The following is a 61,587-nucleotide window of genomic DNA, read 5'->3' as shown; positions in this document are numbered from 1 at the left end:
TTTGCTGAATTGTCGTAAAAAATGTGCCAGAATTGTGTCGTCATGAGACGACATGACGTAATTCCAACACATCAGCAAAGTGACGTAGCGCTCTTTTCAGGAGGGTGTCCGTCGTTTCGTCGCACCTCTGGCAACCGGAAGCGGGGGTTATACCGCTGAATTCCTAAGTGGAGAACCAAGGATTTACTTCACAGATTTCTATAATCAGATAATTTTTAACACTTCCAACGCCTCATCTACATTCAGCGTATTAGTGACACACTTCTTATGAATGATATTTTTATGAGCCGTTTCGAAATATTTTACTACATACTAAAATAGTGAATCAAATCTCTAATGTAATGTAAATGTAAATGTAAATCTAATGAAAATTCCGCTGCTAGGCTTGTTTGTTGCCGCAGGAAATTTGACAGCATCACCCCACTGCTCCGCGAGCTCCATTGGCTTCCTGTCAAGGCAAGGGTCGTTTACAAAATTCTGACTCTTGTACACAAGACAGTAGTGAGCAGTGGGGGTCCGATGTACCTGTCAGATTTGCTGGTGGCGACAAGCGGCTGTACGAGGTCCACCACGTTCAAGGCGCTTAAAATCAAAAGAAGTAAGTCCAGGTATGGTGACCGCAGCTTCTCATGCTGTGGCCCATACCTGTGGAACAAACTTCCTGTTTCCGTCAGGGCTCTACCAGAAACATCATTTAAGAGGCAACTCAAAACCACCTTGTTTGAGGACTATTTAGGGGGGGTGGCTCCTTGAGCGTGGTGGACCACGGAAAGGCGCCCAATATAAGTTTTTCAATTCATTCATTCATTCATTCATGTAAGCCCTAGCCTTGTTTCCCCCAACACTTACCCCATAAAAGCGAAATAGGGTCCCCTCATCTTCTTCGAAGTAGTTGATGAGGAGTAGGGAGACTGCAGTTTGTTGCGACTTCGTTGTTTTAGTCAACCCCACTTCCTCTTTCACACGAGACACCCACTTTTTCAGTTCTTTCGGTTTCTTTTTGCCAGAACAAATGTACTCCCAAATCCGGTTTGCCTTGTTCCTTGCCACCAGTGATTCTTCCTGAGCAAAATCGATTTTTATCCCCGTAAGTTGTTCAAAGTGGTCGGAAATGCATGCGAAATCGAAAAAGAATGGCCACTGCTTAATGAATTCATTGATCGGCATACCATCACAAATGTCATTCCTTTGAAGAAAGTATGTTGACTTCATGATATCGATAATCCTTTCCTTGTTGTCGTCAGACCCTAACCCTTTTAACATCTCCTTTTTCTGAATTTGCGATTCCATTGTTTCTCCGTCGAGGCAAGCTGGTTTCCATTGACCACTTATGCAACCATACTTATCTTTGCTGGTAGAAGTAGTGGCAACAGTTGCATCATCCCCAATTTCTTCATTTGACCTCTTGGACTGGCGTCTCTTTTTCTGTCCATCGTTGTAAATGTAGTTTTCCAGTTTTGTGAAGATTCCCTGAAAACCATCACCAAGTTTACCCCATCCATTTTTCTATCCTGAAATGAATTGGGGTATTTATCAACAAGCTGCCTGGCCACCCGTTTTATAACGGCACGTTTGGTGCATTCCGGTCCCTTTGCCACCATCTCATCACCCACAATACTAACAACTCTCCGTTTTTCCCCCGGGTCGATTCGTGATCCCTTCTTACATTTTTTGATAACATCACTGGGAAATTTGTGCCATGGGACAACAAAGTTTACAGAAGATGTCTCCACCTGAGACTTCGAACAAGTTGCCGAAGGTGAAGTCATCATTGAACTCGCACTATCCTCCTCATCCGTCTCTGGAACACAATCAACTGACGATCCAAGCACAAACGTCGACGCAAGCGATGATGTATCCAGGTCCATATTCAGGGGATGGTCAGCCGGGCGACTCCTCAAGAAACCTGGAATTAAAAGATTAGAATTTTCTGAACAAAAACTGCATGTCTGGGTTCACCGAATAAAAACAGTAAATATTTTAAATATTCGTGGATAGCTTTTACAGTAGCTTTCGCCTCTGAATTGGCTTCAGAAAGCTCAAGTCTGCTTCAGTGGCTAGTTGAACATCGTTCACTTCACTGCACCCTAGCTCTTGCAACTTAATTGCCAGATTTTCGATATCATGATCACTGAAGGTGGGGAATATTTCCATCAAAAACGCTTTCATAAGGTCATCCACTGGCACTGGTGAATTCGGCTGGGAGCTCATTTCCTGAAACAGCAATGAAACACAAGTTCTATTTCTGCACCATGTACATTTTAAGTGTCAGTCCATGATACCATCATGCAGAGGGTGGCAAGGTGGGGGTCAACCGTTTTTAACGAGATTAGGTATGCAAGATCCTTCCACTAAGACATCATTACACAGCAATTGATGACTCTCAAAAATCACTAGCAACCGAGTTAGGGGCAGGCCTAGTTAGGGGGCTTGTTTTAGCTTTTTTCCCCCTATTTTTTGTGTATTTTTGGGTCAATGTTGGGCACTCCTGCAGAGACTAAAAAAAATAGCTGGATTTTCCCCCTTTGTATGATGGAAGTATTTGATGAGATCTTCCATTCTGCAACAGGTCATTGAGTAACACTTCATACTTTGGTCGTGCTAGGCCTAGTAATTATGCATACCTAGGGGCAGTGCTTAGGAAGAGCTCTCTATCGACGCTCATATCTCCAACACTGCAGGTCTTTGAATGCTGTGGCTTGCACATGATAAAGGTAATGATACCTACTTTCAAAATCAGAAATATAATTTCCGGCCGCTTTTACTGTTTTCCCAGGATAAACCAAGGAAAAAGTGCTATTTTCCACCAAAATGACACTCATTGGCTAGTGCTGCCACCTTGTGTACACTTGATGAATTATAAAATAAATGCATAATGAACACATAATTTATGCTTGGTGCTGGCCATGAGGATTAGTAGTTACTGTCAACCACCATGATCACCCCCCCCCCCCATGCCTAGGCCTACTAACCTATTTTAACTTATTTAAGTAGGCCTACCGGTAAATAACTCCACTTGCATTTTTCCCCCAAAAAAAGAACAAGCTCATCACTACAAATTTGCCCTTGATGAAAGCCCTTTGGGGAATTGGGCCCCATAGGTCCTGAAATGCTGATTTGAATTTCAAATAACATTTCGGTCTTGGCCTACCTGATGGCAACGTAATTGAATAAGCTACATGTAGGCCTTCTTACAGTCCGAAAACCTTAAGAAACCCCCCTGTTGGTGAGGATGCTAATGTTGACCCATTCATTAGCCTGTGTCATGCTGCCAGAGCATGTTGTAAGGGTTGGACCCCCCCCCCCCCCCATGGCTAAGGCACCTGAAGGGCATGTGGTATGACCTACTAATACATCTTTATCAACCCATGCAGGGATCATCCTGTTCCTAAGAACCTTGCAGAAGTGCTCATTTCACATACTAGTAACACCTTCCATTGCTAAGGAGCCAATTGACCAATGGTGCAGTTCCTACTGTATAATTACTGTTTGATGAGGACAACCCTGCAGTTGGCTGCACCGTCAGAGTACTGCTATTGGAAGTTTTTAGCTCCTTGGTTGGCGGTGAAATGTTCTCCTGGAGTTGCTCTAGCATTGGCTAAATTGTACATATACATGTACTGGAATGGAGAAGTTTTTCATTAACTGAGTTACGGTACTGTCCAGTCCCTTAGGAGAGATCACAACTTTCCACATGCTACACTTGTACCTGTCTGCAGAGGACAGTGCTGCCACCTAAGAAGCAGGGACACTTTTTTTTTACAAATGGGTGATTTATTTACAAGCTAATATAATGATACATAGAAAAAAGGCTATTTTGCAGACAATAGCCAAACCACTACTAACCACTACTAGGGAGGGACCAATACTAGTAACACCTCATTTACGGTACTACATGTCAGGCCCAAGTGCAGGATAGTATCAGGAGAGAGTCCCACTTTCCAGTAGCAGGCTTGGTTGTTCAAAACTGACATTAGCGCTACTAAGTATACTGACATTAAAAATCTATCTTGGCATTTACAATTGTTTACTGAAAGCCAAAGTTCAAATTTATCCCAAGATATCGCTATAAAATCATTTTTTAACCAAGCCCCGCATTTTACCTGATGAACCATCCGCTAGATATACTAGAACATCAAATCTGGATGTCCTTCATATTGCAGGTTATGTTAGTCAAGGGAGACAAAAACACAGCATGTAACAGTTTTAGGAAATTCACCATGTATTTTTTTTAGAAAAAGAGAGATGTATTGCAGAATGCGAACAATGCATTTGCAATCAATGGCGTGGGAAATCTCAGGTCAAGCCTGATGAATGTACATCCAATAAAGTCGTACCCTTTCATTCTTAATCAAGAATTCTTGATGTGTAGCTGACAACTTTCACTGGGCTAATTCTGCCCAGTCATGACTCAAAGACCAACATTTCAGAAAATCTGTCTCCACCCTCTTATCATTTCTCTCTCCCAGCTCAAGAGTGCTTGACCAGCAGTCCTTATGATACTGTTGCAACAACACTACCCATCAAATTTGCCCTTCTGTCCCGTCTGCTGGGTTTTCTAAGGCGTCGGCTGGTTGAACAGAGGAAGAGGCAACAGCGGACTGAAAAAAGATATTGATGGAGAATCAGGTTTGGCTTAGAATCCCTCATTGCCAAGGAGATGGGAGCCAGAATGGCATCAAGGTTTTCAGCTTAGTCCCTCCTCTCTCATCAGTGACCTTCTTACATGCAAGTCAGTCGCTGCAGGCAGAATTAACCAATATTCACTTTGGCTTGCCCCGAATCTTCTCCCCTTTTTTTTCATTCAACTCACCTCTGTATCCATGGGTGCTGGTTCTACTTCTCGTTCTACATTTGCCACAGGTACTCGATGTTTAGCCTCACATCCTTTACACAGAGCTGAAAAGGCACCAGATTATGGGGGTAATGATAATATGATGTGCAATATAATAGTGTGAGGACATGATGATGATGATAGACTTGTTTTGATAATGCGACCGGCCATGCTGATTTTGTACGGCAGTGAAGCATCACCTCCAGTGGCACTGGCAGGGAATCATAACTGGGACTTCCTGATCACCAAGCCAAGGCTCCAATCAACTTTCTAGGAAGAACACAAGTGAAGTGGTAAATCGTTATCACTCAGTTGGTTTTGCACCAAAGTTAGGTTTAGTCAGAGTGGGTATCATTACAGGCCTACTGCTTCTTTTCTACTTCAGTGATTTTGAGACTGATCCCTTACCTGAGCCAACTGGGACAAAAACTCCCCACTTGATGTATATTTCCCGAGACATCACTCGATGAACTGAACCACCATCTTTTCTGGGCTTCCGACTTGTTTTAGAGGGTTGATGAAGTGGGTGCTGGCATCTCCTTTGCTGATTCCATGATAAACTCAACTTGTATCGGTGGTTCGGGCATATTGTGGTGTCCAGAACTGGAGAACTCATATCAAACACGCCAGCACGAAGTGCTATGAGCTCCCATTCACTTTTGACTTGACTGGCTTTCCTGGAGGACATCCAACGCATCAAATGGGAGTGCACGTCCTTCTTACATTGTTTCAAGGGGATCACACTCTTGTCATTGGGGTATGAAGCGTCAGTACCACACTCGATATCCTTGGATATGACAGCAAATCCACATTTCAACTGTGATTTTTCAGGTTCCATTTTCAATTGACTATCACACAATGTACACGTGCATGTACACAATGCATTGTAACTGTAACTGTTGTTGTTGTTGTCGTTGCTGGTGATCGTTTCCGCCAAGACCGCTAAGCCTCCACAGGGGTAATAAAGGCCTCTAGGTTGTTTGAGGGAGTGTGTGGGAGGGGCAAGGGAGAGGGGGGTTCACTAACATCTAAAAATGTAATTTTATTTGGAAAGCATGTGTATTTCGTCAGTTTTCTGAGGGAATGGGCAGAAAATGGGCACCAGTGATAAGGGCGCGACTGGACCCCCTCACCGGAAAACCGTAAGGGCGGCCGGATTTTTTTCTTTTGCAAATTAAAAAACAGCATTCTGACTCCCTTACCTGGAAGTGGCATCACCTAAAAAACTGCAGTGTTGGAGCTAAAGGAGAGTTAAAATTGCCTTTTTACTGAAATTTGAGATTGCATTGTTTTTGGGACGTACTGTACCTGTCATTAAAATGTACCTGGGGCAAAACAACAGGCATGAAAATGTAGCTCAGATCATGTACTTTCAATTTCAATAGGCGGTGTTTAGTGATAATTCTGTTTGATGCACGAAAATTGACAAAAGACTTAGCCTATTTTGAGGGATAATGCATGTTTTTTTTAAAGGAAAATGAGTAGGAAATGGTTAACAGCCGTACCCCAAAACTGTGGGGTTATTTTCGAAACCAATCCACCAGCCTTCATAGTACCCTAGGACAGGTCTGTGGTAGAAATTACAACTAGATCTGTTGACCCCCCACCTTGCCACCATTTGCATGATCCTGCATGGTGGTATCATGGACTGACACTTAAAATTAGACAGTAGCTGCTTGCATCAGTTGGACATTTTAGGACCAACCAAGGGCCTACTAGTATTTGAATGTGTCAACCAAAACGTTTGGGGAATAATGGCCAAATCAAATGGCTAAAATATTTCTAATGCATTTTCAATTAAAAAGTCTGCCTACCCTCATTTCTCAGAATTCTAATTATTTTTATTTTCCAACAGAGGGTATTTCCAGGCTGGCAAAAAATGAAAATAGACACCACCCGCCGTCCCCAAAATGTTAACAAGAAAGGATCACCAACAACAATTTTTTTAATTTATCTGGCTTATACCAATACCATACAATGGTTCCTTCAAAGCAGGAGTGAATGTTTGAGGGCAATGTAGACTTTGTGGTCTAATTCGTAGGAATAAAGAGGTTGGTAATCGACCAGCTCACACTTGTCAAGACACACCAGAGTATCGTACTGCATTGAAGAAATTTCATACACACCCAAGTTGGTGTTGTAGCAGCCCACATTCAAGGAAACTATGAAATGACAGTTGCTAGCATCATTGCTGTCTATCAGGAAAGCCTCAACGTGTCCAAAATAGAGATGGTATCTATCTGCCTCAGGATGATTGATAACCACATGAACTCCCTTTGAATATTTCATTTCATCTATCACAACACAGTCACAAATGTCAGTGTTCTTATTGTCCCTGTGCTTTCCGCACTTGTTCACAGACATCAACAACGAATCACGATACAACTCGGGACAGAATCGAATCGAACGTTCAGCTTTAACACCAACACCAAAGCGTTGTCCTTGTTGGCAGTACGCTTGAAGCAGCTGGTGCTTTACAGCCAATGACTTAGTAATGTTAATAAAGTTTGCACAATGCCGCACATGCGTCTTGAAGAATGAATGTTTTGATTCAAATCTCATGGTCCATGATCTTATGAGTGGCCCACACTTGAGAATCAGATCAGGATAGTGCAAGATATAATGGTGCTTTGGGCGCAATTTGACATCTGGAAAGACACGCTTCCTGTCAAACATATATTCCTCTATCAGAGCACCAAGATATCCAATCTGACCTTCAGAAATCTTTGGGGAACAAACGTACTCAACCATTTCTCTGAGTAGGAGGACTAACTTCCAGGTGTCATCCGTCGGATCCTTTACCTTGTTTCGCAGAAATAAGGGAAGGTTCCGAAGTAGACACCAATTTTCTACTGCATGCCCCTTGAGTTTGTCTGCATTCAGAGGAACATCTGGTGGTTTGTCTAGTGCATCAAAACCAAGCAGTGAGGTGTGTGTCATTGTTCTGTTGAGAACTTCATATGAGAACCAATTTTTCCGAACTAAATCCTTTACATAGAGAGCCAAGTCATACCTAACTATCCCTTCAAAAAAGTCATGCCCCAAACAAGGAGGCAAACCCGGTCCACAAACATGAAAGTACTTCAACTCGTTGAAAAGGGAGGGATGAAGGATGCCATGATGTGAATGCTGATCAGGGTTTTCTTCAAGAAAATTTACCGATTCAGAGTAACTTTCTGGTGTTCTGTTTTCAGAGACAGTTAAGGGATTGTCATTGAATTCTTCATGTGTAGCGAAGCAGAAGCGACACATGTATGGGTGTGTAGAGAAATTTTCTGAAAACCCACCAATGCAATGGCTTCCTAAGTTATCTCCGAGGATAAACAGAATAGATCCAGGTACTCGATCGCCACCATCCATTTGTAAACCATTTTGTTCAATGTCCTTTAGGTCAGCTAAAAGCCGTTCAAAAATCTTTTCCATTTTGAAATATTTAAAATCTTTTTCACGGCAAAGAAGTACGAGTTGCATAGGATCAACTTTGGATCGATGTTGTTGGAAAAGATTCCCAAGTGTTAGATACACAGCTAGGATTTTATGCTTGACCCTACCTGAACCTAATGGGCTAACAACCTCAAAAGCATCTTGGTACAACACAATTATCAAGGCTTTTGGATGATTGCCAAACAGTTCATTGTTTCTGAATATTTCACCATCTTGAAATTCTTCATAGATCCCAGATTTATGGACATGTGTTGATTCAAACTGTTCCTTAACAGATGAATCTTTTAACAGTGTTCGCAGTGTATCCTTCAGAGGTACATAATGATAATGCCTTTCAATATCAGCTCCATCTCTCCCCAAACGAACTGACACTGGAGGAATAAAATCAAATGTATCATCATAGAACCTTTTCCTGCTGTAGTTCGACATCATGATCCCAGTTTCACTATCATGGACTTTATCAAACAAATCACTGCTGAAAGCCTCATCAACAATATTTTTGATATTTTCAGAGGATTTCTCTGCATCGTCCACTTGGACTAATAGTGTTTTCAAGCGTGATTTCAAGTCATTTTGACTGAGTTTATGAAATTCAAACACACTTTTGACAATTTCCTGTAGAGTAGACTGAGGAAGGTGAAATTTGGTTTCAAGTTTGAGATAAAACAGAGCCACGCTTTCCATGAACAGATCTTCTGATAGAAGTTCATTGTCTTGGTCATTATCATCACCATGATCATCATCATCAGTATGATCATCTTCAGTAGGGGATTCATCAATGGGTTGTTCATGCATGTCATTGTTTGCTTTACTCTCTGGGAAAGATGAAGCCCCCTGGCCAGAAGCAACCTCTCCACTGTTCGCAACACCAGCTTGTATACGTTCATTTCTATGAACACGTGATAGATGCGACGTAAATGAAGACTTTACAGTATACTTGAATGGACATCCATGAAAGGGACACTGAATTTCAACACCATTTGTTATGTGCAACTTCAAATGTACAAGTAATTGACCAACACTACCAAACTGCATTTGACAATGGGCACAAGGTATGGCTTCCTCGACTGTATCATCATTCCTTGCACTCAATCTATCAGTGTACAACTCAGATTCCACTCTGCGATTTCTGTATTTCACATGATCTCTGGTAAGATGCGTATTAAAACTACAATAAACCTTAAATGTTCGGGAACAACCAGGGACACCACATGGAAATTCAACGTTATTGCCGTGTCTGTGGATGGTGTAATGTGTAGCATAATGCTGCGGGGAGTTAGATGTATATGCACAGTGTTGACACTTGTACATACCTAGGCTACATGTAACTGGTAGCAACTTCAGCAGACTCGAGACTGTCAAACTTGAATCTCAGCCTGAAAGGGAAAATAAACAAACAAATCAACAAAAGGCTTCTGAAAACGAGCTTATCTCACTCAGAGGCACCAAGTTTCTATATGTTGGTATGGTGCAGATTGGAGAAGATAGATGGCCTTCGCCAATTTGACCCTCTCTGCCATTGGCATGTCCGCCTGCCCGGCCCCTATAGTCCCCGCTATAGTCCCCCTTTAAAAATTTGGTTTCTATGTCAGGTAGGCCCTAGGCCTATTCATTCTCTCCCACAACACGTTAATATCGCTTAGCGTCCATGTTAAATAAGAGTAAAGTGCTAAGCTCCCGGGCCGTACTATTTATGTCAGAATCCCGCGCTAGGCACCGGCACATGGGTGTACCAATACATGCACAATACATTCGCTGTACATATAGGCCTACATACATGAACTGTCAAATTCCGCCCAAAATGCGGTAGTTTTGATGCTTTTACGCATCATCCGGCTGAGATCACGTACAAACGCTCATCATTAGGAATGCATTGAACAGACTGATGCCTTAGTTTTTGTAGACAAACGGTATTTCATGGTGCTTTTGATGGATTTATTTACGAGAAATCGTACCAAGAAACGGAAACGAAATGTGCGAGATGATGGAAAATGCACATGCGCAGATGTTTTTCTCTGTATAATTACAGACGATTTGTAATACTTACTGTTTAGTTACAGATAAATCCCCTCTTCTTACGAAATATCATTTAAATATACAACATGTGCTATATAATATGGTATAAACTTGTAATGTTGATGAAATCGTTGTATAAATACAGAAATATTGTTTTAATTGTCATTTACAGATGCATTCTGTAAAGAAAGTTCTGTAAAATTTACTATTTTTTTTAACAGTGCATTTATGGGGCTGGAATGTAACGGACATAGGCCTATTTTTTTGTTTTATAATTAGTCTTTCTATCTATCAGAAGCTACACATATTTTATTGCATTTCTGGTTAACCTTTTGACTTTTACTTAGAATTTCTGACTCGATGGCTATCCTAGTTCCTGCGTAGGTTAAGAGTTCACTTGTCACCAAGGTTAGCATCTTCTGCAAGTTCCACTCGGCCAATGCCTTCTTCAACTCCTTGCGGCCTCCAATAGAGTTTGTGCCATTATCTGACCGAATCCTTTCTGGTCGACCTCTCCTACTAATGAAATGTTGCAATGCATTGATGAAAGCATCTGTAGTAAGTGATTCGGCAACTTCTATGTGAATTGCGCGTGACGTCATGCATGTGAAAATGCATCCATATCTTTTGGCTCGTTTCTGACCTCTGCCCATTTTCACTTTAAAGGGTCCAAAGTAGTCTAAACCAATATGTGTAAATGGTGCCATTGGAGGGTTAACACAATCTGCTGGGAGATCTGCCATTTGTTGTGTCATGGGTTTTCCTGCTGTCTTACGACAGTGTACGCATCTCGAGATTACCCTTCTGACGGCGACCCGTCCTTTGACAATCCAAAATCTTTGTCTTATCTCTGTGAGTGCATGCTCTGTCCCAGAGTTTCCTGTCAGGTTGTGGTAATGGTGAACAATTAGATCGACAATGTGATGTTTCTTTGGAAGTATCATTGGGTGTTTTGCATCATGAGGCAACACAGCGTTGTTGAGGCGACCGCCTACACGCAATACTCCATTTATATCTGACTGTGGGGAAAGCTTGTTGATGGCACGCGACTGGCTCCTGGTATCCTGGTTGATATCCCGCTGAGCAAACTTCACCAGCTCAACTTCTGCTCTCTTTAGCTCATCCACAGACAATTCGCCATCTTTTATTGGTTCCACTCCTATGCTGTCGTGATGATGAATCAGGGCCTTGTTACGTAACACCTTTCGTGCTCGCAATATCCAAGCAACCGATTTCTTCAGTTTGTACCAGTTGGAATGTCGCTCAATAAGCTTCATCAAGATATCTTCGCTAGCAGCGGTCTTCTCTGGGTTTTCTGCTACAAAAACCTGTAGCTGTGGTTTCTCTTCTAAGTGGATGCTGTCATCCTCAGGTAACATCACACTTGGGGTCTGAGGCCAGTCACACTCCGGTTTCCAAAGGAAGCTTGGCCCATTAGTCCTCCTGGTGCTGTCAATCAACTCGTCAGCTGTCAGTCCCCGGGAAACATCATCAGCTGGGTTGTTTGCTGTGTCTACATGGCGCCACTGTGCAGGTGATGAACCTTAATGAATTTTGGCAACTCTGTTGGCCACAAATGTTTGGAATCTCTTTGATTCGTTGTTGATGTAGTGTAATACCATCGTACTGTCTGTCCAAAATACTGAGTCATGGATAGGTATTTCCATTTCCCGTCTGATGATTTTGTCCAGTCCTACTGATTCGACCGCAGCAGCTAACTCTAATCTGGGAATTGTTGTCGTTTTTATTGGTGCCAATTTCGCCTTTGACATGACAAGAACGCAGTGAACCTTTCCCTCTGGATCTTCTGTCCTTAAATAGCTAGCTGCCTCAAGGCCTCTCTCAGAAGCATCTGCGAAGTGATGTAGAGTGCTGTGTGCTACAGGTCCTAGCATTGATGACTTCAAACAGTGAGGAATCCTGAAGTTTTCTAACTTGGGTAGATCTTCACACCATTTCTTCCATTGATCCAAGTTGCTATCAGGCCTGTTTTCATCCCAACCTACTTTGTTTCGACACAGGTCCTGAAACATCAGTTTGGCCAGTAGGATGTACGGACTTACTAATCCCAGGGGGTCGTAGACCAAACTTAGAATACTCAGTACTCCCCTTTTGGTTGGCGGACGTTCTTGTCTATTGATGCTGGGCCTGAACGTGTCTTCTCCAACATCCCGTAACAAACCTAGCGCCCTCTCAGTTGGCAGTCCATCCCTATCCAAGTCCATGTTTCTGACTTCCTTGGTCAATTCAGTGTCAGGCATCGCTTTTAGTAGCTCTCTACTATTGCTAATCCACTTTGTTAGATGAAATCCACCAAGTGCCAGCAGTTTGCATAAATCATGTGCTGATTGGATGCCCTGACCTACTTTTGGAATTGACTTCAAGCAATCATCCACGTAATGACAGTTGTCAACAGTATCCTTCGCTATCTGGCTGAAATCAGCTTCATTGTCCTTAGCCGTCCTCTTTAATGCGTAATTAGCACAGCTTGAACTCCTTACACCACCAAACAGGTGTCTCGTCATTCTGTATGTGGTAGGAGGCTTTGATAGATCACCGTTTTCCCAAAATAAAAAACGTAGTGTGTCGCGACAGTCTTTTGTTACTTCAGCCATGTGAAACATTGCCTCCATGTCTGCGATGAAGGCTACTTGATCCTGCCTGAACCTTATCAGGACACCAACCAGTTTGTTGGTCAGGTCAGGCCCTTGGTAGATGTTGTCATTTAGTGACGTTTCTCGAAACTTCGCAGCACAATCAAAGACTATCCTTGTTTTGTCTTGCTTCTTTGGGTTGATAACAGGGTGGTGAGGCAGATACCACACGCAGCCATCCTTCCTGCCAATCTCATCTGGTGGGACGACTTCGGCATAGCCTTTGTTGACAAGTTGTGTTATTTCAGTCGTGTATTTCTGATGCAGGACGGTATCTTTCTGGAGCCTTCTTCCCAGTAATTCCAATCTTCTGGTGGCCATGATGAGGTTATTAGGTAAGCTTGGTGGCTCACACTTGAATGGAATTGGTAAAACATACTGGCCATTTTCATGTTTCATTTCCTTATCCCAAAGAGATATCACCTTCTGGTCATTTACAGACATCCCTTGATCATCTCCTCCAATGTTTTCTAGTTTCCAAAACTGCTCTACTTGTTTTTGTAGGCCTAAGTCAACACTGTTGATGAAGTGTGCAGTGGCGTGACTGCTCTGATTTGCTGTTGTTGGTCCATTTAGCGTCCATCCCAATGCTGTTCTTACAGCATACGGTGCTCCTCCTTCACCTCTCTTCACCTCAAGTGGAATTAATGCCTCTGGTACATCCTGTCCAATCAACAACTGCACCTTCCCTGGCTCTACCACTGGAAACTCTATATCCTTGAGATGAGGATGCTTGTCAATCTCTTCATGGGTCATGGCTGTCGGGCTGATGTGGAGGTCTGGTCGTGCTATCACGCTAGGTAAACCTACAATCTCCCTTTCCCCAAGGTCTGCTACCTCAAGGCTAAATATAGCTGTATCCATCACATTGGCCCTTTTCTCCAAAGTAGTGACTTCCACCTTTTTTTTAATCCCTGACAGGGCCAACGTATCTACTAAATCTCTTGCACAGAAGGTCCCATTAGATCCACTGTCTAAGAGCGCATATGTCTGGATGTAATTCATGCTGCCACGCCCTCTCACCTTTACCGGTACTATTGGTAATACCACGTGGCTCCTTACTGCACCGGCCCCATTGATAGAACAATGATTAGAAGCATCGACTGGTATTTCATCCTTGGTTCTGTCAGACTTCCTGTCACCATCAGCTGGGTCGGCGGGAGTATGCCTTGGCTTTTCAAGATGAACGAACTTGCTATGTTTCCGGCCACACCCTTCTTTATTACAGTAAGAAGGCCTTGTTCACTTGTCGACGAAATGACCCCCACGGAGACAATTAAGGCAAAGCTTGGCCCTTCGAACCAATTTCATTCTTTCCGGTTGTGTCATTTCCTTGAACTTGTCACAGGTATGTAATCCATGATTACCATCACACACCGCACAGCTTGTAGTAAATGTACGTTGTCGGGACTCTGGCCCGACTTGTGTACCAAATGTTGTTTTTCCCTGCGATTTAAACCTAGGCTTGGACCCTCTGTCACGTCCTTCATCTTTGGATTCCCTAGACATGTGACCGCATTTCCAAAACACAGGATCATTTGCTTCTTCTGCTGCATTAGGTACAAATTTCAAAATGTCCTGAATCACTGGCGACCTTGACTCATCCCTTCTTATCTTGTGAACCCTAGTTTTCCACCTATTTTGCAAATAGTTTGGCAACTTCTCAATGATTTCAACTTAACTGCTTTCATTTAGCCTATCCAACCTATTCATGGCAGTCAACACTTCAACACAGTTGAGAAGATCATCGGCTAGGTCTCGGAGAGCTTCTGAGTCGGATGCTTTGATTGGTTTCCGATTGACAATTTTGTCTACCCATGTTTGTGACACTACAAAATCGTTACCGAACCTGTCCTTCAATAACTTTCTTGCTAATTTGTAGCCTGTATTTGGTTCCTTGATAGAGCAACTCTCTATCACTCTTCTGGCATTGCCTGTGCAGAACCTAAGAAGCCGACTGAGTTTAACACTGTCATCAATCGTTACCTTGTCAACAGAGTTTTCAAAAGCCCGGATGAACATCCAATACTTGGACGGGTCTCCATCAAATGACATCATATCCACCTTTGGTAGCTGGAGCGTATCCAACATCAACTGCTGTTGCTTCTGACCTTTGTTGAGGACTTGCAGCAGTGTGTCTGGTAATGCTGACATGGAGTCACTTTGCGATGCTATTGCCTCATTTTGACCTGCTGTGTAAACATCTTTGACCTCGGTGTATACATCTTTCACCCCGTTGACCTCTGCGGCTATATTGGGCCTGCTGTCATCTGGCACATGTATGGCAGTCTCAGTGGGGATGCTGACAAGAGGCACATTTCCTGGTGTGTCACTTATTGGAATTGATTGACGTGGGTCGGTTGGCTCGGCACACCTCTCCAATTGGTTAGGCCTACTTGCAACAGCTTTTGATTCGAAAGGAGTGGTCGATGGATCCAACTTGGAAGTTTCAAGTGGACGGTTTACATCGAAATGTTTAATGGAATGCTTACTGGAACGTTTACTCGAAGCAGCTGAGCCTTTATCACTCATTGACGTACAAATATCTTCCTTTGCACGTGCTTCGCTAACTTAACTTTTAGTTCTAATATTTCCTTTTCCTTTGACAACTCAAACTCCTGCTTTTCTAAGGCCTGTCGCTCTTCTAAGATAGAGGCCTCAATCTCGATAGCTGCTCTATCAGCTGCCACTGCCATACGAGCCTTTGAAGGCGTTGAACTTCTGGACCCAGACAAGCGACTGGCGGACCTGTCACCCAAACTAATATTTGATACCGAGTCCTGAGGTTGGACATCATCTTCTATGTCCCTACTTACGCTACTAACTGCCGACAGTTCCCCAGTATAAAGCTGGCCATTTATCCAGCCTGCCAAGTTTTTCCGATACTGGCGCATGACATGAACAACCTCATCTAAATAACCTTGTGACATTTCAATATCTACAGAACCAACTAAACTTTGGTGATACCCATTATGGCATGCCAAGAAGAATTGAAAATGATTACCTATTTCCTTGGCTGCTAGTGTAATCCTATCCACATTGGTGGGATCCGACATAAGGTCATATAAATTGTTCAGTTTTCTTGTTAGTTGTCCCTTTGCATAAGATCTCTTTTTCTTCAATGTTTTTATCCCGGCTGTGAGGTTGGCGGTTGCCATGTTTGCAATATATACTGGTATAACACTGTTTATTCCTTCTATTGTGAATAATCCCGAATTTGTAGATGATATCTTAACACTCTCCGGTAACGAGCAGTTTCCCCTGTCCTGAATCGAACAGAATCATGAATGAAAGTTATTTATGAAAGTTTCAGAATTTCAAATGAAACCTTCAATCTCTGAGCACTGAACCGTACTGAACAATACCAATCGAAATCCAGCTGATTTCCAATAAAACCTTTGTTCCATTGCTTTACATGTACATCAAACGTAATCCATTGTAACTTGACTTCTCGGCATTGAAGTGAATTATTCCAGTGGCCTTAATTGAACTAAATGTGGTCCGTGCTGACCACATGGGAGTGAGAGTCGATGTCTAGGACTATCCAATGGAGATGTAATAATTAATATCCAGCTTATTAATACGCACTATAAAAATGTCTATACTCCTCAAATTAATGAACATATGTGATGTGAGTGATGAATAAGAGATGGAAGTTTGAAGTATACAATCACAGAGTGTGATGTGTGGTTCTAGTGAAGTGAAGTGTGGTTCAATCTGCAATTGAAGTAAAATATCCTAAATACATGTTATAATAAAAATATCTAAAATATTACTGAATTAATGGAAAAACCGAGAAATTGGGAATTGCTACATTACTTACAAAGCTGGCCTTTTCCCTAAATTCAAGATGGCGACCGAGTGACATGCCATTCGACATCGGTGCACATTTTTCTTATATTTCTCTCATGATTTGTCCAGTAGTGGGATCAGAGGACTTCTCTCGACTTTTGTAAAGGCTTGGACAATCAGGTGATAAACTTTGTTGGTGAAAATAGTATGTCTGAGTGCTAAAACAGAGAACTCTGAGAAGTATCCTGTCAATTGGCGCTGAATTTACATGCATTATGTACATTGTGTATACATGTGTGTTCCTTATAATCTGTGGATAGTGCTAACGAACGCACGATTTAGTTTTTCGTGACGCTTGAGTAATGGCCACGGCAAAAACAATTACCGATCATTTCTCTACGCCCAGCACCGAAGGCATTGATCCGAATAAGCGGAAAATCGACCAGAGGTCACCTCAGGACGGACTGAGTCCCGATCACAAAATGTCAAAACAGGACGCGGATGTACAGGATGTACCTGAAGATGGTGACGTTGTAAGGCAAGATATGTCCTTCGAAAACGTTGAGGAAAAGTTGGTGAATCAGTCGCTTTTATCGTTTGCGGTGTTCTCGCTGCATGCGGGGACGGTGAATAACGTTAAGAAAGTTATTCTAGGGCATTTCACACAGGAGCAGATCCTTGTCGCAAAAAACGTTCTATGGGCGAATGATAGTGGATTACTGGGAAACAAAGTGAAAAGAAAAACTACTGCAGTTTGAAAGGAAGAGGAAGCCAATGTCGATGACATTGTTGCAGGCCTGGCCAAGCTAGATAAGGAAGACAAAATGCCGCACTTTGTGATTTCTGCGCATAACCTTGGTCAGATCCCAAGAGTATTACCAGAGGAACTGAACAGCATTTCCATACTTGATAGGCTTACCAAGTTGGAGAACAAGGTGAGCAAAGTGACGGATACTGTTGTCATGAACTCGAACGACATTCATAAACTTGAAAAGATTCAGGAGGTTGTCTCTTCGGAAAGAGTTGAAACACAGGTACCAACCATTGCACTATCAGAACCGCCAGCCAACGATAACAGCCTGTGTCAATCGGTGTGGAATGGATCCATACCAAGCTCCATAAAGAACAATGATGGTGGCGAAAGTAGCAATGAGATATCATTTCGTTCTGTCTACGAGCAACGTGGTTCACTGGCATCACGAGGTCGATCAGGGCGTGGCTCTGATCGGCCGAGTTTTCGAGGTATTTCTAGTCGGGGCGGCAGGTTACGCCCACCGGATGTGCTAAGGTTAAGGGGCAGCTCTCGCTCCTTGGACAGAGATGGTGAGATATCTGCAGCCTCTGACGAATCCAGAGGTTACGAGTTACCTTCTTATGACAGGAAAAAACAGCGTCGAAACGAGCGTCGTCGCCATAATGTTATTGTCGGGAAATGAACACGTGAGTGTAACGGAAGCCTGAGCCTAATCGGGATTTATTCATTGCCAGAGTAGATAAAACAACGATTCTTGCAGAATTAGATAGTTTCATAAAGGAGTCAGGCGTTAGTGTGCGGCGTCTAAAAATGTGTATCGCATGATCAAGCCAAGTTCAAATCCTTTCGTTTAACTGTGTCTAAGTCTGACTACCCAAAGTTACTCAACGGTTCGGTGTGGCCCGACGGAATTCAAATCCGAAAATATATCCCTCCTAGGAACGAGGAGGATAGTTCATTGCGTGGGACCGTTCATGATAATACACCAAATAGCAATCCTTCTCTTTGCATGGCAGCTATGAACTGTGCTGTTCAAGGAGATGACGTTAGAGTTGGTGAACAACTGATCAACATTGGCACGTACAATTCGTGTGGCTCCGGTGATGGTAGACTTGAATATCTGGCACAGCTTTTTGACAATCATGATATTGTCCTGGTACAGGAAACTTGGTTACTTAAGGACAATTTGGGCCTTTATGACAGAATTCCTGGTACTGCATCCCATGGCATATCGAGCGGTGATGATGCACAACTTTTGCAGGGTAGGCCACATGGTGGTTGCTCAATTATTTGGAAGAAAACACTCAACTTCGAGGTCACGCCAGCCACGCCGGCAAATTTGCAGTGTAAACTGTGTGCGCAGTGAATGTCCGATTTCAAAATGGAGAAACCATGCTCATCATAAATGTCTATATGCCGTGTCATAATGTTCCAGCCAACTTACCCAAATTTAGGTTGGCCCTAAACGACATATCCGCTATAGTTCTTTCGCAGAGAGCTGATTATGTGCTAATTGGTGGCGATTTAAATACGGACTTTAGAAGAGCATCCCAAAACACATTAACTCTAAATGAGTACATTGAGTCTGAGTCCTTATGCAAGGGCATCAACGTCCCTGAAGCAAATGTGTGCTATACCTACGAGAGTCGCATAAATGGTGAAAGGTCAATCCTTGACCACTTTCTTATGTGCGAAAACTTATATCGTTTAGCTGTTAAATACCGGTCTGTTCACGACGGAACTAATGTCTCTGACCATTGCCCAATATCACTATCGGTTAGACTTGAAGCCCAGTCCGCACCTACGGATCCTCACTCGTATGTCCGAAAAATGAACTGGCACAAGGCCACAGAAAATGATATTGAGTTATATAGGGCTGAGTTGGATGCTTTGTTAAACAATATTAATATACCAATGGAGTTACTGGTCTGTCAAGATTTGCAGTGCGATGATCATTACCATTTTATTCAAATGCTGTATGATTATATAGTTAATGCATGCTTGGAGGCATCGTCGAATCATATTCCTCACACTGAGCCTCAAGCAGACAACCGCATACCGGGATGGAATGAGACAGTCGCAGAAGAAAAAAACGGAGCATTATTCTGGCACGCCCTGTGGAAGGCTAACGACTCTCCTAGGCAAGGCATCATTGCCGATATCAGAAAAAGAACTCGTGCGTGCTATCACTTAGCTATTAGAACTGCGCGCAAGAACAGAGAGAAGCATGTTTGCGAACAGCTTAGCAAATTCACTGCTCAACAAAAATAGCACAAACTTTTGGAGAGAAATAAAAAATATAAATCAAAGCTCAAGTAAGTTACCCACCAGCATGGATGGGCTCACTGGTAAGGAAGCTATCGGAAATCATCTGTCCCAAAAGTATGACCGCCTTTATCAGTCTGTCACATATGATGACCATGACATGGTCACGGTATTTAACGAAATAAGAGATCTCATTTCATCCCCGTGTGCTTGTATGCATTCTACCTGTCGGCATAATCACAGTACGTCTGTTGAAGACATAAGAAAAGCTGTTAGTTTATTAAATAAGCATAAAAATAATGGTATTTTTGGGGCTCTCTACAAATCATCTTAATTTTGGCACACAGAGGCTCTTCACAATGATTTCTATCTTGTTCACTAGTATGCTGAAACATGGTTACTTACCTGATGATATGTTAAAAAGCACTATTATTCCAATCGTAAAAAATGGTAAGAATTCGTTATGTGACTCGGCAAATTACAGGGCTATAGCTCTAAATAGCCCTCTTTGTAAATTACTAGAAACAATCATTCTTGAGAAAGGCAAGGAGCAACTGATGTCGTCTGATATGCAATTTGGTTACAAAGCAGGTGTGTCTACTACAAACTGCACAAATGCGGTTAATGAGATTATACAGTATTATCTAAATGGCAGTGGACAAGTTTATGCTATGTAGCTTGACGTGTCCCAAGCTTTTGACAGGGTAGAATACACCAGGCTCTTTCGACTGCTAATCAAGAAAAATATCTGTCCTGTGTTGGCGAGGGTAATAGCTGTAATATATACAAGACAGAGAATGCGAGTTCGATGGGGAGACTACGACTCGAACTATTTTGCTGTTTCTAATGGAGTAAAACAGGGTGGAATATTGTCGTCTGCTCTCTTTTCTGTTTATATAGATGTACTGCTTGAGCAACTAAGAGATTCAAAACACGGTTGTTATGTTGGTCATGTATTTGCGGGGGCTTTTGGTTATGCTGATGATATAATCATCCTGTGCCCAACAAAGACGTCACTGAAAACTCAACTAGGTGTTGCTTCGACTTACAGTGAGGAGTACCTTATTTATTCAATGCTTCCAAATGTCATTTGTTGTACTTTCAATCGGGTGGCCGGGATTGGCGCGCTAATCCTCCATCCATTGTATTCCAAGGCTCACTCATTGTGGCCGAGGATTCTGTGCTTCACCTGGGTCACCTGATTGGAGTTACAGCCAGAGCTGATAGCATTGTGCGTGTGGTTGGAGATTTTAATCGGAGAGTTAATGTTCTTATGTCCAGATTTCACTATTGTAATATTGATACAAGGCTTCGGATATTCCAAAGTTACTGTATGTCACTCTACGGAACTTCACTGTGGGATTTAAGCAACGGGCAAGCAAATTGGCTTTGTACCGCTTGGAGAATGACTGCAAGGAGACTGCTGGGTTTGCATCCTTGGACTCGTGGCAATCTCTTACCTCTCACTATGGACTCCTGACCTATAGACATCACTCTAAAAAAACGCTTTGTCAGTTACTACAGTAGGGTCATGAACCATTCAAACATTCTTATCAAACTCTCAGGAAACCTCGCGCTCAGAGGCAGCGGTTCTTCAGTTTCAAATAATATTACCTTTTTATCTCAAGCTCTCAATATACCCAGGGACACACTTCATCTCAATCCTTGTGCCATTCATAATATATACATGCCTGACGAAGACCTTCGTCGGCGGGCGCGTGCCATACGTGAGTTCGCCGAGTACAGGGATGCCAACCCAGCAGAAAGAGAACAAGTCAATAATATACTTCACTTCTTGTGTTTATCATAATATCATTATTTCTCACCTGATTTCTCCTGTGTGCGGTATAGGTTTTTATGTTGTGTGTTTTGTTGTTTTTTGTTTGCACCATTCTTTGCTTATGTTCACACCATTATAATTGTCCTGTGTATTTATCTGTGACATGTCACGAATAAAGTATCTATTTAGATTAAAAAAAACTGGACCGTCTGTCCAGGGAAACAAAAGGGGCACGTCTTGCCTCCTTGATAAATCTAGTCTCACTGCTTGATAACTCATTACAAATTACAAATTACTAACTACATGTAAATTTCATAAACTTTCTTGATTTGTTCCTGTTCTAAGGAAAATATCTTGCCGGGAGAGGCACTTTCTGTCCAGAAAGCTACCTAAAACCAGATGCTAACCTTGGTGACAAGTGAACTCTTAACCTACACAGGAACTAGGATAGCCATCAAGTCAGAAATTCTAAGTAAAAGTCAAAAGGTTAACCAGAAATGCAATAAAATATGTGTAGCTTCCGATAGATAGAAAGACTAATTATAAAACAAAAGAGTAGGCCTATGTTTGTTACAAATAGTATATACTACTCAAGGATATATAAGTAATTTTGAACTATGATTGGAAATATTTTTCCACATGTGGCGGGCAGCCTGTGACACTTGTCTTTCGACAAAACTTAATGTGATGTGGGATATCCGTGCTCGTTTCCTTGATAAGCTACCGGAACAAGTATTTAAACTCTAGTGACGCACGCACACATTTGACAATTTAACTTGATGTTTGGTTGATCTGATAGGTCCATTATCATCATGCGGCATGCACAGGCTCTTCATTATCTTCTTGTGCTTTTGAGGGCTAGCAGCCATCTGTGGTAATCCAGGGCACAGTGAACATAGTTTTCCTATCCCAAATGTGAAAGGCCTTTCGCAGCTTTCTGTGATTCGCCCCTAAAATAAAAAACAAGAACATATAAAATGAAAAAAATAGACTCATATTGTCAAAAGGTTGCCGTTTCATCAGCAAGGTGAGCAATAAGTCATGGGTGTGGGCAGATGAGCTCTTTTAAGGTCAATGACCAGCTAGTTAATCCCCAGTATTGCCTAGAGGGAACTAGTCACTCAGGTGACCGGACATCTTGGTGACTGGTGGCCTCGGGCGTAGAGAAGTCGACAGGTAAGACCACAGGTATGTGGATATGTATCCACCAATCATGCTCCAGCCATGGGCGGGTAAAATAGTCGGACTAAACTCCAAACTCTCAACCCGAATAGGAACAACACGTTATCCCTGGTAGGCAAGTTTGTAGGAGAAGGGCACTCCAAATTCAAATGACATTCCCAACCCAATGAGAATGGTGAGGCATTAACTATCAAGGATACTATAGATATAAGACATGACCCCAAATAAGCTTAATTAACAATTTCTGTGGCGTCCACAAGGTAACTATTCATTTTTTCTATACTTCATTTAGATGAACATGCTAAACAATATTTTTATTGTTACCACTTGCAAAATTTGCCTTTTAAGGAAAAAAGTGACTTTATAGCAATAGCCTGCAAATGGTTGCTAAGGATATTTGTCCCCCCCCCCCCCCCAACCTGGTTCCCATCATTTATCTGTATCAGTTGGGGGGGGGGGGGGTTATACTGCGGGGAATCCTGTTTGGAGAAATACCCGATGGGTTCAAGGCTTTCCATGAGATGGCAGGACGAATTTGCTGATATTGATTATGTTGATACAAAAACCTTTTAAAGGTGGGTGGCGAGGAATTTCTTCAAATTTCTTCTCCCAACAAACTTAGTGTTCTAGGTTTAGTTAATAGATAGGCCTAGGTTAGTATCGTAAATAGGCTTTACGGAGGAAACTACCAGATTTCGTGGGAGGGTTCACCAATAACCTTAACCCTTAGAGTGCCGCCCAGGTTTTGGGGTTACCATAACCCCAGGCCGGCCGCAAGATTTTTTTCCTGAACCTTTGGGGACCACAGTGTACATCAATGTACATGAGTGACGTCATTAGTTCAGCCAATCAGCATCGAGAAAGTTTAATGTGATTTGGTGGGTTTCAGAACATGAACAAATCAGCTAATAGAAGTGCGTGGGTTCGAATGTCTCCTTGGAGTAAATTTTTTAATTCCTTTTCCCGCCTTTTTCTCGACGTTTTTGAATATTTTCTTTCTTTTTAATTCATTTACATTAGTTAATAATTGTGTTTTAAGGAGTTTGCACAATATTTTTATAATATTTAGAAATAGAATTTTAAAATATCAAAGAATTTCACATTTGTAAATCTATTTTAGTCCCAGCACTCTGGCTGTGACGTTGTCCTCATAATTTGATGTAGGGCCTGGAGATTAATCTCAAAACAATTATAAATATTACGTTATCATCACAACAGGGTCATGTTTGGCTCTGTTTGCCTATGCTCTGATGTAGCAGGGGTCCTGATCATAGGGATCCAATATCCAGTTGGATGAAGGTATTAATAGAGCTGCAGGGGGGGGGGGGGGGGAGCAAGGGACTGCAGGGGGGGGGGGGCGAGAGGGGGTAAAGGGAGAGACTAAATCATTTCGTCTCTTTTGGCTTCAATGACTTTTGCTACAGTCCCCTATAATATACATTGTATGATATATTTGCCACATGCGGTCTTGAGTCCGAGATGATGTCTTCATTCTATATGTACCAATTTCAGGTATGGGTGCAGCATACATTAGGGAGGGGGAGGGGGGGTTATCCTTAATTGATGGTTCAAAGTATTCTTTCACTGCCATCGGTAACTCCAGTTGTACATGGCCTTGTGTGCAAGGCAACCGTACCGAGTGACCACAATGACAAGGAAATCCATGACAAACCCTACCAACTCAAAGAACAACTGGAACAAAGTTCATGTAATACTATGCAGATCTTTATTCATATTCACAATCATTTTGTCCAGACAATGTAAAATGTTCACACAGTACTGCCACGAAGAAAATTTAATTCAAAATCCACTCAATTGTTATTACAAGTAGAAGTAATGCACATGTACAACGTGAATATAAAACACTAACTAGCATTTTCGGTGATTTCTAAGTACAGTTGCCAGAATGAATGTGGTAGTCTTCCTCGAAACAATACAACAGTATTGTCTTGAGGGAGGGGGGGGGGGAGGTTTGTATGACATTTACATGACACACATTTCACATCACACATGGTATTTCACAGCTCAATTATAACTCAATACTCTTTTTCACTCTCTTGACTTACAATATTAAAGACAAATGGTTTTTCAGCAGTATACATGACACACATTTCACATCACACATGGTATTTCACAGCTCAATTATAACTCAATACTCTGTTTCAATCTCTTGACTAACAATAACACAAATGTTTTTTTCAGCAGTATGAATACAAGCTCAATAACTCAATACTCTTTTTCAATCTCTGGACTAACATAGACACATGACTTTTCAGCAGTATGAATACAAGATTGTGAATATCTCCTGGTTTACAGTATCTCAGGGCATTACTGATTTATTTGGCACTGTGAGTTTTACCAATGCTCCGGTTGTTTCCAACACATTTGGACAGACTATGAGGAGCCTTTTTGGCCTCCTTGGCACAACACTTTGCACACATTTCAGGGTACTGTTGTCTTTCATTGGACAATGCGACTCTATGGGCTTCCTCCCAGAACGTGTAGGCTGTCTGCCACCTAATGCGGATGTGCGTCTTGGAATTGCCGTGGGCTGCACTGGAATCTTACTTTCATGTAGTAACATTGTCCGTCTTGATTTTGTACCCTGGGCCTTCATGCCCAAAGATGAATACTTGCCAAAACACGCAAGAGCTGAGTCAAGGGAAGAATCGGTATGCATGTCATTAAGCATAGTCACAAATTTCTTTGCAGAAGGAACAAGTGAATTGTTGCTCTCCACCCTCTGGCAGATACTGGTGGCTGCCTGCATTATCTGCTCAGTAATCAAACTAACACAGTTGTTATTTGCATCAATAATCGCGGATGCTGCTGATGACTGCTTGCTGCCATTGTTGGCATGCCCAAGAAATTGATTCTGAAGATCCGTCTGTTGATTTAGACTCCATGATGTTGGTGGTTCATCTTGGAACAGCGCAGCTTCATCATCTTCATCATCACCATCAGCAAGAGGAAGGTTATCAGAAGACTGTTCAGCTTGTTCGGGAGGAAGATCAGAGGATGCCACTTGCCGTAGGCTGTCAAACCATCCTTCTGGAACATCCTGACATCCAGTGGCCAGCCGATACAACTGTCCTCGAAGAAAAGGAGAGTTGACAGGCACAAAATTTACTGAATTCACACCACAATACTTGACAACTGCATGCTGGTGTTTGCAGGGAGCACCAGTGTTCCCCACAGAACAAGTGCACATGCACAGAGAAGTGTCGACAAAGTATTTTGTGTTCGGATCACTCTCACTACACACTGAATACAACGTGTCACTAATTTTCTTCACACTGTCTGCAGCAATCTTTGTTTCTGAAGGTAGGAAGCGCTTGGAAAGTGTCATATCAAGGCGATTGTTGGCCACGTCAATAAAGCGACGCTCATAATGTGATTCAAAGCGTGCTAGAATGAAGTCTAGCAGCTGCACAACATTGAACGCTCTTGTTCGTGCAAACACTTTGTCCTTGAGGACCTTCATCGCTGCCTCAACATAGTTATTGGTATGATTGCCGCGCACAGGCAGGTCATCACGCAAACACACAGCCCATTCGTTTCATCTATCGTGCACATCCTGCAAATGCTTCAAGTAGTTATCATACTTCTCAGCTGTATCGTCCTCCATTGCAACATCATATGCCTGCTGCAGAGCATCTGCGTCTTTGGCATACACCATGGTTTTTAACAATGCAAGTAAATGTTGCCTGTCCTGCTTCCCAATTCCGTTTCTTGCTTCCCATAAATACCGCCAATTGGCCTGCAGCAAATGGAACGTGCAGAGCAACAGCGTAGCATTCGGGTGAACATCACGAATTGCACCACGCTCAGCACTTGAGTCGTCACTGAGGAAAACCTGAGGTCCATCGTTTCCTCGGCCGTAGAAAGCACCACTCGGAAGGATTTCCTTTAGAAGATTCAGCCCTGCAGCGATGACTTCTCGTGATTCTGAGGTTGTAACGAAGCATCCAAGTGGTACACCACCAACACAAGAGAAGCAGGAGAAAAACACGACAGTGGTGGTGGTCCACTCCTCCAGTGGCATCGATGAAAACTCCCCGCTTTGCTCTATCAAAGAATGAGCCCGCTTCATCAACGGAGTGCAAATCGCCACGACAAGGTCCTTCCCAAGAGTAGTAACCCTGGCGCAATCCTCACCCTTCTCCGAGTTGAACTCACTGATGTGACGCTCAAGATCCTTTACCATTTGCTCACCACTTGGGCCACTATACGACGCAGCAAATATTTTGTAATAAAGTCAGAAAAAAATCATTGAGAATAATTGGTATTACTTTTGTAACATGATAAATAACCCAATAACAATATGATACAACATTCTTCGGTTTATACCTTTTTTACAGACATAACATCATACAAACGACCTCTGTACTGTACAGTGTTATCATTATATAAATTGCCTTAGCACAGAAAATATGCTTCTGTCATTGAACTTAGCATATATTTTTAGATTTTCAAAGTTCAGTTTGCACGAAAAAATGTGCTTGAAAATATAAATTAAGCACAGATTGTGCTTCACTCAAGATAACTTAGTGAATGTATGATTTCGACATGAGTAGACTTTTCTTCAAATGTCTTTTTTCAAACTGTTAAAAAATAATATTCTAAGTAATGTAGTTACATGTGTCCTCTTGTAAAGGAGATGAAACTCTTCATTTGCAGCACTGGCGTAATCTTTGGAAATATACACTGCTCAAGATTCTAAGCACATGAAATGTGCTTCCCTTGCACACATAGGCATAAAAAATGTGCTTTCAGGGAATAACTTGGCATAAAGAATGTGCTTGGAGAGGGCTACTGTAGCACATTCTTGGAACACTGAAGCGATGTGCTAAATTTAGCACTTTTGAGAACCCTGACTGTATTCGTGATAGAAGGTTAAAACTACTTTACATTCATGCAGAGTATCAGTACCAGTAATGATTGAATAATGAATTTTACCTGAAACAATATCCCAAGTCAGGACAATCAGCCCTATCAGCTGCAGCAAATGCATAGTTATGGCCTTCAGAGATCTGCATGTCAGTCTTGATTGTTTCGAGGGCTGAGGACGGAGAGTGGCTCTTTTTAAAAAGCTCTTGCAATTTCTTCTTGGTTTCTTAGGACACATCTCGTTCCCGCAAACTGTCAGCTGAATGGACCTGGTGGTTGTGGTTGCCGTATATTTCAATCTGACATGGGTAGTCTGGAAGGAAGGGATCAGGAACAGCACTAAAAATAATAAATTGCCATCAGAAATAAGATCAATCACAACCATCAATTCATTCAAGACCGCTTTAAAATCCTGGATTTTCAAAAAACACTTTGGAAATATTTATTTATTTATTTTTTCCCGCGCTTTGAGCAGGGCGACCTGGAAGCGAAGGCACGTTATAAATAAAATTGTATTGCACTGTAATGTATAAAGTCACTTGAAACAAACACTTGAAGACATTGACTTTGCCCTTGGCAACTTTCCAGACATATACCTCCAAGTTACTTTGCTTTTATCCTGGAAATCCTCAACCCATTGCTTAGCAGTCTCTTCATCGTTAATTGTTGTACGTATCACAGCATTGAAATTCGAAGGAGTGGAGAAGATCGGAGGCTTGGAAAAATGGTATTCATATCCATCAGGGAGAAGGTCCTGAAATTGGAAGTAAACTGTTATCATCTATCCATAAACCATGTATACAAACATTACATTGTACTCGGTGCAGTGATACGCAATTTCATCAGTGACAGCAGCCAGTGTATAATTAGCCTACTCATACTCGTAGGACTCATAGGAGGTCTACCGACGTTCTGTCACACTAATTTCTGACTTGAGAATACAATGTAACGTCGAGATTCACTCTGTCAGTCTGTCTGCCTCCGACATTTGATTCACATTGAATCATTGTCTGAGTCAGACTCAACCATGTCAACTCGCTAGCCTTCTTCCTCAAAAAGTAGGCCTAGTAGATATCGAGTGACGTCAATCAACAGACATAGTATATCTGACTGGTCAGCACCAGTAAATAATACGAGTGATGTGTGGATCATGCAACAGCAGAGCCTTCATCCCAACAGAAAACACTACACCACATGAACTGTATAGTGTGCACCATGTATATGCATGTCATCATGTACATCATGTACCATGTGTACAGTCAGTATACGCTTCTACATCTACATCTATCTTGAACTGGTTTGGGCTAAATCATTGTAACCAGGGTCCCGGTGTGTGGCGGGTTTGGCTCCTCATCGAACTTAAACTTGTAAACTTGAAACTTGTAATCATGTAAACTTGAAACTTGCAATTTGTAAACTTGAAACTTGTAAACTTGGAACATATGTACAGTGATTTAAAAGTCTAGTAGACTGCCTGGGGTAGCTCTGATCGTGTTGAGCTACCCAGGCGCGGCCGGTTGTAATGCCCTCTCGGTGGTACGATGACTAGATGTCCTGTCTTGAATTCTTGAATAAGGTGTGTCTTGAAGAGGTTGGGGTAGCTGTAGAAGTGTAACTGGTAGGATGTTCCATATTCTGATAGTGCGAGGGAAGAAGCTGTATTTGTAAAGATCTGTTTTTGCTGTTGGGATGGTGAAGGAGAATTGGTGGTTTACTCTTGATGGTTTCAGGTGGTGGATGCCAGATGGTATTGGCAGGGCTACATTGTTGTTGAGGGCTTTGTAGAAGAGGCAGGTGCGGCTGACGAAACGGCGTTGCTGGAGGCTCGGCCATCCTAGTTCTTCTTTCATTGATGTGACGCTGGCCTCTCGTCGATGGTTCCCTGCCACGAATCTGGCTGCTTTGGATTGCAGTTTCTCGAGTTGATCTATTTGCTTCTATTTGTGGGGATCCCATGCGCTGCTTGCGTATTCGAGGTGTGGCCGGACCATTGATGTGTATGCTTTATCTTTAGTTGTTCTGGAGCATTTCCCTATGTTTCTCCGGAGGAAGTTGATAGATCTTGTTGCCTTTTGCGTAACTTGGGCGATGTGGGGGCCCCAGCTGAGGTCACTATCAAGCTGTACGCCCAGGTATTTCCCCCTATCAATTAGCTCTAGTGTGTGGCCTAGCATGGTGTAGCTGTTCTTCGTTACTTTCTTATTTACATTTTACAAAGTCTTCATTTCGTAAGTTCACATACTTTTAGCAAGTACAAACCAACGCAAATATTAGCTTGCATGTTTATATAATGACAGCAGTAAGAATACATACCTTTACACGATCAAATATAGAAGAATCTGTGTTTTTATTTACAAATCGAGTACTTTCGTCTCTTTCAAATAAAGCTGCCATCTTTCTTGGACTCTGCGTTTCGTGAAGTAACTCGTGACGTCACTCACGTACATTGATGTACACTGTAGTCCCCAAAGGTTCAGGAAAAAAAATCTCGCGACCGGGCCTGAAGGGATTATTTGGTTCAAGACTAATGAACCAATACAGAATGTCACAAAATGACTGTCACCATTTTCTTTTTCGGGGATGCTCCTCTCCAGAGTCTTCTGAATCGCTTACTTGAAATAAAATTCTTATAATGATATCTTGGCCAGATGCCTTGGCAATAAATAGCCTGGGGCGAATTAAAGAAAAATACACATTTTCACTTATACACTCTCTGTATTCTAACTAAGAATTACACTGAATTCAGACATCGACTGGAAACTAGAGTTATTCTTCTACACTTTCAACAAAATTCAGTCCCGTGTTTTCGTCATCCAGGTTAACGAAGTTTTGTGGTCCATCCTCAATGTCGTCATCATTCCTGAACACCGCCGCCTCGAATCCATTCTCGATAACTTCAGGAGTCACAGCATCCCAGGCATTATAGCTTCCCGTAGGGCGAATTCTTCAATAAACGACACGAGCTTTGAATACTGGTATGTAACTTTTATTTCTTGTAATCGTCAGGCAAATGCCGTCATACGAAGTATGGGTTAGACCATAAAACTGTAACGATATAAGAACACAAATGTTTGAGATTCAACTCAGCAGTATAAATGGCTCCAAACCAGTGTGCTAAGAGAAGTTAGAATCCAAGCACTCAAAGTCAAAGGCTCTCAGCACACCAGAAAAGATAACCTTATAAAAATATAAACAAATTAGTGGACCTTAGCCACAGCTACAATGATCAGATAACCGTGAATGGTTAAGAAATAATACAGCTTAAATGCCTGAGACACAGGGAGCACAGCAACAAGTAAACTACATGACTTGAACAGTGCTGCCATCTGCACTGAGCAGCTTGAACTAGAACGTATCACTTATAAACTGATTTAAGGTCATTAAACAACAATTATTAAGAGGAAATGTCAGCTGGTGACAGATGCCGCAATCACAGACACTGAATACAGGCACTAAAACCAAGAAACATTGCTCAAAACTTAAACTTCCTACTTAAGACTTTCCAATATCAGATAGCGCACGAGGTTACACCAACCAGCATGGCGGCCCGCACACCTGGTGGGCTCCGGGGAGGCCGGGCCTCAACAAACATCTAAGATTACATGGAAAGTATAGAATGACGATCAATAAAACCGTTGTCTACATGAACTACAAGCACTGATAAATGAATTACCTCATTGCCGACCTCTACAAATACGGAAAACTACGAAAATCAGACTTCGAAAAGGAAGAAGACCCTTCTTCTAGTCTTCGGCTCGAAACGTATTGGCGAATGCAGCGAAACAAAGGGATGACAACTGTACCACGTGTAGTGGCTACAATTTGCGCAATAACACAAAAACCTTGGGCATGAGTAGACAAATGAACAACGAGGTAATTGAAATATCAGGGTGAAAACAACATACCAGGTCAAAAACAGGCCTCAACCGAGGGGTCAAACAGGGAACTATATTTAAGGCGTACAAAGGACGGGACTTCTTTCAGTGAAAGAAGCTGGATTTCGTGACCGGAGAGCAGTTGCAGTACCAATCGGGCATAACACCTGAACCAGCAAAACAGCGGCAGCTACAGGCATTGCTGATAATGTTTGTAACGTCTAGTAGTGAGACAGGCGGACACCGACCCTCCTTATCTGTATTCTCGACTTTCCAATTTTTCCAAGCCTTCTTGGCGTGATTTTTGAATGATTTCATTACACTGACGTCCGGTGGCTGTGCAAGTGAAGTACACCCCGCAGGAATAAAGTCAAGGATTGTAAAGTCTCAGAGACAACAAGATGTGATATCTGCATACAACTACTTTATTCAGCATCCGATGTAACATATACATCTGTATTGCTATGTCTCAGATGTAACACTCTGATGGTACAAATGTAATACTCTACATCCCCCTTTCTAAAGGAAAGAAGGAATGGATTTCATCCTTTCAAATGTAACCCGCACTTGCCCAGTCTCCGACCACCGTGCGGGGTGGGTCCTGTCTCACAGTTCACTCCGGCTTTGCTCACTCACAATTGCTATACACTCCAGGTTCGGGGCTGTCCTAAGACCGTCATACCCATGGGGCCAACCACAACGAGCGGGTCTGGGTATGGGGTAGATAATAAAAGAACGCAAGGATTCCCTGGGATAACTATTGTTCACACTGAATCATAACAGGGCCAGGCCTCACAATGCACAGGCCGATGCACTACACAATGTACAGGACTCTCTCAAACCTAACTCTTGGCCTACAACTGGGCCCAACCGTGAAAACGACGGGCCACGAATCTCCGGGACATCACTTAGGGCTTACCTGTCCTGCCAGACACAAAGTTAGATACCAAACAAGAAGTGGGACAGGGACAGTGAGGCTGAATACCAGCCTGTTTGGGCAAAAGCCAGCCAAGGTCACAGGTACAGAGCCAGAGGTGGTCTCAAAATCACCCCGATTGCGTATTACCGACTAGCCACAACATCATCTAAAGGGGTCTAGTCCATTCCATGGGTATTCATGCTTCCTCAAGTCAGGCACCAGGTTTAGGAAAGGTGAATTTATGCGTAAAAAGAGAGTTTTCTTCTCAAGATTCAGAAAATTGTTTTGCTTCCAAGATGGAGAAATTAGCAGACGACCATGTGCCCAGTCGTTTACACACGTAAATAAATTCATATCAAGGCCTAAAAGGTACTTAAAATTCCTCAAGTAATATTCTCAAAATATTACAGCAACCCGATGATTTTAGGAAGCTGATTAACGAAGTTAAACTGACCGTTACCATAGCGACCGTGCAATACATGTAGTTCCTAAACCAGTCAAAACAGTATAGGTGGCAGCAGCGCATTGCCACAGAATAGTCACATACAGGGTGGATCAACAAAATGCAAAAGTCAAATCCACTGGTTTACATCCTCCCCCTACTTAAAACAAGTCGCCCACGACTCACCTAAACACCAACACACAACTCGCTGTGCAGTGAAAATTCTAAACCAAAGCCTCACCCTGTCTCATCCCAAGCACTCGGCACGGACATATCGACTCTGAGTTAAATTCCTGAACCGATACCATACGCGCCGAATACCGAGGAGGAAACTGAGAGAAGCAAAATTACCGTACTGACAGCTGATAATCTCAACACTAAATATATCTCACTGCTGAACCCAATTATAGACAGATACCAATACCAACTACTAGTAATTCCCAATCCCCACCATCTATGCATCTCATAAATCTCATCAAAATTACTCAATAGCCAAATAGTTCACATGTCTATAAGTCTCAATAATATCAAAGAACATGCAACGGATAACACAGTATCCCGGGGATTTTTTTGGAAAAGAATTGTAGAGAAAAAACAACACATCATGGTGCGGACTCGGTTATGACTGGTGTATAAAAGTTGACTCTGTATACTGCTCAATAATGTCCAGGTATGTGCCGGAAATGCCAATGTAAAGTTCTACATGTAGACAAATGTCATTCCTTTTCACAGCATCCATTCGCGCACAGCAACCAAAGCATATCAGCGTCGGCGGAATTGTTCAGTAAGAACTCCGTTCGGTTTCGTTCACACCCAACAGCTCCAAGATGAATCAACGACGGTGCAGCCAACTCAATAATACTACTAATATAAATCGTCACCTCCCTCTGCCCATGTCACACGCCTGCAATCCCACAGCAACGATTCGACTTATACTTTAGCATCTCACGGCGGTCTCTAATATAAGTTTTACATCTCACGGCGGTCTCGAATATAAGTTTTGTGGAAGGGAATAAAGGCTATCCCGTCTCGTAAAGACGTACATAGCTATATTATTCACTACGTGTAGAATATGACTGGCTTAACCAAAGTTCATAGCTATTCCGTCTCGTTAAGACGTATAGCAAGGCAATCTCGTCACGACGTATATAACTTCCGTTCATCCTTCGCAGGGTTACCGCCGGCAGCACCACATGTATAACAATAACCGTCCATATGCGGGCAATGTGGTTCACGACATGATCCCATCTCTCTCGGATGCTTCATCACGAATAGATAAGTAGTCCGCTGTTCTCTCTTCTGTGACAATTCTGGCAGCAAGGAGGTATTAAACGATAACGGATAAATAGGAGTGGCTGATGCACCTAGAAAACAGTTCGGCATCCATGACTATCCTTCTAATGCAATGTGCAAAGTTCGATTCTTCAAATGTTCGAATAAATCGGCACGGTATTATAAATCCTTCTAATGCAATGTGCAAAGTTCTATTCTTCAAGCGTTCGAATAAATCGGCACAGTATCGATATTAACGCCACAGGGACAAACTGGTCCTCAAGCTCATGAACCGTACCAGCCATAACCGAAGGCACAATGACAATGCGTGAAAGAACATTTAATATTAAAAAAAAATAACATGGTGGGTCGCTCCTGGCTTGGAAAGCATGAACACCAACGACACTAAGACAACATGGAGAAAAAAATAGCATCTGGCAGGGCAGGTCAATCCTAAGCTTATCCGAAAAATTCTGGCATAAACCTACAGGTTACACACTACCTACCATCATGGGTACTTCTCCTATGGTTCTAAGATGGGTTACGGTGATACACACACTCACACACATTCCTTGGCATGATTTACTCTACGTAAATTCTACAACACTCTTGTAGTCCTATGGAATAATTTAACTCCTAATAACACACATTAGCCCTATCAAAGTACCATAACCCATAGAATTCACTATCCTCCACCCTGCCTAAAAAAAATTCCTCTGGAATTTCCTAAACACTATACATACATGTATATAAACTATGGTAGAGTTTGAGCCTACATGAAGTCTATCCTCGTCCTACAAGGAAAAAAACTAATCCATGCACTTCACACAGCGCAATTCGCCACGAGACCAGATTCACTCCGCATCACCCATCTGTAAGCCTACAACGCTATATGCCTATGTCCATGGGCCTAAGTGCGCACTGCACGAACTATGAAAATTCTGCTGAATCCTAAATTTATCCTACAGGATGGTCCCTAAGAAATATCCTTTCCAAAATCATATCACTGGTCCAACGTATATTGGCCTAGGTAGAATTCACACCCTAATGAAAGGAGGTTCTACATATTCACTATAACATTCTTCACCACAAAGCTCACTTCTCTCACTCCTACCATCTCCACACACAACAACCCTTACCAACGCGGGTAGGATAGTACAAATAGGCAGGTCAAAACACCATGTGTAATACACATAGGACCTCCGTAATGTCGTACGAGTAGAAATAGAAAACACGAACATGAAAGTATATTTACAGCTATACAAAACAATACAATGTAAGGTAATGTCAAAATCGGTGTGTGTCAAAATCGGTTGATTACATGAAATTCTGGCTCATAGACTGCCGTGACCGCTGAACAGGTACAGGTCCAGAACAGGAAGATAGAAACTTAGCAATCTCTGCAAACTGCGCCAAGTATTCGACAGTCTGTTTCCCTCCTCTTTCATAGGTCAGTCTAGGCGTAGGCTTCCTCTCTCTCCGCGGCCGGTGGGGTCTCACGACTTCATCCTCTGAACCCTCATCTGCTGCAGGATCACCTTGCATGTTTGAGGCATGCTGAACGGTCGGAGGGGGGTCATCATACTCTGAGGAGTCGTCCGATTCCCAATTCCCAGCCGTCCCTATCACATCAGCAGTATCAGTCAAGTCTGAGTCTTCCTGGTCCGAAGAATGCTGAGCTGAGTCTTCCTGGTCTGAAGCATGCTGGGCTGACGTTGCTGCGGACCGCTTTTGTCTTGGCTTTGGCACTGGTCGTTGTACATCTGTCACAGGAAGAAACCCACAAGGCAGCAAGAGGTTGCGATGCAACGTCCTCTCCGGCCCCTTCCGGTCCTCCCTGTGTACCACGTACACAGGTGAACCCTCACTAGCGTGACGTACCACCGTGTATATATCCGGACACCAAGCGTCAGCCAACTTGTGCCTCCCTCTGATCGTTACGTTTCGTACAAGAACTCTGTCGCCGATACTCAGAGCCGCACGTCTCACCTTCCGGTCGTGACGGGTCTTGTTAGCAGTATGGTTCTTTCCAGCCGCCGCCGAAGCTTTATCGTATGCGTTCTTAAGGCTGGTCTTCAGCTCCTCCACGTAGCGGTCGTAGGACTTCTCCTCACCATCAGGCTGCAGGTTGAAGAACCAATCAATGGGCAGTCTTGGCTGTCTCCCAAACATAAGCTCGAAAGGTGAATTTATGCGTAAAAAGAGAGTTTTCTTCTCAAGATTCAGAAAATTGTTTTGCTTCCAAGATGGAGAAATTAGCAGACGACCATGTGCCCAGTCGTTTACACACGTAAATAAATTCATATCAAGGCCTAAAAGGTACTTAAAATTCCTCAAGTAATATTCTCAAAATATTACAGCAACCCGATGATTTTAGGAAGCTGATTAACGAAGTTAAACTGACCGTTACCATAGCGACCGTGCAATACATGTAGTTCCTAAACCAGTCAAAACAGTATAGGTGGCAGCAGCGCATTGCCACAGAATAGTCACATACAGGGTGGATCAACAAAATGCAAAAGTCAAATCCACTGGTTTACACAAACTTACCTTAATATGTAAAGTCAAGGACTTGGTGAGCCCCCCTTTAGGTCGGGGGAGCACCCCCGAACCCCCCTACGATAGCGTAACGTTTTTACCCAGTACGATGGAGGGGAAACCCCCCCCCAAACCCCCCATGTTGGAACCATCCATAGTTTCTTCCGACACATTTTTGTTTTGGTAATGTAATACATTGTGATTGTCCTTATTCACGGGAATCGGGCGTTTCCAGTGATATACGACACAGATGGGTTGTCCTCATGCATTCACTTTGGAAACACATTTTAAAATAGATGTTACGTCCTGTTAATGGGGCACGTCATCATCGCGTACATGTGGGAAAAACTCCCTAACGAGACCGGAGCAGACGGCTGAAAGTAGTTTAATTATTGGCCGCTAGGGTGCAGTATGTCGCTCACCCGAATTTTTCACGCAACTTTTGCTAAATAGAGCTAGTTCTAGTTTGTGATTCATTTTGATACTTCAGATTTGGGCAGTAGACCAAAATAACTTAGTCGTCAGTGTGGTTTTAAGCAGGAAAAACGTATTTGTTTTTCTTAAAGTGCCTTTTTTGGACGGGTGTGTGCGATTGTTTTGTTTATGTCACGTGACCTCGACCATGTCGACACAAAATTGAAATAAACCACCCTTTTCTGTCATTATTTAGGACGGATATTTCCCTAATAAAAATAAAAATATAATTGGCTAATTTCTTAGGCATATGTAGCGAATTCCTATGAAGATTTAAATTAATTTCAACCAATGGGATAGCAACCACCACCGGAAGATCGCGGAGAAATCGTAAACTAAACGGAGTTAATTCAGCGCCATTTTGAAAAACCAAAAAAAATTGTTTGTAGGATGTACAATCCCAGCTAGCAAAACATTATGGGAACCACATGGGTTTTACCTGGGCAAGCAGGTCCCATCTGGCCCACATGGAACCCATGTGGGACCAAGATGGTTTTTCTCACATGGGATTTCACCATGTGGGGCCCATATGGGTTTTGAGTTATGGGCCCCATGTGGGTTTGCGATGGTTGATATGGGGATCAATTGAGAATTGCAAGCCCGATGGATGTGGGATTGATATGGGGTTCACATGGGATACGAGAATTTCCAATTATATGTTTTAAAAATAAAGGGTTTACATGAGGCCCATTCAAGATTATGATAATGAAATATGTTTTATGAAATTTATGAGTAAAGCTGGCATTTTACAAAATTTGTTTGGCGCCAAAGCAAATCAAAATCGTCCCCATTGGCCTCCGAGTGCATCGTGCGTCTCCAATGGAGCTGAAAGAGCTGATGGGGACGAGTATTGTCGCCTCCTTGCACGCCATTGTCAGCCGCCATATTTGATTTTGTTCTTCACGCCAGTATTCAAAAAGCAGAGAAACTTTCCCATAATTTCATTGATTAGAATAGTTTTTTGTTTGCCAGGTTAGTTGTGACCTTGTCTAAAGCACCAATCTTGATGTTTGTGTGCTTTATATACATTCTTTCAATACAATCCTGCAGATTCTTTGATGTTTTTGTTGTCGTAAACTAAACGGAGTTAATTCAGCGCCATTTTGAAAAACCCCAAAAAAAATGTTTCTAGGATATACAATAGTTACTCTCGTTATTTCTCATCATTATACATACACCCGCACACGCGTGTATCTTAAGAGCCCCTCCTAAGAAGGGGGACTTAAGAAGGGGGGCTTGATATTGTATACACTATTGAGATTGAAATCTTATTGTGCATAAAGTCCAATTCGTTGATCTGCATTCTTTTATATATTACGAGTACATGATAATGTGAAAATAAATTGACACACTCCAAACTGACAAATTGACACACTGGCTTTAATGTGTTATGTTTAACAGTTTCAAAAATATTAAATGACATAATTCAAATGTCAAATTTCTTTGTAGCTCTAATTACTCTTCCAAACCTTGACATTTTGGGACTAGGGGCTGGTATTTGTGTTGTGTGTTTGTCAGCGTTTGTGATGGTGTTTTTGTGTGGTATGTTGGTGTTTTCTTTGGCATGTTCTTTGGTGATTGTGTGTCGTGTTGGACTTGGAGGGTTGGTGTTGGTTGTGCATGGTTTTTCTTGTGGTTTGTTGTCCATGCTATTTTCTCCACTGCCAGGATTCGGTGTTTCTTCGGACCATGTATTTTCTACTCTAGTACTTACATCTTGCTTGTTAGCTTCCTCTGTGGCTGGTCTCAGAAACTTTCTGTTCCTTCTGTACTTTCTCCCCCGACAGTCAACAATGTATGACCTGGGTGAAGTATGAAGACTAACAACTTTACCTGACATCCATTTCTTTGAGTTAGGTAGTGGTGCCATTCTGATCTCTTCTCCTGGATACAGGGTGCGATGGTCTCTTCCTGCTTTCTCATTGTAGTACTTGGCTTGTGTTTGTTTACTCTGGTCCAATTTTGCCCTGACATTATCCAGATCTTGTATCTGTGGTTTCAAGAGCTCTTTGGCGATTGATAGTTTGTTCTGTAGCGTCTACTGTCCAGAAGCTGTGATGGTGAGAGTCCACAACTCTCCAAGGGGAGTTGCTCTGTAATCCAGTAGAGCAAGTTGTTTGTCTTTGGTATTACACCAAAGTTGCTTCACAGTCTGAACTGCTCATTCAGCTTCTCCATTTGACATTGGGTATCTGGGTGATGAGGTTACCAGTTTGATCCCATATTCTTTCAGAAAATTTTCAAATTCACTGGAAACAAGTTGTGTACCATTGTCTGCCCTGAGAATTTGTGGGATTCCGTGATGGCATATCAGTGCTTTGAATACCTCTATTAGCTGTTTGCTTGTGAGGTTGTTCAATTGGCCCACCTCAATATACTTGGAGAAGTAGTCAATGAGAAGGATATAGTCCTTACCTTCCCAGTGGAATATGTCAGCTGCGAGTTTCATCCATGGTAGCTCTGGTGTCTTTGTGCCTATCATTGGCTCATTTGACAGCAGTTTTTGGTTTTCATTGCACTCTGGGCAGTCTCTTACCATGTCTTCAATTTGTTTGGCCATGCCTGCCCAGTACATCACTTCTCTGCCTCGTCTCTTCGTCTTGTTTATGCCCTGATGAGTTTCATGCAGCTGTCTCAACATATCTTTGCGCATTGTTGGAGGTACGACTATTCGCATTCCCCTGTAGATGATTCCATCTGTTATGGTCAATTCGTCTCTAACTGCCCAATATTCTCTAACAGCATGTGGCGCGTCCCATTTGTTATCTGGCCATCCTTTATGGATTATCTGTTGAAGGCAATTGAGCTCTTAGGCTGTCTTACCTTGGAATTCTATGTACCTTTCTGTACTCACCGCAATATAATCGACCATGTTCACATCCATTCGTTTCATATCTGGCTCGTCATCTTTCAGTGTTGCTCTGCTCAAAGTATCTCCAATGGGTACTTTACTGTACGTTACCGTGAGGTCATATGGTTGGAGTTCTAGCATCATAGCTTGTAGCCGTACAGGTGCGGACAACAGTGGTTTGGCAAATATGTGCTGTAGTGGCATGTGGTCACTCTCTATATTTATATGCTTACCATAAACGTAGTAATGGAATTTCTTGCAGCTGTGCACTATTGCCAAGGTTTCCAACTCTATCGGCCAGTACCGAGTCTCTGGGTCTCATAATGCCCGTGATGTGTAGGCTACCGGTTTACCTTCTTGTAGTAATACTCCCCCTAGACCTAACTTACTTGCATCACACTGTATTGTGTGTTCTTTCTTGGGGTCGTAAATCTCCAGAATTGGAGCTGAAGTACAGAGTCTCTTCAGTTCATCGAAGGCTTTCTGGTGTGGCTATTCCCAGTGGAAGTCTAAATCCTTCTTCGTGTGGCGCAATGGAGCATCTACTGTACTTTTGTTTGGTAAGAATTTACTTACATATTGGATTATCCCCAAGAATCGCCTCACTTCTTCTTTTGATTGTGGAGTGGGCATTTCTGTTATGGCTCTTACCTTGTCGGGGTCTGGTCCAAGACCATCCTTTGTAACCATGTGACCCCTGAATTTCACTTCTTCCTTGTCAATCTGTGATTTGTCGAAGTTAAACTTCACATTGTTTTTTATTCCCCTCTCGACAACTCTATCTAACATTGAATCATGTTCTTTCTGATCTCCGCCGATAAAAATATCATCCATAATGCTTGCTACCCCTGTACCTTCTAAGGTTTTGTCCATGATCTTTTGGTATATTTCTGGAGCTGATTTGATACATTGTGGGAGACGCAGCCAACGGAATCTTCCAATTGGTGTATTGAAGGTTGTCAGGAGACTTGATTCGTAATCAAGTGGGATCTATGAGAAGCCTGCTTTGGCATCAAGTACCGAGAATTTGGTTGCATTGGGGAATTTCGCTACGATTTCTTCGACCGTCGGGATGGGGTAGTGTTCTCTTCTAATGGCTTTGTTTAACCCTTTCACGACGCATCCCGTCGTACATACGGGATAAAATACCATCGTTTCTGACGCATCCCGTCGCACATACGGGATGACTTAAAATTGATTTAAAAACAATCCTGCGTAGTTTAGTTGAATTCCGTGTGGTGCAGCACCGTCTCGAATGTGTTTCCCGTGCTTCTAGTGTATTCGCCACATGTTGTGTACATATCGTCTGCAGCTATGGCGCGAGGCAACAAGCGTGCACGTTTCGATTTGAACGAAGCATTAGCTTTCGTTTTGGACAGTCAGGAGGATTCTGGAGATGAAGATTTGGACTTAGGTGAATCGTTAGTGTATCAAGAAGCTGGAAACGATAGTTCAGGTGTAGATTATGACTCTGATGACGAGTTAGACCTTGAAAATACCGGCTCAGGGTCACTTTTGAGGTCAGACAATGGTACTATGCATGCACATGCTGAACTGTCAGACTATGATTCCAGTGACAATAATGATGATGCTAATCAGGCTGTTGTTGGGCCTATGCCTGCTCCAATACAGGCCCCAACTATCGCCCCAGTTACTGCTGGTCCAAGTGTGACTGTAGGGACTCCTCCTACATTTGCCCCCCCCCCCTGTTTTAGGACATGGACAACTACGCCAAGGGCTTGCTCGTACTCGTGGTGGTGGTGCCCGCGCCCGTACTCGTGGAGGAACTCTTGGTAGAGGGATTGCTGCTCGTCCACGTCCCCCTAGTCCTGTTTTCATGGCCATGGATGTGTCCAGTGATGATGACATGATATTAGGGCACCATGGTGACTCTGATCCATCTGATTATGATGATGGCTCCGACTACCAGCCTTCCGGTGATGATGAAAGTGACAATTCTCAGGGACATGCTGCCCCACCCACCCCCCCTCCAGCCCAGCCTCTTCAAGCTCAAGCCCAACCTATTCAAGCTCAGGCTCAAGGACCTGCACCACTTCCTGCCCCACCTCCAGCCCAGCCTCTTCAAGCTCAAGCCCAACCTATTCAAGCTCAGGCGCAAGGACCTGCACCACTTCCTGCCCCACCTCAGGTTGCTGCTGTTGCTGGGGGTGCAGGTAACCAGGCAAATGTACAAGGCAGAGGTCGTGGGCGTGGGCGTGGGCGTGGTGGGGCCAGAAGACAACGTGAACCAGAGTGGCAATGGGTCCTTGCTAATAATGATTTTCAACCTACAGTTGTCCCAATGGCTGCCCGAGAGAGGATAAAGGTTAGAATGGGTAATGATCCAGGTGTCATGGATTTTTTTCATCTTTACATTAGCAACGAGATGATAGATAGATATCATGGTGGAGGAGACTAATCGTTGTGCTGATCAGTTCAAGGAGAAGTATCGGGATGACATTCGAAATGGTGTGAAAGCTTTTGATTGGACCCCAGTGGGTGTGAATGATATGAAAACTTTCCTGGGTGTAATTCTCCTGATGGGAATTCACCACCAACCAGAAATAAGCATGTACTGGAGTCGTGACGAATTATTCAATTGTCCAATTTTTAGTGCAACTATGCCAAGGGATCGATTCAAGGCCATCTTACGATTTTTGCACTTCAATGACAATACGCACTACAACCAAGATGATCCAGACAGGGATAGACTCTATAAGATTCGTAGATTGATTGACTGTTTGAAGGCAAATTGTCAACGAGCATTCGAGCCAGGCAAAAATATTTGTGTTGATGAATCTCTCCTGTTGTTCAAAGGACGCTTGGCCTTCAAACAATATATCAAGACAAAGAGATCTCGGATTGGGGTCAAGTTTTATGAGCTCTGTACGAGTAATGGTATCTTGCTAGACTTTGAAATCTACTGTGGTATTAGATTGCCAGAAATCCAGGGTTTGTCAACTACAGAAACCATAGTTGCCACTCTGATAGAACCACATTTGAATGCTGGGCGGTGCATCTTCCTAGACAATTACTATACTTCACCAAATCTTGCAGCCTGGCTTCTAGCTAGGGGAACCTATGTCATCGGAACTGTCAAATCAAACAGGAAAAACTTTCCTAAGGCCTTGGCTACTGACAGAATTGAGAAGGGACAATCAATATTCTACAGATGTAATGATGAACATGTCTTGGCAGTAAAGTTCCGTGCTCTCAAAGACAAGTCAACAGGCAAGCCTAAGATTGTACACTTGTTGAGCACTGCAACAGCTGCTGATACTGGTCCCACTGGAAAGAAAGACAGAGCAGGGAATGATGTGATCAAACCGACATGCGTCCTGCAGTATAACCAGCAGATGGGAGGTGTCGACATGATGGACCAACAACTACATGGATTTCACACGTGCAGAAAATCGTACAAATGGTACAAGAAGGTTGCCTTCCACATGATAATGCAAAACTGCCTCAGTGCAAACAAGTTGTACAATCTTCAGCAAGGAAAAAAAACTCCTTTTCTGAACTATTTGCATGATGTTGTAGCCATGTTACTGACATCAAGTCCCAAGCTGAACAAACTTGTCATTCGGGAGGAGACCGTGCACCGACTTACCGGACGTCATTTTCCTGTCCTCAGAGGATTTGTACCCAGTGGAAAGCGGAGGAAAACAAAGAACTGTAAAGTTTGCTATGCTAGGGGCCTAAGAGGACCATCTGGCAAACCATTGGAAACAGTGATGGTGTGCAAAAATTGTCCATCACACCCGGGACTACACGTGGACAGGGACTGCTTTGAAGCTTACCATACTGAAGTTGACTATTCTGGAGACCCCCTAATAGACAATGATGACTATTAGGTGAGTAGTTTTGCATTCAAATGACAGGAGAGACTCACAGCTTTCATATAAAGTTGACTTTATTGAAATACATTAGGAATTGACAGAGTTAGAACAGTTTGAAGGGAAAAAAATGAATATGCGGCAGCCCGGCCGGCGGCCATCTTGGTCACGTGACCTCAATAGAGGTCCCACCCCCCCAAAAAAAAATTTTTTTACAAACCCTCATCTGTTTTCTGTCAACTCCTTTTGGTTTCATGACATTCTATGGAGTAATGTTTGAGATATCTAGGTTTGAAATTATGAGCCAATTCAGGCTAAAAAGGTTTCACTCAAACACCAGTGAAAAGCCGGGTATGACTTTATTGGAAGCTCTCCTAATAGTCAATAATGACTATTAGGTATGTATATTTGCACTCAAATCAAAGAAGAGACACATACCTATCATATAAAATTGATTTTATTGAAATACAATGGGAATTGACAGAGTTAGAGCAGTTTGAGTGGGAAAAAATGAGTCTGCGGCAGCCCGGCCGGCGGCCATCTTGGTCACGTGACCTCAATAGAGGTCCCACCCCCCCAAAAAAATTTTTTTTTAAAAACCCTCATCTGTTTTCTGTCAACTCCTTTTGGTTTCATGACATTCTATAGAGTAGTGTTTGAGATATCTAGGTTTGAAATTATGAGCCAATTCAGGCTAAAAAGGTTTCACTCAAACACCAGTGAAAAGCCCAGGTATGACCATCTTGGAAGCTCCCCTAATAGTCAGTAATGACTATTAGGTATGTATATTTGCACTCAAATCAAAGAAGAGACACATACCTATCATATAAAATTGATTTTATTGAAATACAATGGGAATTGACAGAGTTAGAGCAGTTTGAGGGGGAAAAAATGAGTCTGCGGCAGCCCAGCCGGTGGCCATCTTGGTCACGTGACCTCAACAGAGGTCCCACCCCCAAAACAAATTTTTTTTCAGAACCCTCATCCCTTTTCTGTTAACTCCTTTTGGTTTCATGATATTCTATAGTGTAGTTTTTGAGAAATCCTGGTTTGAAATTTTTAGCCAATTTAGGCTAAAAAGGCTTCAGTCTGGGGCCAGGGTAAGGCCCAGTCTGGAAAGGGTTAAATCCTTTTGATCTATACATATCCTAACTTTCCCGTTTTTTACGACTGTGACCATCGAACTTACCCAGTCGGTCGGCTCATCTACACCTGTTATGGGTCCCTCTGCTTCCATCTCTCGTAACTTTGCAATTATTCTTTCTGTCAATGATTTGGGCTGTTTTCTTGGCGGGTGGACAACTGGAGGAACTGTAGGATCTATCTTCAGGGAGTAGACTCCTGGAAACGTCCCCGTTGCCTTCTTCAGTTGAGGATACATGTCTTCCAGTTTCAAGTCCTTACTTTTCATCTCCGACTGTTTAGTAGGTTTTGGTTTACTTACCTTCGGTTTACTTACCTTGTTTATTCTCTGGATCGTCCCTAGGGCCTGACTTACTCTGCCTGAAAGTAGAGGAGTAGAATTATTATGGACAATGTAGAAGCTTACTCGAACACGTAGATCCGTCACGAAATTGTCGAATTTTTCCTCCGCTTTTTGCTTGCGGCGATGAAAGTTCACAGTTGCACGTATTTGGTTCCGTTTTGGTTTCACATAGGCTTCAAATTTAGTGAAGACCTCATTTAGCGTGTGATTTTCTGCCGGAACTGCAGCTACATGGTTATGTGGATCTGCTGCTACAGCAGGAGTCCAAGTGAACGTGTTGTAGATTTCACGCCCTTTATCGCCCATGTACGTCATCAGATAGTTCACTTTTTCCCTTTCGTTTTTCGCATTTATAGTGCAGGAGCCAAGGGGTGTTTGCATGCATAAAAGGGCCCCACAATCACTCACCTGATTTTGATAAAGGACCACCTGGGACACCATTTGAGCGAGGGTGGACATTCTGAAACCCGGCAGTAAACCTGCTATTCATGGTTTTGTTGCGATTCCTCGTGCACATAACCGCCGCCAAAATTAGGGGTAGGGGAAATTCAAATTGACATAGCGTTGTAAGGAAACAACCTAAGATAACATATGACCACTCAAAATGGAGCGTATAGTATCTGCTATAGGATGATTGCAGAGGAAAAATGATTGGTTGAAGTTCAAGGTCACCAGAGGTCAAACTATGACGTAATTCGGCCCTTGCTTAAAATCTGGACCCTTAAATATTAAAACAAGCCCAGAAATAATGTGAATGAATGAATTATTCATTTATTGACCAATTCCAGTAGAGTACAATATAGGTAAGTTTTTAAAACCGATAGGGAGCAATAATCTTGTAGATTAACCCCTTGGGGTCCGATTAAAATTGTACTGAAATTAGCAAAAATGAATAAAAACTGCCATACTTTGGCAAAATGTTAAACTCACTAACAGTGATGATGTGGTGTATATACATGATATAAAACTCCTCTGTACCAAAGTGAAAGGTGTTTAGCAATGCAAAAAGCTAATATTAAAGACTTTTTCGGTTCATAGGTATAGACGGGGTGGGGGGGGGGGGGGGTGTTGAGTTCATTGGGAAATGATCAGCCTGCAGGGTTCTTACAGCCCTTATTTGATGCCTGACAGTTACAGTAGGGGCAACACTTTATATCACCTTGTCTGCAAGGACAGCGTTTGGTAGCACAGGATGTGCATTTACATGGCATCGGGAAGTCATCTGGGAGCAAGATCTGAAGTCGGTCCGGTTGCGTGATGCCGTCTTCTTGGCTGAACCCAAAGCTTCGGGGATCTAGCTGTGGACTATCTAAACAGTGTAACTGCAGGTACGTGCCATAGAACGCCCTGAGGATGTGTCCTTTGGTTGAATGGGTGGTAGGGGGTAGTTCCAAGATTGTTTTCTTGCTGTGGTGGTAGAGGTGGTACCTGAGCTCATCCATCGATTTACATGGCGTGCCTGCTTTGTAAACATTGACAAGATATTCTTCTACTAAGCCAAGGTCGATGTTAGTTGGGTCCTTTCCAAAGTCTCGGAGATAATGACCTGGATTTGCCTTGAGACCAGCAGCTTTTGTACCAAATTTGTTTGTTGAATCGCAGCCAGTAAGGTAATGAAGTGGTATAAGGACCTTGCAGATATCTGTGCCAAACCTATTGGCCAAGGTATGGAGGGGTATATACCTTGTGGTATTCCCCACACCAGCCCTAATCCATAGTTCTTTCAATCCATGTCCTTTCAAAATGCTCCAGTAATTCAATCCAAGGACCATGACATCTGTGTCATTTGATAGCAAGACAACTCTGGTTGCCCCGCAATTGACAGCATGCAGAGCATGTGGTATCATCCTCACATCTGCCTCTTCGATGTCAACAGCTAAATCAGGTACTGTTATGTCAGTCACTAAAAATAGCCCTGCATGGTTCAATTTCAGAAGATAGACCCATCGCACTGACTACTACATCTGTCCCCGCCTTAGGGTTGCCTAAGATGTGGCTTCGAAGTAACCCTTGTACCTTGACTTTGTTAGTGGATGATGCCCAAAAGGCGTCCATAGTAACTGGTAAAGGGGTCTCTCCATACATTACATTCAGGTCGATGGGACTGCAGCTACATCTCCTTGCTTTTTCACTGTCTTTCACAGAGCCCTCTGTGTATGTGTCAAAAACAAAGTCGATGCGGTTCGAATTGCTGCAAAGTCCATGTGTCATATCCAAAAAGTGTGTGCAAAGATCACCAAAGGTTTTCACTGAGGCTAAGCGCATGCGGCGTAGGCAACCCATCACTAATGATGCTGGCAGTGTTTGCCTGCTTCCATTTTGATGGTGGGAGATAGTCATTTTTGTTAAGCTGTTTCTCTAATTCAGTGCACAGGTCACTCTTGTTGGGTTTATTCATGAGTCCATCCCCATCAAAGAGATAGCTGCTGTCGACCAGGTCAAACGTCAACAAATACTTCATATCATAATCTCGGACACGGGCAATATCGAAGATCTTCTGAGTCTCTGCTAATTGCTTTTTGCTCCCCTTGTCTCTTGCTTGGTTTTGGCTTTTCTTGGGCTTCATGGATTTGAACGTTTTCAAGTTATTCCTGTGAATGGTATCAAAGATGGTTCTTTGCTTAGTCACAAACCTTTCAGTGCGAAATGTACTGTACTTCGTGCTGGAATTCGTGTGGAAATTGAGAAGGTTGTCACGGATTTCGCTGGACATGATTTCTTGGGAGAGGATGTTGTGAAGGGTATGCTATTCATCGTGGTCTCCCTCTGTGGACATGATTGCTGGATTTTCATGTTGCTTGATGTACTGTATCATATCATGGATCAAGACTTCGTAGGTTCGTGTGGCAGGTAGATTGAACTCATGGTTCACGTGAAGTTCCGTGCTGGGTGTGGTCACACCACTGATTTCACGCTGAAGGTTAACGACAGCTAACATCTCATGTTATATGATCTCCCACTGAGCAACGAATTGTTTTCTTTTTGTACTGCCGATAATGCCACTTGCGCTCTTCTGGGATTGATTTATTGTCTGTTCAAGGCACATGTCTGCGCCCACACAGTTGAATCGCCCTTCTGTCCGCTTTACGACAAATTTTCCAGCCTTGAAGTTTTCATATATCGATGGGGCATCTTCTGGTAGCTTCCTCATATCCTCTAGGTATACTGATCCCCATCGGAGGTAGTTGATCCGGTCACATCCAGCAAACCAGGGTAGAACTGCCTGTACACTATGGAGGTGTAGGTCCCAGTTTCCCTCACGATCAGCTCTTACTAGATCTTTCAGGACGCACACCATTTGGACAAACCGATCCCAGAACGCAAATGTCTCCGACATCGCGCAGCTTTCAGACCTGAAGGCATTGAAGTCATCAATCATGTTTGATGAGGTTGAGATGAATGCCTGTAAATGTTGTTTGCTTTCTTCCCTGTTCTTTTCTGACACGGAAGCTTTCATCAGCTTAAGAATTTCAAGGTTATTCCTGTATGGTTCCACTCCTTTGGTTCGGAAGAATTCTGTCCACTGCAACCTTTCTATTGATTCACAGAGCAACAATAATCCCTTCAGTGACCTGGTATAGTGTGTTCCATCAAGCACTGATTTGACAACATTCTTTCCAAAGGCCTTTGACTCCACGAAGATCGTTTCAGCTCCACACCCATCAATGTATTTTCCAATGGCACCCATGACTATCTTAATGAGATGGAAGGAACCTAAAATCAACACTAAGTTAGTAAATTCACTTGGGTTGTTCATAATGATCTCACGGGCAATATGGTACACCCCCTCATCACATGCAACAGGCAAGTGAGACTGTTTCAACTGATTCAGAACATCTTGGAAATTCTTTAGGGATGTGTACACTGTAGCATATTCTTCATTATTAAATGTCTATAGACACAAAGTATTTCATGTAATTAATATTCTATGCAATCTGTACAATCAGATAATGGTATTAGCATCCCATCTACTCACCTAAAAAGGCATGATTTCTATGAAAATTGATGATATCATTACTAACTGAGATGTGGCTTCATGATGCCATGCGGTCAAAGTGGAGATTCCCCAGATGATTTCCCACCATGGATTCTACAAAATGCTCCAGCTGTAATTGTTTATTGGGCTACAAAATATATATCAGACACATGCATGTGATTTTAGATGAAAACACTACCTCACCATATAATTACATCACTCCTGAGCCTATCCATTGCTTCCGAATAGTAGTTTTCAGGTTTTTGCTAATTTTTGCTAATTTCATTACAATTTCAATCGGACCCCAAGTGGTTAATCTACAAGATTATTGCTCCCTATCGGTTTTAAAAACTTACCTATATTGTACTCTACTGGAATTGGTCAATAAATGAATAATTCTTTCATTCACATTATTTCTGGGCTTGTTTTAATATTTAAGGGTCCAGATTTTAAGCAAGGGTCGAATTACGTCATAGTTTGACCTCTGGTGACCTTAAACTTCAACCAATCATTTTTCTTCTGCATTCATCATATAGCTGATACTATAAGCTCCATGTTGAGTGGTCATATGTTACCTTAGGTTGTTTCCTTACGACGTTAGGTCAATTTGAATTTCCCCTACCCCTAATTTTGGCGGCGGTTATGCGCACGAGGAATCGCAACAAAACCATGAATAGCAGGTTTACTGCTGGGTTTCAGAATGTCCACCCTCGCTCAATGGGTGTCCCAGGTGGTCCTTTATCAAAATCAGGTGAGTGATTGTGGGGCCCTTTTATGCATGCAAACACCCCCTGGCTCCAGGACTATTAGTGGTCCACCAAACTGGAACTCACAGTGCTGTTTAAAGCGTTTGAACTCACGGTCCAAGTCACTTGCATCCCAGCTCATAACTGGATGCTTTGTTGCACGATCCATGACTGAAAAGTTTACAGAGAGCACTTCCTATAGAGTGAGATGAAATGTACATTCATGTGTACATAGATGCACAGTGTCACTACACTAGCAATGCACTCAGGAATCCGCCCCCTTTTGACCTAGATTCAAGTCCTGCTTCGTAGCTCTGGTCTGCTGCAGAGACCATCAATGCAGTCTGTTAGACTAGCTCAACAGATGCACTAGATATCTGGCCGTTACCACAATAGTGTCTTTTTATGACATCAGTCCTTTTGGTGAGAAATTTGACCACTATTGGTACCATGTAAAGTCTCAGAGACAACAAGATGTGATATCTGATACAACTACTTTACTCAGCATCCGATGTAACATAGATCTGTATTGCTATGTCTCAGATGTAACACTCTGATGGTACAAATGTAATACTCTACAAGGATCCCTCCCATCTCGGTGATGTCACCTCCAAATTCCTCGGTCCTGTGAACTCTGTAGCGGTCTACAAGCAGGAGAAACTGTTCGCAGTGGTCGGCCTCGACATGGGGTTGAAACACGTGTTCTATCCAGTGGCGAATGGTTTCCTGCTTCATCCATCCAGTATCAGAAGAAGTGAAACGTACATTAGCCGGAATATCCTGCTGTTCGAGTGCTTCCAACTGTCTCACAAAGCCGCAACGTGGGAATGTAATATGGGCAGGTAACTTAGGGGCCGTCTCCAAATTGATTTTGAGATCGTTTGAAATTCGTTTGAAATTCGTTTGAAATGTGAACAATAGAAACGCACCCAAACGATCTTGAAACGATTGTCAAACGCTGGCCCTACCGTTTTTTTCCCGTTTCATAAGCGTTTGAAAGCGAACGCAATTTCGTTTCACCCCAAACGAACTTCGTTTGAAGAGCGTTTGAAATTCGTTTGAAGAACGTTTAGAAAAGCGTTTCGTTTTCGTTTCGTCAAAAACGGCATTGCGCCATTTGTCAGCAAACGCGTTCCAAACGCTTTTCGTTTGTGTTCAAACGAATTCCAAACGGCTGGAGTTATCGTAAAAATCATGAAAATGACGACCTGTGCAAAAAACGGAAAAACGCTGACCGACCGACCTACCAACCCAAGGAGTTTCGTAGTTGAGTCTCAGATCTCATAGGTCATATGTTATAGCTGGGTTGTATTGTTTTGTTGGAAATGCGTAGGGCAGGTTGTGACATTATTTTGCTTTTGGGAAGGTAGAAAAGCATCATGTCTTCACTGCATTACTAAAGTATTGAACTAGAACTGTGAACTTTGCTTTCAGCAAATTTGGGTCCATCACCAGGGGATGACGAGTTGCTCCACAGCCATTCACACGTAGGTATGGCGATTTTACGAATCTGCCCAACATTGCAAAAGGAAGTAGTGTAGTGATCTCCCTGTCTATTCGCTATACCGTTTCGCGAATGATCTATTTCGCTCGCTCCTTTCTCAAAATAACACGCTCATTAATCAAACAGTCAGATGGGCATGATAGATCATCGATAAGCATTTACGGCTCTTAGTTCTGATTCCTACTTTCAACCGTCACACAGTTCTCCGTTTTCTTCGCTCAACATACTCGACAGCTCGCGGGATCGGCCATGAGCATAAAGTTTATTTTTAAACATAACGGGGCGGAGCTTTATACAATGTATGCGTGAGTGACAAAATCCCGGCCTACTGGACGCTTCTGGACGCTGTTTAGGATTACCGAAACGGTACAAAATGGCATCTTTCGCCGAAGTTACGGTGCGTAATAGTTTTTGCAAGGTTTTGCGTGCTTACATGGTTTTTGCATGGTTTTGACGTAATTATTCAAGGGTGCCTAATGCTTAAATCTTCCTTTTTTGGGCACTACTGCAGGATCCCTTACAAAAAGTATTCTACATTGGAAAAGAAACATAGTATACCATGTATATACCGTATGTATACACTTAGTATGCAGGCTGTCGATGGATCGTATCGGGCGTCGGTTGGTCGATTTGCGAGGCACGTCGCGGCATCTATTGGCAATGTCGTGAAAGTGATCATTACCGTCGGGTGGTCGATTTGTGATACTGCGTATACGGAGGTTTACTGCATCGGTCGGTCGATTGGTCGGGCCGTGTAAACATGTGAAGATTAATCTTCTGCCTGTCGGGTGGTCGATTTGTGACAATCCCCTATCCAGAGCATCGGTTGGACGATCTGTCGGGCCGTGTACTTGAATTATTATGTTCGACCTATCGGGTGATATATTTGTGTTTCTTACAAGATAGGGAAACACAGTGTGCGTCGCCGAGTTGATTGGTGGGGCGGTGGGTTGGTTGATTTTTAAATGGTATAAGTATGACACGAAACGTATTCTATTGTCAAAACTATTATTCATTTCCTCCCAACATATATAGTTACACCTCCATGATGTACCACGTCACACATGCTCAATACAAACATTATAATATCAGGCTAAATTTAACATCGTCCTACTACATTCATCATCATCATCACACAGCTAAACACGTACATAGTGAATGTAAGATGATAAAATGACATAGGTATCGTCTGATACGGGTAGTTGTAAAACAAGAAACACAGAAACGAAACAGAAACACAGAAACCAGAATTCGCCACAAGACTGGTTTCTGCGTTTCGTTTCTGTGTCTGCAGACTCCATCTTGTTGCCATGGTTGTGGCCGCGAACGCGGGTGTAACTAAAACTGGTATTCAGTCGGAATGGAAGGAGGAATGCTCATTTCCCAATACCCCTTTTAGCCTCATCAACGTGTGCGCAGATTGGCAGCATCCGGCCTTGATCGTGCCCCTGACCAAAAACGGCCCCAGGCAGCAGCTGGGCAGGCAAGATTGAGTTACTCCAAGTCCAAGTCTAGTGCCCGCCCGCCCCCCCCCCCCCCCACTTTACTCTATTCTAGTCGCCAAAATTGGTCTCTCACGTCTCACATAACGTCGAAATGATTCACCCATGTACTGGTACCGTACCTTGCATTTAGTGCTGCATCAGACGGGATTTGTAGGATGATCCTGGTACTTCATGTAAATTGAACACAACAAGGCAAGATGTTGCACTGCACCTTCATTTAAAATAACATGCTGTAGGAATCGAATCGAACCTACCAAAGTACTACACCACCACCTCAAAAGACTTCACCCATATCGTGCCGCCCCCTCCCCCCCCCAAGTTGCTCCATGTATCCCCTCAACAACTCTATTGCATTCCGGCTGGCCGCAACCCACCAACCTCAGATTTTACTTTTAAACGACAATAACAACGGATTGGGCAAGGAAAGTATCGGGTGCCGCTTGATTCCAACTTTTATGAAAACCCGTTTGATTTTCGTTTCTGCGTTTCGTTTCTGCGTTTCTGTGTTTCTGTTTCGTTTCTGTGTTTCTTGTTTTACAAGTACCCCATACATGTCATGTCTGGGCCGACCGCAAGATCGATGTGCGCGAATCGGTACTAATTTAATTCTAGTCATAGACCTAGGCCTACTTGATACAAGCATAACTACTTGAAATGAGAATTTAGGATTGATATTCAACACATGCGATCGGCCCTGATGTCGCAGGACTGTGAAAAGATAGGCCTTTAAAAGCGCTTTTATAGGCCGAGTACTAAAAACAGTGATAAGGTAGCAATTAGAAGCAAATTTCTCTAGATGCAACTGTTGAATCTCAATTAGACTTACCGATAAGGATCGAAAATAACAGAGATAAATGGGCGAAGTACACATCCGTCTTTCAAGATAATCAATGAAAGAATGAAATAAAAGCATCGCATGCGCATTTCGTGCAAATTTCGTTTCAAACGAAGTACGTTTCAAGTCCGTTTGATAGTGCGTTTTCCGTTCGTTTGAAACGAAGTTTGTTTCCAGTTCGTTTGAAACAAAGTGCGTTCGACAATCGTTTCGTTTGAAACGAAGTTCGTTTGACAATCGTTTGACGTGCGTTTGAGATCCGTTTCGTGCGATCGTTTGGGAGCGTTTCGGGGTGTGCGTTTGATTTCAAACGCTTTTCAAATGGCTGATAAACGGCTGATAAACGGATGATTTTCGTTTGAAATTCGTTTTAGAATAAACGCTTTTTGCCCGTTTCAAACGCGTTTGAAACGAAATCAATTTGGAGACGGCCCCTTATCCCCATCTGCTGTGACCCACAATGACACGGTACATCCTAATTTGGTGTTTGATTTGGATGTTCTAACATCAACCGATTTGGCTGCTTTAGTGTTGTAGGTGTAAAGTGGTCGACAGTCAAAAAGTATGAAGGTTTGGTCCATGTTGAACACGAATTGTAGAACAATTTCGAATTGTTGAATGATTTCAGCAACATTGTCTCTGAACACCCTTACTCTTGCAGCAGCATCCGCAGGAAGACATGTCGTGTTCTTGTTCACCTTCCTAAATGAAATGTCCTTTCTTTTCATGAAGTCGCGAACCCAACCGATTGATGCACGAAAGTGATGAAGAATTGGCATAGATTGTTCAATTTCCTCGCGCCGAACTTGCGCAAGTGCGTCCAATCTAATTGGAAACAACTCCATCGCCTTTTCTTGGACGTCATGAACGGCTACAGGCAGTGGTTTTTCTCTTTGTTGCAGCAACCATCGATGAAGGTCATCTTCTACATTTGGCCACAGCCCAACCAGTTTAGCTTTCACTTTACGTGCAGCACCGTTATTTTCCTGCATGTCAAGTTCCAGCTCGGCCCTATTTCATCTACGAAACGTTTCCACAGGTATCCTGTCGTTGGTCAGCAAACTGACGGAGGCTGATGACTGTCCCATTTGCTAGGGCCGTTTCTAGATCTCTAAGATACTGCAGTTTTTCTGATACACTGTAACTTCTTTTTCTCTTTTTCAATGGCTCAGGGGCTTCCATACTGCCTCAGTTCTCTGCCAGATCAACATTGCTAAAAGTGCCAACACGAAACATCATAAAAGCCTGTCTACACGTAACTCTTGTCTTGTCTCGTCCTATTTGGACTCATCAAGTTCAATGACCAATGATTAAAAGGGCCTATGTGGTATTCATCCCTTATCAGTCATACAATGCATTATTACGGGCCCACCCTAGCTATCAGTCGTTCTTCATGGAACAAGGCCTTGGTACTAGTCAATGAAATAGACACGGCTTCCCAGACCATGGCACAATAACCAGACCATTGCTATTGGTCCTATGACACAGAAGAGTTATGAATAAATATAATGTGGGCAGGTTCACTAGTTTTTGCTGGCATGGTGTATTCGAGCTGAGTCTCGAGTATTAGTTTATGATCCGACCAATAATTGTCTATGACATCAACCAGATTAATATCGTGTGATATGGCGGTGTTGGTGAAGACGAGGTCTAACTTTGAGTCATAATCTGTGGTGTTTTTAGTGATGTGCTGGGTGAAATCAAACCCTTGCACACAGAGAAAAATATCCATTTCAAATGGAGACAAAAAGCATCTCAAACAGCTTGTCCGCAGGGCGTGACGTTTTCGTCTCCATTTGAGACATTATGTTTCGTCTCATGTCGAGTAGTGCCATCTCTAGTGGAGACGATCATTGTCTCATGGTCTGGTGAAATGGGCGACTCATCTTGAGTATTTTTTAATCTCAAGTGGAGTATTTTTTAATCTCAAGTGGAGAATATACTATCTCATGTGGAGATGACAGCTCTATCAAGTGGAGGAAAAACTGTCTCGTATTGGGGACGACAGCTGTCTTATTAAGAGATGATTACTGTCTCAAGCAGAGTATATGCTGCCTCGTATGGGGAGGGACAGCTGTCTCATTAGGAGATGATACACTGTCTCGTATTGAGGACGACAGGTGTCTCATGAAGAGATGACAACTGTTTCAAGCAACTAGCTGAGTGTAGTGGTTACCATGGTTTCAATGTTGGTCCACAAAGGTCAGTTGGAATGTCTTTAAATGTTCACTTTTTAAAATTCTTTCCAAACACATTCTGTGTGATAATATCAACAAGTAGTGGTCTCTACTTATTGGTCTCAAATTCTGAATCAGCGGCCAAACACAATCCAGGATATCCACTTTAAATAACTGCACCAAAACAACATATAAAAATGAATTATGTTTTTTTCCTCACAAAAATAACTAAAAGTACAAACCCTTCAGATGTGTCTGAAGAACCTAGAACCAAGATTCAAGACTAGTATCAGACTAGTATCGATATTTGATTTTTCAACTTATCACAGCCAAACTGGCCATGACTGAATGTGGGAACTAACACATGAGTACTGTGTCTGGTATTTCCATTTTGTGTTTCTTACAAGCACTATTTAGTCTTTCAGATTCAATGATGTAATCACTCATGTTTTCCTTGTCTCTACGATAGACTTCGAATTTTGTATATGCACTATAAGCCAAATTCACTGTATCTCTCAAGTATAGTGAATCCAATGCAAGCAAAAGTTTTACCATCCCATTTTCAGAATTGAGTTCCTTTATTTCCACTTCCATAGCTTTAGTTCTTGCCTGCCCCTTTAATGTCAATGCAACTGCTAGTGCTTGTTTCTCCTTTTTTAAATCCGTCACTAATTCCCAGACTGCTTTTTCATTTTTCCATGCTTCATAATCTCCATTGGGATCAAGAATAGGTGGATTCGAGTAACCCCGACGAGACGTTTCCGATGCCATTGCCATGGATTTTTGCTCTGCTACCATGAAAGTGTACCTTTAATTAGTGTGTTCCCAGCTTTATGTCCTCCTGTTTATCCTCCTGGGCTAGCCCTTGCTCCTTAGTACTCCTTGTTTATTATCCCTGATATTTTAACCTATATATATACACACTGTGACTTTTCTCTACAAGCTCCATGCTTCAAGTGACTAGTCAAAAGTATTCTAAAAGCCACACCTATTATTATTTATATTCACAAGACCAAATCAGTCATGGGTATTAACTCCAACACAAAAGGGTATTTCACAAAAGAATGTAGTTTGGCCTTTTACACTGTTTTCTGAGCATTTGGGAGGCAAAATCTCCGTCGGAAGACATTGATCAGCAGACAGAAGGTGGTACATACCCACCTTCGTGTTGCAAAGGTGGGTATTTGCACAGCCCCCCCCCCCCCCACTGGCAGAAACCCTTGTGCCAATAGTTTCCAAAGGGCTTTAGGACACATGTAGCATCAGATCCCCATTTCTATACTTCTGTACCGTGCCAACTCTGGAAGTGAAAAAAAAAAGAAAAAAAAAAAAAAGTGGAAAATTAAAACGTATTTAATACGAGGAAATCGTTGTGTGATTTGTTCCCGATTTAACTCTGGAAGTGTGCCATCTTTGAAATATTCGTTCCAACGTTAGTATGCCAACTTTGAAAGATTTTCTATTCTAAAACTAATTTCAGCAGGCCCTGCTGTTACTTTATGCAGTTTTAATGACAATAGGAAAGCCAGAACTTATTCATAAAAATATTTGATATACCACAATTGTTGTCAGAGCGTTTGCAACTGCGTGCATCCTCCCCAACAAGTGAAGCAACAACCCCTGTTATGCCAAGGTTGACTATCTCGGAGACAATTGAAATCGGAAGAGTTCGAATAGTCTCTAGAGGTAGGACAGGGTAACAGATGTAGTCTTCATTTCATGGGATCAGTCTATTAAAGCTGAACTGCATCCTTAGAATCAAATGGCCAGGGCCATTGTGCCCACGTCTCATGAGATACATCAGCCAACATACACTGTTTGACCACTGTGACGTTGAAAACTATTAGTGGAAAAATTAGTTTTTTTAAGAAAAACAGTTTCTCGCGTTTTAAATGCTTGAAGATTTTTAACCTTGGGATTTTTACTGTTCGGATTTTTACCACGTACCTGCCATTAAGTCAGCTCGACTCTCCTTCAAGGAGAAGTGAGTTAAAAAGGACGTGTTGGCTCCTTTTATGGAACAGATCATTCCAGAAAGCCCAATGAATGACGAATATTGGTGCTATTGAAGTGTGGACTGATATTTGGTTGAAATCTAGAAGATAACAACATACACTGTGCTACCTCATTTTCATTCCTTATGCCATCAACTTCTCGAGTTAACAACACATTTTGAAAAGTGTAACAGCGCCTTCATTCCAGGAGCACAGTTTGTGACATGCCTGGGCATGTGAACATACACTTACCTTGCATCAGACAGTGAGCTGCAGCTTGTTTCAGTAAAAGCATAATAGAAATGCAAACTCTTGATCAATTAGCCAGTCAACTGTGAGTAGAAATTCACCATACAAAAAAAAACAAATGCAGTTCAAGCCAATTATATACAAAGTCTGTACAGTCATAGTTGCTCTCTGCACGATAATATAAACACTGAATGTACTCTTGATTGTCAAAAAATAGCACAGCCCAACAAGGGACTTGATTCTGCATTACAGCCATTATATGGAATGCCTTGACAAGTTCCTTAACTGTTTGTTGATTAGAAGTCTGCAAAAAATAAAGAAACCAAAGATAGAAGTGCATGACTGTTTCGCCTAAACAGACACTGAGACAGCATTCACAATAAAAATTCCACTTTTTCTTGAAATATAATAGAGGGAATTTTATCTTTCTTGAATTTAAGGATACACTGATTTCTGTTAGTGCCCAAATTGTACACAAACAATGTATACATGTAAGGCAATGTACAAAGGTTGAACTGAATTATCTTTTGTGAAACTACAGACCTGTCGGGCTGGAAGCTTCGCTCTAGCCTGTGACAGTGCCTGGTCCAATTTGGTTTTACATATAACTGCATGAGTGTCACAACACAACCAAGACGAGTTGAAGGTTGTGACAGTACATGTTACCAGCTGTGATATTTCCTTGGACTGTCACAAACAAGTAGATACATGGTCACAATCCAGTGACAACCAGTAAATGCAATCAGGACATTTACATAGATTTCGGACTGTCAAAACCCAGTAGATGCATTTCACAACCCAGTGACAACAATTAAATGCAATCAGGACCGTTACATAGATTCCTTTGAATTGTAGGTTGAGGCAAACCAGTCCAGCAGTATGGTCACAACCTAGGGACAACCAGTAAATGCAGTCAGGACCTTTATATAAATTCCTTTGGAGTGTAGGCTGTGAAAAACCAGTAGATGGACATTAGGAGACGCATGGTCACTGACAGTAAATGCATGGTCGAGACCAAGGAAGACACCACGAAAACTTCATAATTTTCATAAGTTTCAGTTGATACCAAACAGGCCTAGCATCTCAAGACACTCGATCCTCCTTTATTGTAGGATTGACAGCGAGTATAAAACTTAACAGACGCAATGATATTGTTTTTAAACTGACACGCTGTTCTCTTTATTCAATTTACTCGAGTTAAGTATTACAGTAAAGAAGAATGAAATGGAATCTACTGGTACTTCTTATGGTCGAGCGAGCACCATGGGATGGCCTGCAAGCTGTATGTTTATCAGCCAATTTGATGAGTGTGCCTCAGCTTCTCACGAAATGCAGCTGTCGATTATCCCTGAAAAAAATCATGAGAAATTAATTTTGCCAGTCAAATTACTGTACGGTATATCATTAATTGAGACCAAGGGACACTGATTAGTTGCTAATGATCTAGGAAGTCCATTGATATGAGTGAGAATATAGTTTCAATAGTTTTGACAAAAATATAGCAGGTTTAAAGACTTGCGTACATTTGTGTTTACATTTACACTGTGCGTGTATATACATGCTATACTGTACATTTCTACAGCCGGGTGACTTGAGGTTGAGAAGAACGATCTCAAAATGGTTAATTTCAGCACTCATAACATTTTTGGCGAGGTTTCAGCATTTATTTTCAGTAGTGGTATATCCTATAAGTGAGGACTGGGTGATTTTGAGCCATTTATAGGTCTTCAGAACGCACAGTGTGATGAAAAGTTCGGACAGAATTCGCTCATCAGGTTCACGGCTGCCATTGTTGTTTACACATCATAACGATATCATTCGCTAATTTCTGTTGTTTATTTTGTCAAATCTAACATGTAGTTTACTCGGCCCGTTTACTCCATAATCACTTCGTATTTGGTTCACAGGAAAGTTTGTGTTCTGTAAAATCAGTTGTTTTTATCGGAGTGGAGGCATCGTGTGTTGAACAGTTACCTGGTTAGCAACTGTGCGACACCACAAAAAGTTTGCATCAAAATATGCAAGATCTGGCAATAATCTTCAAAACTAATAGCTCACATATATTCAAAAGACTCTTTTCTTGACTTATGACAAGTTAGTTTTGTCCGATGTACTGATTAAACACGATTTTGAGGGCGATTAAAATAACGGAAAGATTCACACTCACCTTTAACGGTATTGCAAATGGCGGCTGGTCTCCAGGTTGATGATTTGATATCACTCCGCGCAGTTCCAAAATAACAATCTTGACACTAGATGCGCTGATGTCGTTCCTAAACAACGGCTCTAGCACTGCTAAATTGCCACCATCTTGAAAAGCAGTACCGCGCATGTGGAATTGTAAAGAATCTTTACAATTGCGAAGAGGTCGCCCTGTCACCGGAACTGTCGGAACTTTAGTTTTAGTTCTATGCACAATATATAGTTTACAATGGATGACGAGCACTTTTACCAATAATTCATTATAACTATTAATTGTTAGTATATCAATACTTGCCCATAATTTTTCTATCGATTCCTTTGTAAATTTGGCCGAATTGATCATGTTTTTAGCTCACCTCTTAGCAGAGGTGAGCTTATCCCATACCGTGGCGTCCGTCGTCCATCGTCGTCGTCGTCGTCGTCGTCGTCGTCGTCCGTTAGCAGGGCACGTTTCGTAACTGTTAGAGCTATTGAGTTGAAACTTGGTAGACATGTACCCTTATGTAATGACACCTTGGAGACCAAGTTTCGGTCCGATTCGTTTCATGGTTTGGCCACCATGGGGCCAAACGTTAAAAGTGAAAATATGCAATATCTCCCTTAATAGTAGTCGGGAAATTTTGAAAAAAATATGGTAGGTACTTCTAGCAAAGGTGCATCATATATCCTCCGCGTTTTTGATTTGACCTCCTTTTCAAGGTCACAGAGGTCAAATGGTGTAAATTGGCCGTTAGGATGTAACGATGGCACGTTTCTAAACTGCAATGACTATTGATACCAAATTTGGTACACATTTACCCCTTAGCCAGGTGATCTCAGGGATCGAAGTTTGGTCCAATATGATTCACCACTTGACCACCAGGGGGCAAAATCCAAAAACCTTAAAAATGTGATTATTCCTTAACTTCTTGCCCGATTGCCACCAATTTAATATCATGGGTACATCTAACCACCATACAGTATATGTCACACAGGTTTTTAATTTGACCTTCTTGTCAAGGTCACAGAGATCAAATGGCGTAAATTCGCTGTCAGGCCGTAACTATGGCACGTTTCTTAAATGCAATGACTATTGATCACAAATTAAGTACACAT

At 42.4% G+C, this 61,587-nt stretch overlaps 3 protein-coding genes and 1 long non-coding RNA gene across 4 annotated transcripts; 1 reads left to right on the top strand and 3 right to left on the bottom strand.

The window, feature by feature from the left end:
• Positions 1–4,295: 4,295 nt before the first annotated feature.
• On the bottom strand, positions 4,296–5,913 carry LOC135489518 (uncharacterized). The gene is made up of 3 exons (XM_064774906.1): positions 5,243–5,913; positions 4,814–4,899; positions 4,296–4,601 (listed from the first exon to the last, which is right to left on the bottom strand). Exons 1-3 carry the CDS (start codon positions 5,670–5,672, stop codon positions 4,524–4,526), a joined length of 594 nt encoding a protein of 197 aa, XP_064630976.1. The 5' UTR covers positions 5,673–5,913; the 3' UTR covers positions 4,296–4,523.
• Positions 5,914–9,636: 3,723 nt separating this feature from the next.
• Positions 9,637–13,953, bottom strand: LOC135489940 (uncharacterized). Its single transcript, XM_064775575.1, has 3 exons — positions 11,992–13,953; positions 11,095–11,820; positions 9,637–9,654 (listed from the first exon to the last, which is right to left on the bottom strand). Exons 1-3 carry the CDS (start codon positions 13,951–13,953, stop codon positions 9,637–9,639), a joined length of 2,706 nt encoding a protein of 901 aa, XP_064631645.1.
• Positions 13,954–21,554: 7,601 nt separating this feature from the next.
• Positions 21,555–33,461, bottom strand: LOC135489787 (uncharacterized). The gene is made up of 4 exons (XR_010447225.1): positions 31,517–33,461; positions 28,208–28,365; positions 27,681–27,950; positions 21,555–22,489 (listed from the first exon to the last, which is right to left on the bottom strand). It is a non-coding gene; the product is annotated as an uncharacterized LOC135489787 (long non-coding RNA).
• A 9,142-nt stretch (positions 33,462–42,603) lies between these two features.
• Positions 42,604–43,836, top strand: LOC135489939 (piggyBac transposable element-derived protein 4-like). Its single transcript, XM_064775574.1, has one exon. It carries the CDS (start codon positions 42,604–42,606, stop codon positions 43,834–43,836), a length of 1,233 nt encoding a protein of 410 aa, XP_064631644.1.
• The last annotated feature ends 17,751 nt before the right edge of the window (positions 43,837–61,587 follow it).

Source organism: Lineus longissimus, chromosome 6, assembly GCF_910592395.1.
Source record: "Lineus longissimus chromosome 6, tnLinLong1.2, whole genome shotgun sequence".
Classification (NCBI taxonomy): Eukaryota; Metazoa; Nemertea; class Pilidiophora; order Heteronemertea; family Lineidae; genus Lineus; species Lineus longissimus.
The sequence above is the reverse complement of the archived record's forward strand: the minus strand, read 5'-3'. Positions and strand labels throughout refer to the sequence as shown.

Bases quoted from the DNA above. Each gene is read 5' to 3' on its own strand.
- LOC135489518 (XM_064774906.1), bottom strand. From the start codon at position 5,672: ATGGAACCTGAAAAATCACAGTTGAAATGTGGATTTGCTGTCATATCC. The intron at 4,900-5,242 runs GTAAGGGATCAG...GTGCCTTTTCAG, and splicing joins TTTTGTCCCAGTTGGCTCAG to CTCTGTGTAAAGGATGTGAG. The intron at 4,602-4,813 runs GTGAGTTGAATG...ATCTTTTTTCAG, and splicing joins CAGCACCCATGGATACAGAG to TCCGCTGTTGCCTCTTCCTC.
- LOC135489940 (XM_064775575.1), bottom strand. From the start codon at position 13,953: ATGAATTACATCCAGACATATGCGCTCTTAGACAGTGGATCTAATGGG. The intron at 11,821-11,991 runs GTAGGACTGGAC...TCACCTGCACAG, and splicing joins TAGCTGCTGCGGTCGAATCA to TGGCGCCATGTAGACACAGC.
- LOC135489939 (XM_064775574.1), top strand. From the start codon at position 42,604: ATGCCAAGGGATCGATTCAAGGCCATCTTACGATTTTTGCACTTCAAT.